The sequence below is a fragment of the Oryx dammah genome, unplaced genomic scaffold (genome assembly GCF_014754425.2).
Source record: "Oryx dammah isolate SB20612 unplaced genomic scaffold, SCBI_Odam_1.1 HiC_scaffold_13, whole genome shotgun sequence".
In the NCBI taxonomy this organism is placed as follows: Eukaryota; Metazoa; Chordata; class Mammalia; order Artiodactyla; family Bovidae; genus Oryx; species Oryx dammah.
This window is the reverse complement of record NW_024070197.1, coordinates 16,367,409-16,438,460: the sequence shown is the minus strand read 5'-3', so window position 1 is coordinate 16,438,460 and position 71,052 is coordinate 16,367,409. Positions and strand designations below refer to the sequence as shown.

General features: G+C 46.6%; 3 protein-coding genes across 3 annotated transcripts in view; all 3 read right to left on the bottom strand.

The window, feature by feature from the left end:
* Positions 1-4,333, bottom strand: part of LOC120873287 (F-box only protein 27-like) — a 4,898-nt gene extending 565 nt beyond the window's left edge. The window contains exons 1-2 of the mRNA XM_040254099.1: positions 4,318-4,333; positions 3,661-3,963 (exon numbers count right to left, since the gene is read on the bottom strand). Of these exons, the coding sequence (XP_040110033.1) occupies positions 3,661-3,963; positions 4,318-4,333 (319 nt within the window). The remainder of the gene's footprint in view (positions 1-3,660; positions 3,964-4,317) is intronic.
* Positions 4,334-26,722: 22,389 nt separating this feature from the next.
* On the bottom strand, positions 26,723-31,107 carry LOC120873286 (F-box only protein 27-like). The gene is made up of 5 exons (XM_040254098.1): positions 30,666-31,107; positions 30,389-30,500; positions 30,214-30,309; positions 27,443-27,578; positions 26,723-26,863 (listed from the first exon to the last, which is right to left on the bottom strand). The coding sequence occupies exons 1-5, from the start codon at positions 31,105-31,107 to the stop codon at positions 26,723-26,725; spliced, it is 927 nt and encodes a 308-aa protein (XP_040110032.1).
* Positions 31,108-40,914: 9,807 nt separating this feature from the next.
* On the bottom strand, positions 40,915-68,171 carry LOC120873285 (F-box only protein 27-like). Its single transcript, XM_040254097.1, has 7 exons — positions 68,053-68,171; positions 47,264-47,266; positions 46,095-46,243; positions 45,592-46,027; positions 45,200-45,295; positions 41,744-41,873; positions 40,915-41,058 (listed from the first exon to the last, which is right to left on the bottom strand). Exons 1-7 carry the CDS (start codon positions 68,169-68,171, stop codon positions 40,915-40,917), a joined length of 1,077 nt encoding a protein of 358 aa, XP_040110031.1.
* Positions 68,172-71,052: the final 2,881 nt, after the last annotated feature.

Below are 71,052 nucleotides of genomic sequence, written 5' to 3'. Positions count from 1 at the left end.
GAGACCTTGAAGGCTGGACTTGCTGCTTCATCTTTTTGGATGTCACGTGTATGGCCTCTGCATGTATGCAAATCCAAAATGTGGTCCCCAGGCCAAGCACCATCAGGGTTCCTTGGCAGCTTGGATCTTGCCTATACCCAACAAATCCCAATGAATTGCATTAAATAAGTTCCCCAGGGACTTTCCCAGCAGTCCAGACCCCATGCTCCCAATTCAACAGGAATGGGTTTGATCCCTGAAGAGGGAACTAAGATCCCACAGTGAGCCCATTAAAAAAAAAAAAAAAAGCAGCCAGCTGGTCTTCACGCACATTCATTTCAAGTAATGAACTGGAGTTATGGGCTTCAAGGTACCTCCACCCACTGTTGTTGTTTAGTGGCTAAGACATGTCTTGACTCTTTTTTGCGACCTCATGGACTGTAGCCTGCCAGGCTCCTCTATCCATGGGATTTCTCAGGCAAGAATACTGGAGTGGGTTGCCATCCCCCTTTCCAGGGGATCTTCCTGATGCAGGGATGGAACCTGAGTCTCTGGCATTGGCAGGCAGATTCTCTACCACTGAGCCACCTGGGAAGCACCTCCTCCCATAGGCAGGTCCCAACGTATGGTCTTTGCTCTCTGCTTCTGGGATGTAATCTCTGGACCCTTGGGATTTTACGTCTGACAGGAGTAACCTTGTTTGCCTGGGGACAGCCTGCCAATGTCATTGTTGAGTGCTGGCCATGTTCACATGGATAATCTATAATGGGGCCTGGTCACTCCAGGAAGACCAGCAATCCGACTTAGATGCTTCAGGCAATATTAGTTGACCTGGAGGCTGAGATTAAACATATGATAAAGCCCCTATAAACTCAGGCGAGCTTCCCTGGTTGGCATTACTCTCTGTATACTATCACCCACGGAGGCCAGGGCAATTGTACATCCTGGCTCCACGGGGAGGAGAGGGCAATGGAAGTCTGGTGTTGGATGCTTCTCCTGGATGCTGCCCTGTGATCGTCCCCTTGGCTAATTTTATCTGTATTTTTTTCCCTTTAATAAACTAATGGTATAGAGTTTTCATTCAAGTCTATGTCTTTCTAGTCAATTACTGAGGCTGAGGGTGGCTTTGAGAATCCCCCTACCTGGCAGTTGAGAAGTGCTCTTGACATTGTGACCTCTAACCTTGTAGTAGGCTCTAAACTTCAAAGATCTTGACACCTGGCTCTCTCATCCTAGACACTCCTGTTTACTTGGTATGGAGTGTGACCCAGGCATTGGGAGTTTTAAGGGTTTCTGGGTGATGTATGGCAAAACTGAGGCTGCTACTGCTAAGTCGCTTCAGTTGTGTCCGACTCTGTGCGACCCCGAAGACGGCAGCCCACCAGGCTCCCCCATTCCTGGGATTCTCCAGGCAAGAACACTGGAGTGGGTTGCCATTTCTTTCTCCAATGCATGAAAGTGAAAGGTGAAAGTGAAGTCACTCACTCATGTCTGACTCTGTGCGACCCCATGGACTGCAGCCTACCAGGCTCCTCAGCCCATGGGATTTTCCAGGCAAGAGTACTGGAGTGGGGTGCCATTGCCTTCTCCGAAGGAGTTACTGATTATCACAATCAACTGGTACACCATTGCTCAAAGCCATACAAATATGCTATAATAGTTTGATAAAGAATTAAAAACAGAAGTTGACTGTAAATACATATTCTAATGAGATGGATTTGCAGAGGGGGCAGTTTACAGTGCCTTGATTGAAAGTAAGTTTGGGGGACTTTCCTGGTGGTCTTGTGGTTAAGACTCCATGATTCCACTGCAGGGAGCATAGATTCCATCCCTGGTCGGGGAACTAAGGTATTTATATTTTGGTGCAGCATGGCCAAAAAACTTAAAAAGTGAAAAAATGAAGTAAGCACAGGACTTCCCTGGTGGTCCAGTGGCTAAGACTCTGCACTCCCAATGTAGGGGCCTGGGGTTTGATCCCTGATCAGGGAACTAGATCCCATGTGCCATACCTGAGGGTTCACATACTGCAAGGTCAAAGATCCCACATGCTGGAAACTAAGACCCCGTGCAGCCAAAAAAAACAAAAGCCCTTGAGTTTCCTAAATCCCCAAACTTCATCATCCGGCTGTGCACAGAATGGACAATTAAAAAAGAAAGGAAATTTGGTAAGGCCAAAATTTCAGCTGGTCACTCTGCCTATCTCTCAAGTAGTCTTTACATCTGGGGACCATATAAGACAATAAGGGGTTTTCTTTTTCTGTAAAACTGGAGGATTATGAGGTAGCAATTGGGAAGAATAACTATATGATGCTCCCACCATAGATGTGATCTGTAGCTGAGTTGTTTAAAACAGAGAACAAAGGTTTGGAATTTGCCTCCCTTGAAATAGTCTGAGTCAGGTATTCCATGGGAGGTGCTCATGGACCATCATGGTTTCAAAACCATCATACAGAGCACAAGCTCTGGAGTCAGACAAGCATGAGCCTAATGCCAGGTTCTGCTTTGCCACCAGGGGAAGTCATCTCCCCTTTCTGAACTACTCAATTTGAGATTTCAAAACACACATTAACCCACAGGATCAAGGGTCATGCAGGGTGATGAAACAGGTCACACTTCAAAGCACTGGCTCTGTGGCTGACATGGAACCCTGTCTTGCACCCTGCGACTTGCCCAAGGCCACAAAACCAGGAAGCCACTGTTTGAGTGTGGGAGGTCTAGCTCCAGAATCTGATCTCTTAGCCAACTCTATCTTGCCTCCTCCTAAACCAAGTCCTCTGTATAGGATCCAGTTGGGCATCTTCCCATCATCCAGGTCCGTTTTGGGGGTTAGGCAAGGGTTCAGGGAGTGGACACGGCTAAGTAGTAAAGGTCTGATGGTGGTGAAGTCATTTCCCTTCCTGCTTAATCTGAGAGGTTGTTGGGAGGCCTACATGCCTTGTCACCCATGCCAAGGTCAGCCTTGTTTTTAAAGCTGTTTTGGTCACACTTATCAGTCAGAGACATAAATTTCAATCTTTCCACTATCCAGGAGTTCCGGCCACAGACCCTCCTGCTCCAGGTCCAACACTTGCTTCTTTTTATGATACCACCTAAGAAAGCAGAACATAAATCAATGAGAACCCATAACAAGAACTCACCACTGTCCTGGCCCTTGCGGAATAGGGATATTCACTGGTAGGCACCCTTGAAGCTCATCTGCAAAGGGACCCTAGGCATGACCCTCTATTGCCAGGGGGTCCCAACTTTGCTGAACCTTGGATTTCTGGAGGTCTTGTGTAAAATAAAAAAGGTGTGTGATTGGGGTGGGGGGGAAGGGATAGTTAGGGAGTTTGGGGTGGGCATGTATACACTGCTATATTTAAAATGGATAACCAACAAGGACTGATTGTATGGAACTCTGCTCAATATGTGGCAGCCTGGATGGGAGGGGGTTGGGGAGGGGGATGGATACACGGATATGTATGGCTTAGTCCTTCACTGTTCCCCTGAAACTATCACAACATCGTTAATCGGCTATAAAATAAAAAAGTTAAAAAAAAAAAAAAGAAGAGAAGAGATTTGTGACCAAGTTCCCGACCAGCCCTCCAGCCCACGGAGAAGTCCCATAGGTTTCCCATAAGGCTACACCTCTCAAGACCCTCCCATCCGCATCCTTGAGGACCCCTTTCCTGGGCTCCTCACCTAGGCCACGAGGGTTCTGGAGGAGGTTGCGTCCTTTGGGTCTGCGCTCGCAGAAGCGGCCCAGGATGCAGGGCCCGGGGTCGTCAGCAGGGGGCAGGCAGGTGCGGATGACGGGCCAGAGGTCGAGGTGTTTCCAGGGCAGGATGCTCCGCCACAGGTCCCAGCCGTCCACCAGGTCTCGCCAGCGCCGGCACACCTGGCGGCAGTGCCGGAGCAGCGTGCTTGGGGGCAGGTAGCTCAGCACCTCCTGGAGCAGCTCGTTTGGCAGTTGGTCCACATCCACTGCCTCCCCGGGTTTGGGATCTGGAGGCGAGACCCAGGCGGGCAGCCCCCACCCCCACCGCCCCCGCCCGGAGGCCGAGCTATCCATTTTCGTTTTACCAGGCTGGACCACCACTGCGGGAAAACCAGGGTCATACTTCAGTGTTTCGGGGGCCTGAAACCTCCGCCAGCCCCACCCCTGCCAGCCATACCCCGAGACTGTCAGCCCCTAAATCCCCTCAGCTGTCTCTCCATCCTCACCACCCCCAGCCCCGTCCTCAAGACCCCAGACTCTGCATCCGCCCTCGCCAGCAGACCGCTGCTGTCCCTCTCCTCCGCGTGCAGCACAGCCCCCGCAGCCGACCCCCTGGGACTCTGCAGCCCCCCGAGTCCTACCTTGCATCTCAGGCATTGTTCTGCAAGTTTTCACCTAGCTTCAGGCGCCCACTCTTTATTCCCCAGCCCCTCCCTTCTTAATACCCAGCACAACCCCCACTCTCTTCCCGACTTCACGTTCTCTGGCCACCCTTCCCTTCTCACTGGCCCGCTCCTCCGCCCTCTGCCTAGACTTACTAGCCCTTCCCTCCCATCTCCACCTCCAGTGATCTCCAGAAACCCTCTCTATTTGGGGCTGTATTGGGACCTTGGAGGTAGCTACTCAATTGAGCCAAAACCTCAGAAGAGGGAGAGGTTGGTGGAAGTATTCAGTCTTGTCACCTGCCATCCTCATCAGTGACCTCTTGGAGTGTCCCTAACCAGGCTCTGAGTTCAGTTGGTGCTGAACACTTGCTGTTATTCAGTCAGCCATCTGGATGGGAGGCCTCGTATCCTTTAGCTCCTGTAACAATTCTCATCACCTTGAAGGATCCAGCATCACTATTCCAGAGATCATTGCACAGGAGAAAACAGGCTGCAACAGGAGCCAAATGGTCTTTTTTTCTTTTTAATTTTTAATGTTTATTTATGTATTAGGCTGTGCTGGGTCTTAGACGCAGCACTCCAAGTCTTCAGCCTTTATTGGGGAATCTTTAGTTGTGGCGTGTGGGATTTAGTTCCCTGACCAAGAATCAAACCCAGGCCCCCTGCGTCGGGAGTGTGGAATCTTAGCCACTGGACCACCAGGGAAGTCTCCCAAGTGCACTTCTATTTGACTTCCTAAAAGAGTGCTGTAACCTGTAATAAACCCAGCCAACCTTCATGGAGCCTTTTACTACCAGTCAGAGGAGCATCACTTACTCAATGGACATGAGTCTGAGCAAATTCCAGGAGACGGTGAAGGACAGGGAAGCCCATCGTGCTGCAGTTCATGGGGCTGCAAAGAGCTGGACACGACTTAGCTAGTGAACGACGACAGGAACAACCATTAAGATAGGGGCTATGTCTCCACTTCACAGGCTGAAAACTGAGGCCAAGTGACCTGACCAGGGTCACACAGCTAGTAAGTGACAGAGCTGGGGTTTGAACATAGCCTGGCAGGCTCTAGAATTCTTGCTTTTAACCTCTGTACCAACTCTATCCAAGAAAAATGAAATGCAAGCTACATATTTAATTTTAAGTATCAGCAAGTAAAACCCATCATGGATTTTTGCCCACATGGAACTTACCTTCTAAGGGAGAGTGATGTGGTGAGCAGGAGATCGAATAAGCAAATTAGATGCTTTCGGGAAATCTGTTAGCTCCCCAAGATCTTCTTCACAATTGTAGAAAAACTGTTTCATTATGGAGTAATCGTTAAATCAGACTGCGATTCACATGGGCCATGATGAGCAGTAGCCGTGAAATGTGAATGACATCTGTGTTGGAAGGTGATCCATGCTGTGGGAAATAGAGTAGGGAAAGGGAAAGGGGGCCATAGCAGTCTGCGCAGGGAGACCTTGAACTTCAAGAGGTGGACTGACTGTAATGCAGGGCACATTGCTTCTCAATGTGTACATTTTTCAATGCAGTTTCTCCCAAAGTGGAAGAGTGGAAGGAACACCCAGCTCTAACAGTTAACTCCTAACTAATCCTGTTTCATCTCTACTCCCACCCACTCGCTCTCCCAGGCAATTTGAAGCAAATCTTAGAAATCACACGCTTCTGCCCATAGCAATACATTATTTTTTGATGTAATGTTTAAACTGTGGGACTCTGTTTGATAATGAGATTATGAAGATCAATTAGGACCCAATCATGAGTTTGGGCTTCCCAGGTGGCACTAGTGGTATAGAATCCAACTGCCAGTGCAGGAGACGTAAGAGTTGTGGGTTCCCCCTGCGTCAGGAAGATCCCCTGGAGGAGGGCTCAGCAACCCACTCCAGTATTCTTGCCTGGAGAATCCCACGGACAGAGGAGCCTGGCAGGCTGCTGTCCAGAGGGTCGCAAAGCGTTGGACACGACTGAAGCAACTTAGCACGCATGCACACATGAGTTCAAAAAGTGGTTTAGACCTAAAAGTTTCAAGTAGCATAAAAGGGCAGGAACTGATAAGTCTGTTTCCATTCTTCAGCTTCTTCCTCAGACGCCATTTCTGTTAATTCCTGGAATTACACTCCATGAAGTACTCCGGTTAAAAAGAAAAAATTAACTGGATTCCAGGAGCCTGCTGCCTGGAAGGTAATGATCAGAGTATAATAGCTCCCAGGAGAGGAGGGTGTACATAGCACCCCAGGGGCCTTTGGGAAATTATGGGTGCATTTTGGTGTCACAATACAAGACAGCACCCCTTAAGGGAGAACTGTCCTGGATTCTTCCTCCTTTTAGGCAATGTCCTGGGTGTTTTCTTGCAGGAGGAAAGGCTGTTAAGCTGAGCCTAGAACCTAATTCCAGTTTGTCTGTAAATGTAGAGAGTGTAAACAGACCCTGAAAGGTCCAGGAGTTCAGCTACTGGGTCAACTGGAAGAATATTCTTGGCATTGTTGGCACTTTACTAGTTATTATGCTCCAATTCAGAAAAGGGCAAAATCTCTTCATCTAGGCAGTGCCAGCTGTGGGTGTTATGAAGCCTTGCCTGCCCTGTGTGCTCAGCTGCTTCAGTCATGTCCAACTCTTTGGGACCCTGTGGACTGTAGCTCTCCAGGCTCCTCTGTCTATGGGATTCTTACCAGATTCTCCAGGCAAGAACTCTGGAGTAGGTTGCCATTTCTTCCTCCAGGGGATCTTCCTCACTCAGGGATCGAACCCATGTCTTTTACATCTCCTGCATCGGCAGGCAGGTTGTTTACCACTAGCGCCACTTGGCAAGTGCAGGTTATGGAGCCCACTCCAGTATTCTTGCCTGGAGAATCCCCGTGGACAGAGGAGCCTTGTGGGTTACAGTCCATGGGGTCACAAAGAGTTGGACATGACTGAGTGACTGAGCACGCCCACACAAGAAGTCTGTATACCCTGGGGATTTTTCACATACCCTGCCGAGGTTTTAAAATCTGACTCTGAGTGAGGTCTGCATTTGTAACAAATTCCCAAGGGGTGCTGATGGCTGTCCTCCATGGACCGCACTTTGAGTAGCTGAATCTTACTGGAATCAAGTTCAGGTATCATTTGCATATTGAAATATGTATTCTTTTACTCATGAATTTCTCTCCTTTTATTTCAGCTTTCCACTATACATATATACTTTGGGACATTTTATTAACATTTAAAGAATTCTCAGTGGAGGTAGGTTTCATTATCTAGGTATTTCATTTCTTTTTTTAAAAAAAGTAATTGTTTTTGTTGCTCTGGGCCTTCATTGCTGTACTCTGGCTTTCTCCAGCTGTGGCAAGCTGGGGCTAGTCTTCACTGCGGTGCTCGGGCTTCTCATTGCCGTGGCTTCTCTTGTAAGAGGAGCATGGGCTCTAGGCAGGCAGGCTTCAGTAACTGCAGCACGTGGGCTCAGTAGTGGTCCACGGGCTTAGTTACTCAGCGGCATGTGGAATCTTCTCAGGCCAGGGATTGAACCCATGGCCCCTGCACTGGCAGGTGGATTCCTATCCACTGTGCCACCAGGGAAGTCCCTAAGTATTTCATCTCAAGGTGATAAAGGCTGCATGAGAAGCTATTTGCCATAAATGCAGGGAGGTTCTGGTGGGCTCTGACCCAGTGAAGCCATAAGGATGGGCAGGGAAGTGTTGAGTAGGGACCGAGGTGCATCTCTGGAGGTGTGCTTGGGAAGTGGGAGGTGGGGACCTGCCAGTCTGGTTTGCAGAAGTAGAAAATTCCTGAACCTTGGAGGAGCACCAGCAGGCAGGCTACGTGAATATAATGAAGGCATTAAAACCTCCATCACCTTGGCTTCCCTGGCCCTGGTTCCCCTATCTTGTTAATAGGAATAGAGTGGTGAGCTGGGAGGTATTTTGATTCCAGGGAAGGAACTGGACTGGGAATGGGCCCTTTGTGTGGATGGAGGGTCCCAGGGATCCTAAGAGGAAGGGGGTAAGTAGTTAACAAAATCTCCTCTCTCCAGAGAGTGGGAGGGATTAGAAAAGAGCCCCACTCCCTAGAGGTAGGGTTGAGTGGGGCAGCCCTGCGTATTGGGTTCAAGCCCTTTGCCCAAGGTGGTTCAGCCCGGATGTGCCCATGTCTCTTGGAGTGGGGCTGGGGGATGTGGGTTTGGAGATGGGATTTCTGGCAAAGGCTTCCCAGCTCCCCATTCAACCCAGAATGGAGGGGGGAGGGATGTTAAGAGCAGAAAAGGGCCACAGAATCCATATAACTTCTGCCTCAAGAAGTAATTCCTTCCACTGAAGCCACACTTGGAAATGAAGTAATCAAAGCCTTAAGAAAAGTTCAGGCCAGAGGCAATTTTATAGGCTTTACAATAAAATAAGAGGCTTTAAAGATCAAAGCACTGGGAATTCCCTGGCGGTCCAGGGGTTAGGACTCCAAGCTCTCAGTGCGGGGGACCCAGATCCCTGGTTGGGGAACTAAGATCCCACAAGCCTCACTGTGCAGCCAAAGGAAAAAAAAAAAAAAAGATCAAAGCACCAACCGATCTGGAAAAGACACGCGCACCTTGGGGGTTTTGGAAAGAAAGAGCTGGGTGGGGCAAGGAGTGGGGCCGGAGGGTCTGAAGGGAGCGTCTGCTATGGAAGGTCTGCAGAGGGAGAGGAAGAGGGGGAGGAGGGCTCCAGCCTGAGCGGGCGATGGGTCTGGTGGATGTGGAGGAGCTCCCTCCTTCCAGAAGAATCCACTGCTTGCTTCTCATCAAACTGTCTAGCTGGAATATCCGAAATCGCAGACTATGTGAACATTCCTAATAAGGGTTCAGCCAAAGTTGCCTGCATCTCTGGTGTACCCTGCCCAGTCATGTTATTCCATGCTGGCAACTGCTCATTTAGAAAATATCAGTAATGGGTGATCTCATTATTTTAAAGGACATTAATAATTCCTTGTGTGGGGGACTTCCCTGGTGGTGCAGTGCAATACAGGGGATGTGGGTTCGATCCCTGGGCCGTAAACTAAGACCCCACATGTCTGGGAACAACAAAGTCCATGTGCCACCGCTACTGGGCTCTCGAGCTTGCAGGACACGACTAGAGAGTCTGTGTGCAGACAAAATTAAATACATAAATAAATCTTAAAAAAAAACTGTATCATGAAGAAACAATTTTTTTTTTTTTTAAACAAACCTATGTCTAGAAGTGAAATAGACTCTGTAATTTAAAAACTCCCTACAGGGGCTTCCCTGGAGGTCCAGTGGTTAAGATTCTGCCTGTCAATGCAGGAGACTCGGGTTCAGTCCCTGGTCCGGGAAGATCCCATAGCCATGGAGTAACCAAGCCTGTGCACCATAACTACAGAGTCCACAGCATAAATAAATAAATCTTAAAAAAAATAAACACTCCCTACAAACAAAACTCCAGGACCAGATGGCTTCACTGGGAAATTCTAGCAAACAGTCAAAGTAGAACGTATGCTGATCCCTCTCAAACGCTTCCAAAAGATTGAAGTGGAGGGACCACTCCCAAAGTCAGTCTCACAACTGTCCTTTGTTTGACCTACACAATAATAATAGTAATAACAATCACAAAGTGATCGAATGGAAGGATCATTTAACCTCTTACTGGATCTTAAGCTGCGGGGACTGTGGCTCCTCCCATTTACAAGAGAGTAAACTGCGGCTCAGGCTTCCTTAGCGGCTCAGTGGTAAAGGATCCACCCGCCAACGCAGGAGATGTAGGTTCGATCCCTGCGTCAGGAAGGTCTCCTGAAAGAAGAAATGGCACCCCAAGCCAGTATCCTCGCCTGGGAAATCCCATGGCCAGAGGAGCCTGGTGGGCTACAGTCCATGGAGTTGCAAAGAGTTGGACATGACTGAAGCCACTTAGCACGCATGCATGTTCGAGGAGAGGTACATCCAGGTTCAACATTGCAGTGCTGCAGCGAAGGATCCCAGGTCCCAGGTCTGTCTCAGACTCACTCCTGAAATGTACTACAGGAGTGCAGAAAGGATGCACAGCCGGATCCTCAGGGGAAAACACTAAAGCAGAGGCTGGGAGAATCCATGTGCCTCTTCTCTCTGTCCTCCCCCTTCCCTTGCGGGGGTCATGCAGAGTGAACTCTTCCCACAGCAACAAAAATGAGTGTTGTCCTGGGAAGCTCATGAGAGACCCAGCACCCTGGGATGTCACTGGGACCTGGACATGGAGGACCCTCTTTGTGGCATGTAACAGAATTATGGACTCCCCAAATGAAAGCAGGAGTCAAGCAGAAACCATCTTGGTTGCACAGTCTAAGTATAATGAGCCTTCTTATGAGTTAGGAAACAGGGGGAACACTTCCAAAATTCAAGTTTCCAGCTGCCAGGCAGGGCTCACCTTGCAAACAGGTATTTCCAAGAAGAGAGAAAAGCTATGTTAAGCCTTTCTGTTATTTATTCAACATGAGCTTCATTATTCCAATGATTGTATTGTAGTTATGTAGAAGTATGTCCGTATTTGCAGAAAATACACGCAAAAAGATTTTGTAGTGATGTTGGTGGTGCATCAAGTTGGAAATTTACTAAATGTTTCACGGGGAAAAAAATGTTTATGTGCCATAACTACAATATCTATTTAAGTCTGAGATTCTGTCAAAATAAAAATATATTAAAAAAAAAATATATATATATAAGGAGAACTGATAGTGCTGTGGATTGAAGACTGGGCATAAGTTGATACATGTTTCTGGCTAATAGATATGTGGAAGTTATAATACTCTTCTCTTTACATTTGCTTTTAATTTAGAATTCTCTATAACAAAGCGAAAAATCGAGTCAGCAAGAATGTCTTCTAGGACTTCCCCGGTGGTACAGCAGATAAGGATCCGCCTACCAATGCATGGGTTCGATCTCTGGTCTGGGAAGATTTCACATGACAAGGAGAAACTAAGCCGCTGTGCCACAGCTACTGAAGCCTGCTCACCTAAAGCCTGTGGCCCCCAACAAGAAGCCACCGCAGGGAGAAGCCCACACACCACAGTGAAGGGTAGACTCAGATGGCTCCAACTAGAGAAAGCCTGAGTGCAGCAAGGAAGACCCAGTGCAACCAAAAATAGTCTTTAAAAAAAATTAACTCACTTAGAAAAAAATAAAAGATGTCTTCTAAACGTAGTTATATCTGGGGAATGCCCTTGCAGTCCAGTGGTTAAGATTCTGCACTTTCGCTTCTGAGGGCATGGGTTCAAAATCTGGTCAGGGAACTAAGATCCAGGCAAGCGGTGCAGCTCAGGCAAATTTAAAAACCAATAAATAAGTAAATAAGCATAGGTATTTCTGGAAAGGAAGAGAAATTGCATTTGTGGGATGCTTTACATTTGTCTAGAACATTATATTTCTAGACACACAGGTAGAAAGTAAGAAATTCAGATAAGCAAAATCAGTAAGTACAAAACTCACCTCTATTCACTGTTCACCACTGCGGTAAACCCTGTAACACTTTAGTTCATATTCTTATTCTATATACACATATCCAGAAGATAATCTAGAATACAAACACATTAATTTATTTTAGCACAGATGGATATGTCCATATATGCACATACGTTCTACATAACATATAAGAGTATATATGCTATGCCACACCATGTTGCTTCTGTTGTGTCCAAATCTAATACTGGCATGGGTTGCCATGCCCTCCTTTAGGGGCTCTTCCCAACCCAGGGATGGAACCTGGATCTCCTGTATTGGTAGGTGGATTCTTTACCACTAGTGCCATCTGGGACTCTTTAAAGAGTATATATATATATAATTCTGTGCTTGCTTTTTCCCCAGGCAATGCGCTCCATCTTTCCCTTCCTATAAATCTATAAATTCCTATCTCATTCCTCCTATCTAAATTCCTTCAGTTGACCCAAAAATATTCTTCAGAGCTTAATTGTCCAAACCAGTATCTCCAGAAGCACACACTACATGTGGCCACTACTCTTGGGTCCCCACAACTCTCAGGCCTGTTTCAACCTGTCAACCTGTCACACTCCCCTTTGGATGAAACTGACAAAACACCCTCCCCTTGGGGTGTGTCCCAGCTTCTACTGCAGGTGGGGGGACACTTTAGGGTGGACACATCAAAGGCAGCAGCGGCTTCATCTGCTGGAGCTCCTTAGGGATCCTGCAGCAGGGAGGGGGCAGCCATGACCCCCGGACTGGGGTGGGGACAGCCGGATCCTGCCGTTGCAAGGTTCTCTCTCACCCTCGTGATCAGAATGTCACAAATGTGGTGTCACTGTGACACTGTGCCCACATCCACCGCCTGCCCAAGGCATTAACCCTGACTGATAACTTTTGATCCCATGATTTCCTTGCTGCTGCTGCTGCTAAGTCGCCTCAGTCGTGTCCGACTCTGTGCGACCCCATAGACAGCAGCCCACCAGGCTCCCCCGTCCCTGGGATTCTCCAGGCAAGAACTGGAGTGGGCTGCCATTTCCTTCTGATTTCCTTAGGGCTTGGGAAATAGTGTTCTGACCTTTCCATTCTCTTCACTGGAGAACACCGTCTCTTGGTGTTTCCTTCTGTACAATTTTTCAACTGAAACAGCTCCTTACTCTGAACCCAATAGTCACCAAGGCTGTAACATTGAATTTCTATTTAAAAAGAGCTGAGACACTTTCGGCAAAATAATACTACATTTATTACCTATGATTGGCAGATATATTCCTGATTTATTCTCTCTATTTTTAAAAGAATTTCCAAATGTAACAATTTTATACACCATGAGATCCAGGAGAGGGCTGGGCTCAGGGGACCACATCATTGTTCACAGGGTGGGCAGAACCCTCTGTCTCCAAACATTTTTTGAGTTGGTTCACTCTCCACTGTGAGTCTTGGTCCTGGTCTTAAAACCCCACAAAATGAAATTTATCACCCATGGGGGGGGGGCTGGAATTTTCTCAATCATAGGAATGAGTTTCCAGTTCAGACAAGAGGAGAGGGCTTCCTGCACAGGACCAATGAAGCCTCTGCAGCAGGACTGAGAGGAGACAAGGGCAGAAGGCAGGGGGGCTGAACCAGAGGGTCACTGGTGAGGAGCCCTTTCATGACTCAGCCTTTCCCTGTGCTCACCCATGGGTTTCCAACCAGAAGAACAGGGCCTGCCTTACATAAGTAGCAGGAATTTTCTTCTAGTGGGAAACTCGACTGGAGCCAAGAGATCCCAGGATGGCCAGGAGCTACAAGTCCTTAATTAGAGAAATAATGTCCCTGCATGCAAAGTTCCTGACATCCATGGGGTGGTTGTTCTCCAAGGATAGCTCTTGACGAGGATAGGCGACCTCCACAATCAAACTAGAGTTGAGCAAACTGGTGTTGGTAAGTTCGACTCCACTTGGCTCATTCTTGAGATCCATGACTAAGATCCACTGTTCCACAGACACAAAGTGAACACCCTTCTCAAGGCTGGAGAACACATGGTTGACCTTCAGGAAGAAAAAGAGGTAAGCTCCATTGCTCCTTCAAATGCTGAGCTGGGGGCCTTCTGGCAGGTGGTATTTTCCCTAGATGGCTGCAACAGTGTCTCCACTTCCACATGTCCTTCTAGAATCATGCCACTCCTCACCCAGGGGTGGAGTCTAATGCCCACCCCCTTGAATCTGGGCAGGTTTCATTGTAACCAAGGGTGTGGTGGGAATGATGCTGAGTGACTTTCACCAAGTGACTTCCACAGCAGGATCACAGAGGCAATGCAGCTTCTGCTGGTTTCTCCAGCAGCCTCATGGAGCCCTGAGCCACCAGGAAGCAGCTGCCTGCCCCAAAGCCGCCACACTGTGAGGAATTAGACCAAATTAGACCATGCAGGGAGATCCCATGGCCAAGCTCTGAGACTAAACCAAGAGCTGCCTGGCCAGCCACCAGCTGCTGTGTACACACTCACAGCCCACCCTGCCCTTTAGCTCCAGCCAGTATCTGAAATGGAACTTCATGAGAGACTGAAGTCAGAAGCTCCTAGCAGCTCGTAACAGAAACCATGACAGGAGGTAGAATGACTGCTGTTGATATTAAGCTACTAATGCTTCGGGGTGTTTGTATGTTATACAGTAGTAGATTGACATAGGCCCCACCAACTCTTCCCCTCACCCTTTTCCCCACACAGACTGACCTTCAGGGGCTCTCTCCTTCTGCACCACCTGATGTGAAAGCTACTCTTAGAGAACTGATCCAGGATAGTCTTGGTGATATCTAGAATTTGGACAATTAGCTGATATACACAGTTATTGCTTCTTCCTTCAAACCACCTGGGGGGAAAGGAAGACCTTAAAGGCTAGACTTGCCATCCCATCTTTTTGGGCGTCTGCCTCCTCCACCAGAGAGGCCTTCCCATGTCTACAAATCCGAAATGGTGCTGTGATCCCCAGGACCAGCACCATCCGTGTCCTTTGGGAGCTTGATCCCTCTGCCTCTGCAATGAATCCATCTGCACTAAGCCCAGTCCCCAGCTGGTCTGCATGTATATTCATTTTAGAAGTAATGACCTTGGGGTGGGAGATGGGAGGGAGGTTCAGGAAGGAGGGGACATATGTATAGCTGTAGCTGATTTATATATGGAGAAACCAGTACAACATTGTAAAGCAATTATTCTTCAATTAAAAATAAATAAAAATTTTTTTAAAAAGAAGTAATGACGTAGAGCCATGCTCTTCAAGGTACCTCCTCCCACATTATTTCTTCTATGTTTCATTGGTGGCAGAGATGTTGAGCTATTTCAAATCCTAAAAGATGATGCTGTGAAAGTGCTGCACTCAATATGTCAGCAAATTTGGAAAACTCAGCAGTGGCCACAGGACTGGAAAAGGTCAGTTTTCATTCCAATCCCAAAGAAAGGCAATGCCAAGAATGCTCAAACTACCACACAATTGCACTCATCTTACATGCTAGTAAAGTAATGCTCAAAATTCTCCAAGCCAGGCTTCAGCAATACGTGAACCATGAACTTTCAGACGATCATCAAAAAAGCAAGAGAGTTCCAGAAAAACAATTATTTCTGCTTTCTTGACTATGCCAAAGCCTTTGACTGTGTGGATCACAATAAACTGTGGAAAATTCTAAAAGAGATGGGAATACCAGACCACCTGACCTGCCTCTTGAGAAATCTCTATGCAGTCAGTTAGAACTGGACATGGAACAACAGACTGGTTCCAAACAGGAAAAGGAGTACATCAAGGCTGTATATTGTCACCCTGCTTATTTAACTTATATGCAGAGTACATCATGAGAAACGCTGGGTTGGAAGAAGCACAAGCTAGAATCAAGATTGCCAGGAGAAATATCAATAACGTCAGATATGCAGATGATACCACCCCTGTGGCAGAAAGTGAAGAAGAACTAAAGAGCCTCTTGATGAAAATGAAAGAGGAGAGTGAAAAAGTTAGCTTAAAGCTCAACATTCAGAAAACTGAGATTATGGCATCTGGTCCCATCACTTCATGGAAACTAGATGGGGAAACAGTGTCAGACTTTATTTTGGGGGGCTCCAAAATCACTGCAGATGGTGATTGCAGCCATGAAATTAAAAGACCCTTACTCCTTGCAAAGAAAGTTACGACCAACATAAACAGTATATTAAAAAGCAGAGACATTACTTTGTCAACAAAGGTCCATCTAGTCAACCATCTAGCTAGTCATCTAGCTATGGTTTTTCCAGTAGTCATGTATGGATGTGAGAGCTGAACTATAAAGAAACCTGAGCACCGAAGAATTGATGCTTTTGAACTGTGGTGTTGGAGAAGACTCTTGAGAGTCCCTTGGACTGCAAGGAGATCCAACCAATCCATCCTAAAGGAGATCAGTCCTGGGTGTTTATCGGAAGGACTGATATTGAAGCTGAAACTCTAATACTTTGGCCACCTGATGCTGACTCATTTGAAAGGACCCTGATGCTGGGAAAGATTGAAGGTTGGAGGAGAAGGGGACGACAGAGGATGAGATGGCTGGATGGCATCACCGACTCGATGGACATGAGTTTGGGTAAACTCCGGGAGTTGGTGATGGACAGGGAGGCCTGGCGTGCTGCGGTTCATGGGGTCGCAAAGAGTCAGACACGACTGAGCAACTGAACTGAACTGAACAGTGGTAATGATTTAAGGTATAATTTTCTTAGTGTTTTAAAAGCATCCAGGAGAATCTAAATAAACAGATGAAGAGATACCCAGCAACATTCAAAGAAAACAACATCTAATGTCCATCAGTGGTAAAGGGATACATTATAGTATATTCAATGAGATATTATACAGTCATGAAAGTAAACTAATTGTTCAGTTCAGTTCAGTTCAGTCATTCAGTTGTGTCCGACTCTTTGCGACCCCATGAATCGCAGCATGCCAGGCCTCTCTGTCCATCACCAACTCCCGGAGTTCACTCAGACTCATGTCCATCGAGTCAGTGATGCCATCCAGCCATCTCATCCTCTGTCGTCCCCTTCTCCTCCTGCCCCCAATCCCTCCCAGCATCAGAGTCTTTTCCAATGAGTCAACTCTTCGCATGAGGTGGCCAAAGTACTTGATAGACAATTGTGGATGGATTTACAAACATGTTACTGAAAGAAGCCAGATCCACACTATGTATGACACCATATATAATGTATTAATATATATGTATATATATAGTATCACAATGGGTAAAACCCACCTGTGGTAACAGAATTCAGGATGGTGCTACCTTTGGGTTGGAAGTGTTGGGAATGGGGCATGAGGAGTGCTGAGGGTGGTGTTTGCTGGGAACTTTCTGTTCTTTTTTTTAACATTCTGTTCTTGACTTAAGTGAATGTGTTGAATCTGTGTTGAATCCAGCCGGGCATTTTCCAGCCCAGTTTCCTTTGGAGGTTAAGGGAGGGTTCAGAGACTGAACTTGCTAAGTACTAAGGCTATGAGAGTGGTAAAGTCATTACTAGTCCTTCATCTTAAGAGGTTGTTGTTTAGTCACTGAAGTTCTGTCCGATTCTTTTGCGACCCCATGGACTGTAGCCCGCCAGGCTCCTCTGTCCATGGGATTTCCCAGGAAAGAATAACGGACTGGGGTGTCATTTCCTTCTCCACATGGGCTTCCCATGTGGCTCAGATGGTAAAGAATCTGACAGCAAGGCAGGAGACCCAGGTTTGATCCCTGGGGCAGGAAGATCCCCTGGAGAAGGGCATGACAACCCACTACCATATTCTTGCCTGGAGAATTCCATGGACAGGGTACAGTCCATGGTGTCACACAGAGTCAGACACAACTGAGCAACTACCACTTTACTTTTTCTTCTCCAGGGGATCTTCCTGACTCAGGGATTGAACCCAGGTCTCCTGCATTGCAGGCAGATTCTTTACCACTGAGCCACCTGGGAAGCCCAAGGGATTGTTAGGAGGCCTAAATGACATCACCCATGTCAAGGTCAGCACTTAGCTAAAGGCTGTTTTTATAATCGCTCACCGGGCAGAGACAGAAATCTCAATCTTCCCACTATCCAGGAGTTCTGGCCATAGGCCCTCTTCCTCTAGGTCCAATACTTCCTTCTTTAGAAACCACCTAAGAAAGAAGGAGAAAAGTCAAGAAGAGGCAAGTTCTCACTACCGCCCTGGTCCTTGGGGAATAGGGAGGGACATTTACTTGTTACCAGGACTGTGGCAGAAAGGAGGAAAGACTTCAGGAACGCCTCTATAGGTTCCCTCCATCATGCAGTACATCACTAACCTATGTTTTTGGAAGCCACGTGTTAAGTAAAAAAGCCTTGTGCCCAGGTTCGTCGTCCACCTGTGAGCTCAGTTAAAGTCCCATGGGTCTCCCCTATGGTCCCCTGCCGCGCCCCCACCAAATACAAGGCTACCGCACCCTCCCTCCCACTCCCACGAGGACCCCTTTCCTGGGCTCCCCACCTAGGCCACGAGGGTTCTGAGAGTTCCGGAGGAGCTTGCGTCCTATGGGTCTGCGCTCGCAGAAGCGGCCCAGGATGCAGGGCCCGGGGTCGTCAGCAGGGGGCAGGCAGGTGCGGATGACGGGCCAGAGGTCGAGGTGTTTCCAGGGCAGGATGCTCCACCACAGGTGCCAGCCGTCCACCACGTCTCGCCAGAGCCGGCACACCGGGCGGCATTGCCCGAGCAGCGTGCTTGGGGGCAGGTAGCTCAGCACCAGTCGGTTCAGGTCCAGCACCTCCTCGGGTTCGCGGTCCCAAGCTGGGACCCTGGTGGGCAGGCCCCCAGAGGCCCACAGGTCGTCCTCGCCAGGCCAGGCTGCCGCTGCTGGAGATCTAGTGTCAAGACGTCAGAGTGTCCATGACCTCCAGCCTCCACCAGTCCTGCCCCTGCCAGCCACATCCCAAGACTGTCATCTCCCCACCCCCTAAACCCCACCAGCAGCCTCCCAGCCCTATCCTCAAGTTCCCAGACTCCTCCCATCCCTCAACTCTCCCCTACTTGCACCACAGTCCCAGGCAGCCAGCCCCCTCCGGGGAGCACAGAGCCCCGGCTGAGTCCGAATCTCGGCCTGTTGCTCCACCCCAGCAGGCCATCACCTTGCCTGATTGCCTCCTCCGCCTTTTTCATACTCTTGCCCTCCCTTCTTAAAACCCAGAACCACCCACCGGCCCTCATTTGCTCTTTCTGACTCCGTGGTCTCGCCATCCCTCCCTTCTCACTGTCCTGCCCCCTCCTCCCCACTGCTTGGACCCCAACTGACAAGCCAGCTCCTCCCATCCATGCCTCTGGTATTCTCCAGACACCCTCTCTTTCCGGCTGTATTCACATTGCGAATTAATCATTAAACAGAATCCGCAGAGGAGGAAGAGGGTAGGGTCACCAAGGTCCAGAGTCTGTCGCTCTTAGTCCCCACCACTGGTCCAAAGGAGAGTCCCTAACCAGGCTCTAAGTAAGGACCTTGGTGTTGAACACCTGCTGTTACTTACACAGGTATCCAGGCAGGAGGTCTTATATTCTTTAGTTCCAAGAAGAATTCCCATCACATTTAAGGATCCAGTATCATCACTAACTTGGAGATCCTTGCACAGGAGAAAATAGGCTCCAGGAGGAGTCAAATGCATTACTATTTGACTCCCTAAATGAGTGCTGCAACCAGTCATAATCCAGCCAAACTTCATGGAAACTTTTACTAGTGGTCAGTCAGATTAGCAACCTCTGAAGCAGGTCTGACTATATCCCCACTTCACAGCTGAGAAAACTGAGTCCAAGGGACCTGCCCAAGGTCACACAGCTAGTAGGTGAGAGAGCTGGGATTTGAACCTAGCCAGGTTCATGATCATGGTCACTGATGGTGGTCTGCTGCCCGACTGATCCATTACGGCTGTCTGAATCCCAACCATTATCAGAGAAGCATGCTCAGCAAATCGATGAAATGCACCCGAAACTCCAGTGCCTGCAGCCAGCATCGGTCAACATAGCTGTTTGTCACTCAGTCATGTCTGACTCTTTGGGACCCACCAGGCTCCTCTGCCCATGGAATTCTCTAGGCAAGAATACGGGAGTGGGTTGCCATTGGTCAACAGAAGGGGCCCAATTGTTCTCCATGACAATGCCCAGCCACACATCACACAACCAACACTTCAGAAGCTGAAAGAATTGGGCTATGAAATTTTGCCTCGTCCTCCATATTCACCTGAACTCTTGCCAATCAACTATCACTTCTTCAAGCATCTCAACAACCTTTTGTAGGGAAAATGTTTCCACAACCAGGAGGCAGAGAATGCTTTCCAAGAGTTCCTCGAATCCTAAGGCATGGAGTTTTAAGCTACAGGAATAAGCAAATTTATTTCTCGTTGGCAAAACTGTGTTGATTGTAATTGTTCCTTTTTTTTTTAAAATAAAGATGTGTTTGAGCTTAGTTATGATGACTGAAAATTAATGGTCAGAAACTGCAATTACATTTGCACCAACCTAATAGTTAACTACAGAGGACAACAGAAGATAAGATGGTGGGATAGCATCACCGATTCAATGGACATGAGTCTGAGCAAGCTCCAGGAGATGGTGAAGGATGGGGAAGCCTGGCTTGCAGTCCATGGGGTCCCTAAGCACCACTGAGGTGCTGAACAGCAAATAGTTAACAAAATCTCCTCTCTCAGATGAGTGGGAGGGATTAGTAAAGAACACAGCTCCCTAAGTGTAGGATTGAGTGGGGCAGCCCTGGGTGTGGATAAGCCAGCTCCTTCCCTAAGGTGATTCAGCCCTGATATGCGCATATCACCTGGAGTGAGGGATTAGATATGGTTGAGGAGACAGGAGATCAAATTGCCAATATCTGCTGGATCATGGAAAAAGAAAGAGAGTTCCAGAAAAACATCTATTTCTGCTTTATTGATTATGCCAAAGTCTTTGACTGTGTGGATCACAATAAACTGTGGAAAATCCTGAAAGAGATGTGTTGACCTGGAGGGGAACACAAAGTAATATTTTGTGACCACCTGACCTGCCTCTTGAGAAACTTGTATGCAGGTCAGGAAGCAGCAGTTAGAACTGGACACTGGAGAAGGAAATGGCAACCCACTTCAGTACTCTTGCCTGGAGAATCCCATGGACGGAGGAGCCTGGTGGGCTACAGTCCACGGGGTCGCATAGAGTCGGACATGACTGAGCGACTTTACTTTCACTTTCACTTTTCATGGAACAACAGGCTGGTTCCAAATAGGAAAATGAGTATGTCAAGGCTGTATATTGTCACCCTGCTTATTTAACTTATAGGCAGAGTACATCATGAGAAACGCTGGGCTGGAAGAAGCACAAGCTGGAATCAAGATTGCCAGGAGATAAACAATAACCTCAGATACACAGATGACACCACCCTTATGGCAGAAAGTGAAGAGGAACTAAAAAGTCCCTTGTTGAAAGTGAAAGAGGAGAGTGAAAAATTTGGCTTAAAGCTCAACATTCAGAAAACGAAGATCATGGCATCTGGTCCTATCACTTCATGGGAAATAGATGGGGAAACAGTGGAAACAGTGTCAGATTTTATTTTGGGGGGCTCCAAAATCACTGCAGATGGTGATTGCAGCCAGGAAATTAAAACAAGCTTACTCCTTGGAAGGAAAGTTATGACCAACCTAGATAGCATATTAAAAAGCAGAGATATTACTTTGCCAACAAAGGTCCATCTAGTCAAGGCTATGGTTTTTCCAGTGGTCATGTATGGATGTGAGAGTTGGACTGTGAAGAAAGATGAGTGCCAAAGAATTGATGCTTTTGAACTGTGGTGTTGGAGAAGACTCTTGAGAGTCCCTTGGACTGCAAGGAGATCCAACCAGTCCACCCTAAAGGAGACCAGTCCTGGGTGTTCACTGGAAGGACTGATGCTGAAGCTGAAACTCCAACACTTTGGCCACTTCATGAGAAGAGTTGACTCACTGGAAAAGACCTTGATGCTGGGAGGGACTGGGGGCAGGAGGAGAAGGGGACGACAGAGGATGAGATGGCTGGATGGCATCACCAACTTGATGCACATGAGTTTGGCTGAACTCCAGGAGCTGGTGATGGATAGGGAGGCCTGGCATGCTGCGGTTCATGGGGTCGCAAAGAGTTCAGAGCGACTGAACTAAACTGAAGAGACAGGATTTCAGATAAAATCCTCTCAGCTCCCCACCTAACCCAGCCTATAGGGATCAACAGCAGAAAACAGCCACAAAATTCACAAAACATCTTTGCCCTAAAGAAGTAATTCCTTCTACTGAAGCCACACCTAGAAATGAAATAATCAAAACATTAGGAAAAATTCTGCCTAGGGCTAAATTTTCTAATCTCTACAACAGAATAATGATCAAAACATTGGCCTGTTTGAAGGAGAAACACACCAAGGGGATTTGAAAAGAGAATCCTGGGCGGGGCAAGGAGTGGGACAGGCCAGGTGACTGAAGGGAGAGCCCTGATATGGAAGGTCTGCAAAGGGGCAGAGGGCGAGGAGGAGGATTGCTCCAGCCTTAGGCGGAGATGGGCCGGGGGCATGTGGAGGGGCTGCCTTCTTCCAGAAGAATCCATCGTAATGGATGTCCTTGGAACTGTCCAGCCAGAACCTCCCTAATCACAGACCATGGGAACATTCCTAATAAAGGTTCAGCCAGAGCTGCCTGCATCTACCCGGCAGCATTACTGCTTGCAGGCAACTGCCCATTTAGAAAATATAGGTAATAGGTAATCCCTGCTGCTGCGGCTCAGTCGCTTCAGTCGTCTCCGACTCTGTGTGACCCCATAGACGGCAGCCCACCAGGCTCCCCCGTCCCTGGGATTCTCCAGGCAAGAACACTGGAGTGGGTTGCCATTTCCTTCTCCAGTGCATGACAGTGAAAAGTGAAAGTGAAGTCACTCAGTCGTGTCCAACACTCAGCGACCCCATGGACTGCAGCCTACCAAGCTCCTCCGTCCATGGGATTTTCCAGGCAAGAGTACTGGAGTGGGGTGCCACTCCTTCTCCGTAGGTAATCCCATATATTTCAAAAGACATTTTATTTTTAATTATTTTTTTTTTTTGGCCATGCCACGGGGCACGTGGGATCTGGGTTCCCTGACCAGGGGCCAGAGATCAAATCCATGTTCCTTGCAGTGGAAGCACAGATTCTTAACTGTTGGACCTCCAGGAAGTCCCCAAAAGTGGGTTCTTGTATTTTTTTTGTTTGTTTGTTTCTTTTTGGACACGCCACACAACTTGGGTCTCAGTTCCCCAACCAGGGATTGAACCCAGGCCCATGGCAGTGAAAGCACTGTGTCCTAACCACTGGACCACCACGGAATTCCCCCAAAGATGTTAATAATTCCTTAAGTGTGCTAGACTATTGCAGTTTCTTCCTTAAAAACAATTTTTAAAAATTTGTTTTGCTGCACTGGGTCTTAGTTGTGGCATGTTAGATTCAGCTCCATGACCAGTGATTGAACCCCGGCCCCCTGTATTGGAAGCATGGAGAATGCACTGCCAGGGAAGTCCCAATACTGCAGTTTTTCTTTCAAGGAGAGAGATCTTATCTTTTAGAGATTTATATGGAAATGTTTTTGGAGGAAACAGTATGATGTTTGGGAGGCATTAAGTCCCGTGGGAGGGTGGATGGAAGTATAGATCCAAGAAAGACTGACCATGTGGAGAAAAGGGAACTCTCCCTCACTGTTGGTGGGAATTAAATTACACCAATATAAATTGGTGCAGCCAATATGGAAAACACTATGGAGTTTCCTCAAAAACTAAAAACAGTTGCCATATGATCTTGCAATACCATTTCTGGGCATATAATCCAAAACATACATGCACCTCAGCGTTCACTGCAGCACTGTCTACAATAGCCAAGACACGGAACCGACCTAAATGTCCACTGCCAGATGAAAGGATAAAGATATGGGACACAGATAAACACAGTGGAATACTGCTGAGTCGCTTCAGTCATGTCTGACTCTGTGCGACCCCATAGACGGCAGCCCACCAGGCTCCTCCATCCCTGGGATTCTCCAGGCAAGAACATTGGAGTGGGTTGCCACTTCCTTCTCCAATGCATGAAAGTGAAAAGTGAAAGTGAAGTCACTCAGTTGTGTCCAGCTCTTAGCAACCCCATGGACTGCAGCCCACCAGGCTCCCCTGTGCATGGGATTTTCCAGGCAAGAGTGCTGGAGTGGGGTGCCCTTGCCTTCTCCAAAATACCATATGATATCACTTCTATTTGGAATTAAAACATGACACAAAAGAACTTATCTATGAAGCAGAGACAGACTCAAAGACCTTGAGAACAGATTTGTGGTTGCCAAGGAGGTGGTGTCGGGGGAGGGATGGATTGCAACTTTGGGATTAGGAGATGCAAAGTATTGTATCTAGAATGGATAAACAACAAAACCTACTGTATAGCACAGGGAACTGTACTGAATATCCTGTGATGAGCCATAAGGGGAAAGATTATGAAAATGAATGTATAATATATATGTATAACGGAATCCATCACTTTGCTGTACAGCAGAAATTAACACAATATTGCAAATCAATTCTACTTCAATAAAATAAGTGTTACAAAAGATTGACCACGCTCAGGCCAAGGGGCACCTCCCATGACTGCTGCTACCAGGACCCCCATCCCCACGGCGAGCCACTGCTGACCAACACTTCTGCAGAGACCCTCCAACGCTAGCGGATGAAGAAACCGCATCCAAAAGACAAGAAGTCAATTGCCCCATGGCACACAGTTTAGGTCTCACTTCTTTCTTGAAGGAACACTTTTGGTTTCGACTGGTTAGAAGATTCACCATGGAACCAGGTCTTGGCCTTAACCTATTGTGTAGGGGTGGCCTCCTCCATGGAGGCCTCCTCTCATTTTGCAAGATGGGAAATAAATACATAGAATGCTTAAGATAAAATTGACCACAAATTGCAATAAACACATGAAAAGGTGCTCTAGTTCCTTAATCAACAGGGAAATGCAAATCAACACCACCCCACATCTATCAGAACTGGCTAAGCAAAAAGTAAAATCCCAAGAATAAACCAGTGACAAAAATAACAACAATAAAACAATAACAATAAATCAGCGTTAGTGAGATTGTGGAGTGATGAAATAAAATGTACATTTTGAGGCAGGACAAGAGAAAATTAAACACAAAATTCTCCCTATGTGTCTAATGTGCAGTGTAAAACTTCATTACGCCAGAACTCCTGAAAAACAGCAACATTCGCTCTATTGTAAAGATCATTTCCTTTCTTTCTTCTGATGTTAGCAGTTTCACTTCCTGAGAGCTATGTTCTTTCCCAGCTCACTTGGGGTCTTGCTGACTTGTTGCTTGCTTTGTACATTCTTACCTGGACTATGTATCCTTGGTGAATGTAATGTAAAATATTATACGTCATTTTGTGGTATGACCCTTTGTTTAGAAAATGTATCAATACATAACTATACCCTTGCTCCTTGGAAGAAAAGCTATGACCAACCTAGACAGCATATTAAAAAGCAGAGACATTACTTTGCCGACAAAAGTCTGTCTAGTCAAAGCTATAGCTTTTCCAGTAGTCATCTATGGATGTGAGAGTTGGACCATAAAGAAGGCTGAGCACTGAAGATTTGATGCTTTAGAACTGTGGTGTTGAAGACTCTTTTGAGAGTCACTTGGACTGCAAGAAGATCAAATCAGTCAATCCTAAAGGAAACCCAACCCTGAATATTCATTGGAAGGACTGATGCTGAAGTTGAAGCTCCAATACTTTGGCCATCTGATTCGAAAAGCCAACTCATTGGAAAAGACCCTGCTGCTGGGAAAGATAGAAGGCAGGAGGAGAAGGGGACGACAGAGGACAAGATGGTTGGGTGGCATCACCGATTCAATGGACATGAGTTTGAGCATTCTCCAGGAGGTGGTAAAGGACAGGAAAACCTGGCGTGCTGCAGCCCATGGGGTTGCAAAGATTCAGACACAATTGAGTGACTGAACAACAAAGTAGTCAAGTAACATTGTATTTCTATTGAAAACAGCTGAGCTACTTTAGGCAAATATTATACTTGTTAACTATGATTGGAAGATACATTCCTGATTTATTATCTCCATATTCAAAAAGAATTTCAAAGTAACAAAATAATTCTATCCACCATAGAATCCAGAATAAGGTTGGGCTCTGGGGACCAAATTCATTGTTCACAGGGTGGGCAGAACCCTCTGCCTCTAAACAATCTTTTGAGCTAATTCAGAGAAGGCAACGGCACCCCACTCCAGTACTCTTGCCTGGAAAATCCCATGGATGGAGGAGCCTGGTAGGCTGCAGTCCATGGAGTCTCTAATTAAGAGTCGGACATGACTGAGCGACTTCACTTTCACTTTTCACTTTCATGCATTGGAGAAGGAAATGGCAACCCACTCCGGTGTTCTTGCGTGGAGAATCCCAGGGATGGTGGAACCTGATGGGCTGCCATTTATGGGGTCGCACAGAGTCAGACACAACTGAAGCAACTTAGCAGCAGCTTTCAGCTCTGAGTCCTGGTCACAGTCTTGAAATCACAGAAGGTTAGAGACTGGAATTACTCAGCCAGAGGGATGAGTTTCTGGTTCAGACACGAGGAGACGGTTTCTTGGAAGTGATCAATGAAGCCTCTGCAGCAGAAACAGAAGACAAGGGCAGAGGGCATGGGGGCTGAAGCAGAGGGGCCTGGCACTGGCCGGCGGGGGGATGGGGGGCGGCACGGTGAGGAGCCCTTTCACCATTTCCTCGTTTTCATCCGTGTGTCTCCACTCCGTAGAACAGGGGCTGCGTTCAGTCAGTAACCCTGATGTAAGAATGTTCTTCTCATAGTTTCTCATAGAATTTAAAGACAGGGCCCAGTAGGACTCTTGATTGGATCCAGGAGAGATCCCATGATGCCTGGAGCTACACGCTTTCGATTAGAGGTGGTCTGGCCAAAGGTCCCAGCTCCTGGAAGGCACGGTCACGTTGTCTTACAGGGACAGCCTAGGGACGGATCTGTACGATGACACTGGATTGGGGCCTGCAGACTCCACACTGCTCAGGCCACGAATCATAGCCCTCAACACTGTGGTCAAACAACACAAAGCGGACGCCCTTCTTGATGTTGGTGAATGCATGCATGATCTGTAGGTAGAAAAAGAAGTTAAGTCCCATTGTGCCATGGCCTTGCCCTCAAAAGCTGAGCTGGGGGCCTTCTGGCAGGTGGTATTTTCCATAGATGGCTGCAACAATGTCTCTGCTTCCACATGTCCTTCTGGAATCATGCCACTCCTCACCCAGGGGTGGAGTCTAATGCCCACCCCCTTGGATCTGGGAGGGTTTCACTGGAACCAAGAGTGTGGTACCCGGAACCACCAGGAAGCAGCTGGTTTCCTCGAAGCTGCCATGTTGTGAGGAAGCCCAGACTACTCCCAGCAGGGAGATCCCATGGCCAAGCTCTGAGATTAAACCAAGGGCTGCTCAGCCAGCTGTATACATACTCACAGCCCACCCTGCCCTTCAGCTCTAGCCAATGTCTAAAATGGAACTACATGAGAGAACAAAGTCAGCAACTCGTAGCTGAGACCTAATCATAGAAACCATAGGAAGTGATAAGATGAGCCTTGCTAATATTAAACCAGTAAATCTGGGCCAGTTTGTTAGGCAACAGTAGTTCATTACAGACCCCACCATTCTTTCCCCTCACCCCTGCCAGAGACTCACCCGAAAGGAGAAACTGCCTGTCCGTGGCCGGACGGGAAAACGTTTATGGAAGAAATAATGCAAGATGGCATAGTTGGCATCTAGAAGCTTGACGACTAGCTGATACATCCGGTCACTTCCTTGTTGCTCTGTCCAGCTGCCGGAGGAGAAGATCTTTAAGACTGACTTGCCATCCCATTTCTCTGAGGGCCTGCCTGCTTTACCTCAATGGCCTTCCTATGTGGAAATCTGAAACGGTGGTTCCCCCAACAAGTACAATCATTACCCGCCAGTGCTTGTTCCATGGGAGCTGGGAACCTCTGCATACCCAAGGAATGCATTTGGACTAAATGAGCTTCCTAGCTGGTCTGTATGCTATGACCGGGAGCTGTGCTGTTCAAGGTACCCTCTCCTATATTATTTTTTTCCCCCATATTGTTTCTCATTCTTTCACTAGTGGAAAAGATGTCATTTTCAATGTATTTTTCTTAGTCATTTAAAAGGATCCAGGGGAAATCTAAATAAACTGATGATGGAATAACCAGCAACATTCAAAGAAACATCCAATGTCCATCAATGCTAAATGGACAAATTATGGTATATTCATATAATGCAATATTACAGTCTAAAAGGAAACCACAGCTACCTATGATTATGGGTGAATTTACAAACATGTTCATTGAAAGAGGCTAAATACAAACTATATTTTGCATGACTCTCTATATATTAAGCACTCAAATGGCAAAACTGATCTAATGTCAGTAGAATTCAGGATGGTGCTGCCTTTAGATTGGAAGTGATGGGGAATGGGGCGTGAGGGATTCTAAGGGTAGGTTTGCTGACAACATTCTGTTCTTTGTGTCACTTAAGAGTAAGGACTATATAAATACACAAAGAGGTAGTTTCCTTTACAGAGACTTAGCATCACTTCACTTTAGATGTACATTCTACTTCTTCCACAAAAGTATCCTGCTGTTGCTGCTGCTGCTGCTGCTAAGTCGCTTCAGTCGTGTCCGACTCTGTGACCCCATAGATGGCAGCCCATCAGGCTCTTCCATCCCTGGGATTCTCCAGGCAAGAACACCGGAGTGGGTTGCCATTTCCTTCTCCAATGTGTGAAAGTGAAAAGTGAAAGTGAAGTCGCTCAGTGGTGTCCGACTCTTAGCGGCCCCATGGACTGCAGCCAACCAGGCTCCTCTGTCCATGGGATTTTCCAGGCAAGAGTACTGGAGCGGGTTGCCATTGCCTTCTCCGCAATATAGTACTATTACCCTAACATAATACTAATGTATGTTCTTTTGACTTACCTTTCAAACTGTTCTGTGCCAACCACATACACGGTTATAAATACCTATTCAAAACTTTTCCTGTGACCATGAAACACTAAGTGTGGAGTACCTTTGTTCACCTGGGGACTTTGGGTCATACTGGACAGACTACAATGCAATTTGGTGGAGGCTGTCCACGTCCACATAGTGTAAACTGGGGGCGAGCCACTCCATAAGACAAACATGACTTAGGATGACCTAGAGGCTGAGGTGAAACCCATAATAAGGCCCCGAAAGAACTTAGTTCAGGGGTTTTCTTTTTCTATAAAACTGGAGCCTTGGGAGTCAGTGGTTAAGAATCCACCCTTCAATGCAAGGGACTCAGATTGGATCCCTAGTTGGGGAACTAAGATCCCACATGCCTTGGAGCAACTAAGCCCAAGTGCCACAACTAGAGAGCTGCAACTAAGATACGGCACAGACGAATTAAGGGAAACAAAACAAAGTAAAACGGGAGCATTATGGGGTAGGAATTGAGAAACAAACAATGACACTCCCACCATAGGTGTGATCTGCAGCTGAGTAATTTTACAACAGATAACATAAAAGTGTACAGGATTTGGGATGCACCTCGCTTAAAATCATCCAGGTCAGGTATCCCTTAGAAGTTCTTTCATGGACCCCAATTTCAAGACCGTCATACAGAGCACAAGCTCTAAGAGTCAAACAAGTTTGAGCCTAATGCCAGATCCGGCCAAGCCTTTAGCTATGCCACTAGGAGAAGTCACCTCTACTTTCTGAACTACCCAGTTTGAGATTTCAAAATACACATTCCCGCGGGGTCAAGGACCATGAAGTTTGCTGAAAAAGCTCAGACTCCACAGCACTGGCTTGGTGCCTGACATATAACCCTATTTTTAAGAGGCACACTGTGACTTGCCCAAGGCCACAAAACCAAGAAATCAGGGTTTGAATGTGAGAGGTTCTAGCTCCAGAATCTGACCCCTTAGCCAACTCTATCTTGCCTCCATCTAAACCCAGGAAATTAAACCCATCTAAACCCTGTAAACTCATTCACAGATGAGATTTAGTTGGGCCCAAGCCCTCTATATTGAATCCAGTCAGGCATCTTCCAATCCAAGTCCCTTTAGAGGGTTAGCAGAGGGTTCAGGGAGTGGACTTTTGCTCTATGAAGGTGGCCCAGTCATTTCCCTTCCTCCTACTTTATCCTAAGGGGTTGTTATTTAGCTATCCCACTCTTTTGCAGCCCCATGGACTGTGGCCTGCCAAGCTCCTCTGTCTATGGGATTTCCCAGGCAAAAATACTGGAGTGGGTTGCCATCCCCTTCTCCAGGGGATCTTTCCCTCCCAGGGATCAAACCCACATCTTCTGCATTGGCAGGCAGACTCCTTACACCACTGAGTGATGTGGGAAGCCCCAAGGTGTGGCTAGGAGGCTTAAATGACATCATCCATGCCAAGGTCGGCACTGAACAAAAGGGCTGTTTTTAGCCTCACACTCACCGGCGACAGACAGAAATCCAAATCTTTCCACTATCCAGGAGTTCCCGCCACAGACCCTCCTCCTCCAGGTCCAAAATTTCTCCCTTGTACCAACACCTATGAAAGAGAGAGCACGATCAATGAGACCCAGCAAAAATTCACCACCACCCTGACCCTGGGGACTAGGGACATTCACCTGTAGGCAGGACTGTAGCTCATCTCCCCAGAAGTCTTCAGCCTGACCCCCAAGTCTTCCTCTTCCTCCGAGCCATCTCTACAGCTCAGCATCATACAGTTCCAGAGGTCTTCTGTTAACATGAAAAAGGTTTGTGATCAAGTTCCTTGCCTGCCCTCCAGCCCACGTTAAGTCCCAAGGGTTTCCAGGGTGGCCTCGCCCCTGCGCTCCTCCCAACAGGCTCCATCTCTGCCCCAACCACCAAGTTTTAGCTGCAGAAAAACTCCCTCCCACCCACTCGCACGAGGATCGATGCCTTTCTTGGGGTCCTCACCTTTGCCCAGCGGGTTCGCGATGAGCTTGCGTCCTATGGGTCTGAGCTCGCAGAAGCGGCCCAGGATGCAGGGCCCGGGGTCATCAACAGGGGGCAGGCAGGTGCGGATGACGGGCCACAGGTCGGGGTGTTTCCAGGGCAGGATGCTCCGCCACAGGTCCCAGCTGTCCACCAGGTCTCGCCAGCGCCGGCACACCTGGCGGCAGTGCCGGAGCAGCGTGCTTGGAGGCAGGTAGATCAGCACCTTCCGGAGCATCTCCATGGGCAGCTGGTTCACGCCCGGAGCCTCCTGTGGTTCGTGGTGCGGAGCTGGGACGCGGGCGAGCAGGCCCCAGGAGGTTGAGGCCCCCGTGGTCTCCTCTCCAGGCCCTGCGGCTGCTGCTGCTGGAGAGCCAGCGTAAGACATCAGCGACCTGGAGCCTCCGCAGGCGACGCCCCTGCTTCCCGCACCCAAAGGCTGTCGCCCCCACACCCCAGCAGCCGCCCCTTCAAGCCCCCAGACTCCCAGCTCGTCCTTGCCAGCCGACCACCGCAGCCGCTCTCCGCCCCGCGCATCCCAGCGCCCGCAGCCAACCCCGCTCTGCGCCCCGAGTCTAACCCTGCATCTCAGCCAGTGCTCCTCACCAGTGGGCCTTCACCTCGCCTCACCTGTTCCCACCGCCACCTCAGTCCTTTTTATTCGTCCGCCCCTCCCTTCTTCATACCCAGCAACCAGACCACCCCCCCCCCCTCCACTCCCTACCCCCCACCCCACCCTTGCCCTGGCCTGGTTTTCCCAGTGACTAGCCATATCTGCCTGCCCCTCCCTTCTCCCTGTCTCTTCCTCCCAGGCTTGCTTGCCATGCCCTCCCAGCCCTGTCTCCAGGCCCTGTTCTCCAAACTTCCCTTCCTTCAGACTCTGTTCATACCTGCAGGGTAATTAACGGACCAAATCGCAGAAGCCACCGTGGAGGGAGGAGCAGAAGATGCCGGATCCAGAGTCTGTCTGTCATTCCCACCACTGGTCCTTCGGAGCACCCCTCGCCAGGCTGTAAGGCCCTTGGTGCTGAACAGCTGCTGTTATTCAGCCAGGCATCTGGGCGGGAGGCCTCATATTCCTTAGCTAATGGAACAGTTCCCATCACCTCTAAGGATCCAGCATCACTATCTTGGAGATCATTGTACAGGAGAAAACAGACTCCAGCTGGAACCAAATGCATTTCTATTTGACACCTAAATGAGTGCTGTAACCAGTAGTAATCCAGGCGAACTTCAGGAAGCCTCTTACCACCAGTCAGGTTAGCAACCCCCTGAGGTAGGTATGGCCATGTCCCCACTTCACAGCTGTGAAAACTGAGGCCAAGTGACCTGCCCAAGGTCACACAGCTAGTAGGTGACAGAGCTGGGTTTTGAACTTAGCCTGGGTGGCTCAGAAGGTAAAGAGTCGACCTGCATCGAAGGAGACCTGGGTTTGATCCCTGGGTTGGGAAGATCCCCCGAAGAAGGAAATGGCAAAGTACTCCAGTATTCTTGCCTTAAAAAACCCATGGACAGAGGAGCCTGGCAGGCTACACTCCATGGGGTCACAAAGAGTTGAACACAACTGAGTAGAGTAATGAAAATACTCACTTTTCTAGAGTAATGAAAATAAAAACAAAAATAAACAAATGGGGCTTAATTATTCTTAAAAACTTTTGCATAGTAAAGGAAACCATAAACAAGAGCAAAAGTCAGCCCTCAAACTGGGATAAAATATTTGCAAATGAAGCAACTGACAAGGGATTAATCTCCAAAATATACAAACAGCTCCTGCAGCTTAATTAAAAAAAAAAAGAATGCAATCAAAAAATGGGTGTAAGACTAAATAGACATTTCTCCAGAGAAGACATACAGATGGACAAAAGGTATGCAAATCTTTTGGTCAGCCGTGTCCCCATGTGCATAGAGTGTAGGTGGAGCAGGCACTGGTAGGGCTAAAAGCATACAGAGAGCAAGAGAACAGCCATCTTGAGTGGCCTGACCATACAGTCTTACTGGGAGCAAGCCCAGGTATCATTTACATTTGTACATTTGCATATTGTATAGCACAGGGAACTCCACTCAGTGCTCCTTGGTGACCTAAGCGGGAAGAAAATCCCCCAAAGAAGGGATACATATATATGTATAGCTGATTCACTTTGCTGTACAGCAGAAAATAACCCAGCTATATTTAAGCCAACTATATTATTGTTGTAGTGAAGTGAAAGCGAAAGTCACTCAGTCGTGTCCGACTCTTTGCAACCCATGACTGTATAGTCCCTGGAATTCTCCAGGCCAGAATACTGGAGTGGGTAGCCTTTCCCTTCTCCACAGGATCTTCCCAACCCAGGGATCGAACCCAGGTCTCCTGCATTGCAGGCGGATTCTTTACCAGCTGAGCCACAAGGTTGTAAAGCGACTATAATAAAAAAGTAACAATAATTAAAAAAAAAATAGACACTGAGAAGTCCAGGAATGCAATTACTCTGTCAGTTGGAAGAGTGTCCTTGACTTTGCTGGTATTTGCTAGTTATTATGCTCCAATTCAGAAAACCACAAAATCTCCTCATGTAAGCAGTGCCAGCTCTGGGTCTCATGGAGCCTTAGGCATCCACAGAGAAGTCTGAACACCCTGGGGATTTTTCACATGCCCTGGGAAGGTTTTAAAATCCAAGCTCTGAATCAGATCTGCATCTGTAACAAATCCCCAAAGGATGCTGATGACTGCCCTCCACACTTTGAGTAGCTAAATCTTGTTGTACCCCTCACAGGCCTACAAGGCCTGTGCTCGCCCAGCCTCAAGACCAAAGAAAGAGCCCTGAGTCAGCAACAGAGACATAAGTAGTTTAGTGGATGGGGAAGCTTACACATCTGAAGCAAGGTCCTGGAGCAACAGCCCACTGTGTGCAGAGGTTGGTGGGCAGAACATGGGGGCAGGATGTGGTGGCTGTCTTTACTCCCAGGGTGAGGGTCAGAGTTGGGGGGAAGACTACCAGTTACAGGGGAATTGATGTCAGGTGGGGTCAGTAGTACCAGGGAAGCCAGAAGGGCAAGTTCCTCACTGCCCCTTTGATAAGAACAATCACTAGATGGGGCCTGGGCAAGTATGGGGGTGTCAGCCATGTGCCCGTGTGCATAGGGTGTAGGTGGAGCAGGCACTGGTAGGGCAAAGAGTGTATAGAGAGCAAGAAAACAGCCGTGTTGAGTGGCCTGACCATACAGTCTTACTGGGAGCAAGCCCAAGTATCATTTGCATATTGAAATACATATTCTTTTTTTTTTGTTTTATTAATTTTTAATTGGACAATGTTGTGTTAGTTTCTGCTGTACAACAACTTGAATCAGCTTTATGCATACATAGGTGCTTCCCTGATGGCTCAGATGGTAAAGAATCCACCTGTAATGCAGATCCTTGGGCTGGAAAAATGCCCTGTGGAAGGGAATGGTTACCCAGCTCCAATAATTTGGCCACCCGATGTGAAGAGCCGACTCACTATTAAGACCTTGATGCTGGGAAAATTGAAGGCAGGGGGAGAAGGATGCGACAGAGGACAAAATGTTTGGATGGCATCATTGACTCAATGGACGTGAGTTTGAGCAAACTCTGGGAGATGGTGAAGGATGGGAAGCCTGGCGGGCTGCAGTCCACGGGGTCGCAAAGAGTCGGACACGATCGAATGACTGAACAACAAACCCACTCCAGTATTCTTGCCTGGAGAATCCCATGGACAGAGGAGCCGGATGGGCTATAATATATGGGGTCGCAAAGAGTCAGACACAACTGAGTGACTAACACTTATATCCGATTCCTTTTGAGCCTCCCCCTAGCCCCAGTTCCATCCCTCTAGGTCATCACAGAGCAGGGAGCTGAGCTCCCTGTGCTATTCAGCAGCTTCCCACTAGCTATCCATTTTACACATGGTAGTGTATATATAGGGATATATCAGTGTTATTCTCTCAATTTGTCCCACCTTCTCCTCCCCCTACATGTTCTTTTAATTATGAATTTCTCAGGAATTTCTTGGAAGTCCAAAACTTTCCCTGGCAAGCCATGTGGCAAAAAAAAAAAAAAAAAAAAGGAAAAAAAGAAGAATTTTAAATAATTATGAATTTCTCTCCTTTTATTTCACCTTTACCCTGTATACATTGTATTTGGAGCATTTTATTAACATTAGAAGAATTCTTTGTGGACACAGGTTTCGTTATCTAAGTATTTCATTCCAAGATGGTAAAGGGGGGCTTGATCCATGATGTGTGTGTGTTAGTCACTCAGTCATGTCCGATTCTTTGGGACCAAATGGACTGTCACCCGCCAGGCTCCTCTGTCCATGGAATTTCCCAATCAAGAATACTGGAGCGGGTTGCCATTTCCTCCTCTAGGGGATCTTCTTGACCCAGGGATCAAAACCATGGCCCTTCTTATCCACTCTGCCACCAGAGAAATCCCTAAGTATTTCATTTCAAGGTGGTAGAGGCTGCATGAGAAATTATTCTCCATAAAAGCAGGAAGGTTGCAGTTGGCTCTGACCCAGTGAAGCCACAAGAATGGACAGGGAAGTGTTGAGTGGGCATGCAGATGCATCTTGGAAGGTGTTTGGGAAGTGGGGAGTACTGTGCGGGGCTGGGGGGAGCCCTGAAAGTCTGGTTTGCAGAAGTAGAAAATTCCTGAAGCTCAGAGCACTGGGAGGCAGGCTGCAGGAATATCCCAAGGTCGTTAGAAGTTCCACAACCTTGGTTTTCCTGGCTCTGGTTCACCTATCCTGTTAACAGGAGTAGAGCTGGGAGGTGTTTTGATTCCAGGGAAGAAACCTGACTGGGAATGGGCCTTTTGTGTGGATACAGGGTAGGAAGGATCTTAGGAAGAAGGAGATAAATAGTTAATAAAATCTCTCTTGGGAGGGTGGGAGGGATTTGAAGAGAGCCTCACTCCCTAAATTCCCTGGTGTAATATTCCCTGGGGGCTCAGAGGGTAAAGCGTCTGCCTGCAATGCAGGAGACCTGGGTTCGATCCCTGGGTCAGGAAGATCCCCTGGAGAAGGAGATGGCAACCCGCTCCAGTATTCTCCAGTACTCTTGCCTGGAAAATCCCATGGACAGAGAAGCCTGGTAGACTACAGTCCATGGGATGGCAGAGTCGGACACGACTGAGCGATTTCACTTTCACTTTTCACTCCCTAGAGGTAGGGTTGAGTGGGGCAGCCCTGGGTGTTGGGTTCAAGCTCCTTCCTCAAGGTGTTTCAGTCCTGATATGCCCATTCTCCTGGAGTGGGGCTGGGGGATGTGGGATTGGAGATAAGATTTTAAGTAAAACCCTCTCAGCTCCCCACCCAAAAGTCTGTAGTAGGTGTGAAATAAAATTCATATTTATGGCAAGACAAGAAAAATTTAACATAAAAATTCTTCTCTGCCCTCACCTCTCCCAGCACCATGCATTGTGCATCAGCGTTATGCATTGACCAAACCTCCCCACCAGCAATACCTGCTCAACCATAAACAGCGTTCTCTTAGCATCAACAAGACAACTCCTTCAAGGATAACATTCCTTCTTGACCTTGGAAAGGGTCACGTGTACAAACACTGGGCACTTCAAACTGGATCATGTAAACTGTCAATAATACATCATTTAATGTATAGTCTACTGTCTCAAAAAACTTATATATATAAACTGGGTCTTGATCACTAATGGACAGAACTGTTCTCAGAACTCTTTGAGAGGCTCTTCCCAGGTTATAATCCTCAAACTTGGCTCGAATAAAATTTTTCAATTCTATCTTCAGTCGACTGATTTTTCATTGACATGGGTCAAGAGCAGAAAAGAACTGCAAAACCTTTTCACTCTGAAGAAGCACTTCCTCCTATTGAGGCTACACTTGGAAATAAAATAACCAAGAACTTGAGAAAAGTCTGGCTGAAGCCAGTTTCCTATGTAAAACACAACAACAAAATAAGAAGATTTAAAGATCCAAGATCTATTTGAAGGGGAAACACACCTAGGGAGATTTGAGAAGAGAGTCCTGGGCGGGGCAAGGAGTAGGGCAGCCAGGGAGGTCCTGGAGTAAGAGCTCTGGTGTGGAAGGTCTGCAGAGGGGTGGGAGGAGGGATCCAGCCTGAGGGGGAGATGGGGCTGGAGGGTGTGGAAGTCCTGCCTGCTTCCAGAGGAATCCACTATTTGCTTCTCACTGAACTGTCCAGCCAGGATATCCAAAATCACAGGCCATGTGAACATTCCTCGGAAGAGTTCAGGCAGGGCTGCCTGCATCTCAGATGTACCCTACCTAGTAGCATCACTCACTGGCAACTGCCTATTTAGAAACTATAAGTAATAGGTGATCCCATATATTGAAAAAGACATGAGTAATTCCTTCAGTGTGACATTGGTATTGTGGGTTCTTTAAAAAAGAGAGAGGAACTTCCCCAGCTGTCAATTGGTTAAGACTGTGAGCTTCCACTGAGGGGGTATGGGGTCCATCCTTGGTCAGGAAAGAAGGTCTTGCATACTGTGCCCTTGCCTGCCCCTCCAAAAAGAAAGTATATGTTTAAAAAGAATAATAAAAATACTCTTTACATACATTTGTATTTAGAGTTCTCTATTAAAAAATTAAGTGAAGTGAAGGTGCTCGGTTGTGTCTGACTCTTTGCTACCCCGTGGACTGTAGCCCTCCAGGCTCCTCCGGCCATGGGATTTTCCAGGCAAGAATACTGGAGTGGGTTGCCATTTCTTCCTCCAGGGGATCTTCCTGACCCAGGGATCAAATCCAGATCTCCCACATTGCAGGCAGACTCTTAACCGTCTGAGCCACCAGGGAATCCCATAACAAAATATGTAAAATAAGTAACCCTTTTAAAAAACTTTATTTTTTATTGGGGTGTAGCTGATTAACAACGTTGTGGTAGTTTCAAGTGAACATCGAAGGGACTCAACCATACATATACTCATCCATTCTCCCAATTCCCCTTCCTTCCAGGCTGTCACATAACATTGAGCAGTTTCATGTGCTATATGGAACTTGTTGGCTATCCATTTTAAATGGATATAAATATACATGTAAATATTAAGAATGGTAATCTATGGATGCTTTACATTATTTTTATTACCATTTATATATTTTTTATGGGCTTCCCTGGTGGCTCAGAGGATAAAATGTCTGCCTGCAATTTGGGAGACCCGGGTTCAATCCCTGGATGGGGAAGATCCCCCCTAGAGAAGGAAATAGCAACCCACTCTAGTATTCTTGCCTGGAGAATCCCATGGATGGAGGAGCATGGTAGGCTATAAAAAGAGCTGGACATGACTGAACAACTTCAGTTTCCTTTAGTTTTTACATATTCTATTTATTTCAAATTGTTTATTGTTATCATTAGTCTTTTTTTTTTTTTAAATTGAAGTAGAGTTAATTTTTGGGCTTCCCTGGTGGCACAATGGTAAAGAATCCACCTGACGATTCAGGAGATGCAAGAGACACGGGTTCAAACTCTGGGTCAGGAAGATCCCCTGGAGGAGGAAATGGCAACCCACTCCAGGATTCTTGCCTGAAAATGCCCCATGGACAGGGAGCCTCTTGTGTCAATGTCTACTGTACAGCAAACTGAGTCAGCCACACACACACGTATATACTTTTTAAAATTCTTTATTAGTTTGTCTTAAATAAATCTAAACAATACACACAAAAGAATAATCATATATTTAAGAATAATATAAGATTCCAGTGACTTCTAGGAGAAAAATTCAATTTTATATAGAATAACCCAACAGCTAATCATGATCGTCATAAAAAAAGCAGTGACTCTGGGCTACTTGGTCCCTGGGAAGATAAAGAAGTCCCAGCCCAAGAGAAGTAAGCAACATATAAGGACAAAATTAAACACACTTAAATGGAAAGATACTTTGCATGCTGGCATGCACAGTAATGACCATACAAGAGGGACAGACAGGAACTGTAGAAAATAAATAAAAAACTGGCAGCTCTTTCTGCAGGGAAAATTTTCCAACAGAAATTTCAGGGTGAACCAAGTTTTGCAAATGGTTAGAACTCTACTAAGAAATGAACGCTTCCAGGCTGGCCAAGTGGCATTGTAGAAGCTATGGCTCCTTACCAGTGCATCCTGGTTAACGGTGTGCCACATTAAAAGGGGCACCACTTTTAATGTGATCATGGCCCAAGTGAACACTCGAGGTGAGAATGGCCACGGAGGATGTGACCATCATGGACTCTATTTCATGTGTGCAAACAGATGAGAGCACTGAGAACCTCAGAGTCCTCGTCCACACACTAAGGGCTATCACTAACACAAAGAATTAGAATTGGGAGAACGGATACGTGTATATGTACGGCTGAGTCCCTCCGCTGTTCACCTGAAATGAACACAGCATTCCTAATTGGCTACACCCCCAAAACAAAATAAAAAGTTTAAAGTTTTTTTGGGGAAAAAAAAGAATTAGAATCATACACACACACATGAAACAACTTTGTCAGCAAAGACGATTTCTAAATGTGGTTATTTATGGAAAGTGAAATTGCACTGGAGAATACTTATTTGTGTATAACACTATAGAAAATGAGAAATTTAGATAAACATAATCAATAACTACAAAAATCACAACTATGTGCCTATCACCATTGCAGTAACCCTGCAGTGCTTTAGTTCTTCTGTATATATCCAGAAGGCAATCAAGAATACAAATACAAGGATATATACGTATTCTATTTTAATGTGGCATGTATACATATATACAAACACCTGTGTATAAATGCATATATGCACAGTGTAGACAGAAGTATATATTGTTCAGTCCCTAAGTCATGTCCAACTCTTTGCGACCCAATGGACTGCAGCACGCCAGACTGCAATATATATATATCAAAATTAAATTATATGGTTCTTTTTTCAGGCAATGGTGTCCACCTTTCCCTTCCTGTAAATGCTTGTTTCCTATTCCTTCTATCCAAAGTCCTCCAGCTGACCCAAAAATATACTCCAGAGCTTCACTGTCCAAACCAGTATATCTACTCCAGAACCACACACTACATGCGGTCATGACTCTCAGGCCAGTTTCAACCTATCACACTTCCCTTTGGATGAAACTGACAAAACACCCTCCCCTTGGGGTGTGTCCCAGCTTCTACTGCACATGGGAGGGACACTTCAGGGTGGGCACATCAAAGGCAGCAGCGGCTTCATCTGCTTTCCATCCAGAGACCTGGAGCGCCTTAGGGATCCTGCAGCAGGAAGGGGGCAGCCATGACCCCTGGACTGGGGTGGGGACAGCCGGATCCTGCTGTTGCAAGGTTCTCTCTTATCCTCATGACCAGAATGTTCAAATGTGGTGTCACTGTGACACTGTGCCCACGTCCACCACCTGCCTAAACTTCTAACCCTGACTGATCATCTCTAATCCCATGATTTCCTTAGAGCTTGGGAAATCGGGTTCTGACTCTTCCATTCTCTTGGCTGGAGAATGCCTTCTACAGTTGTTTTCTTCTGTACAATTTTCTCTCAACTGAAACAACACCTTACTCTGAACTGAGTAGTCATCAAGCTGTTAACACTGTATTTCTATTCAGCTTTGGCAAAATTGTATTACCTATGATCGACAGATACATTCCTCTCTCCATATTTAAAAAGAATTTCAAAGTAACAAAATAATTTTATACACTATACAACTCAGAGCAGTTGTATATAGGGGACCAATTCATTGCTCACAGGGTGGGCAGAACCCTCTGCCTCCAAACATTTTTTGAGCTAGTTTTACTTTCAGCTCTCGAGTCTTGGTCCCAGGTTTGAAATCACAGTTTAGGGGCTGGAATTACTCAGCCACAGGGATTGAGCTTCTAGTTCAGAGGTGAGGAGAGGGCTTCTTGGAAGTGACCAATGAAGCCTCTGCAGCAGGAACAGAAGGGCAGAGAGTACGGGGGCAGAGTCGGAGGGGCCTGGCGTGTGGCGGAGGGTGAGGAGCCCTCTCACTATTTCCCCATGCTCACCTGTGTGTCTCCACTCTGTAGAACAGGGGCTGTATTAGAGCAGCAGCAGCCAGTAGACCTGATGTAAAAATGTTCTCATAGCTTCTCATAGCATTTAAAGACAGGGCTCAGTAGAACCCTTGATTGGACCCATGAGATCCCAGGATGCCAGGAACTACGAGCCCTTGATTATTGAGGTGGCCCAGCCAATGGTGCTGGAAGGCACGGTCAGGTTGTTTAACAAGGACAGTCCTCTACTAGAGTTGACGGACCTGTACAATCACACTGGCTTTGGGCACGATGATTCCACAGTCCTCAGGCAGGAACCTCATGTCCCAAATCCAGTGTTCCAGAGACACAAAACGGATGCCCTTCTTGAGGTTGCAGAACAGGTGGTCGGTCTGTAGGCAGAAAAAGAGGTTAAGTCCCACTGTGCCATGGCCTTCCCCTCAAAAGCTGAGTTGGGGGCTTTCTGGCAGGTGGTATTTTCCCTAGATGGCTGCAATGTTTCCACTTACATATGACCTTCTAGAATCATGTCATTCTCCACCCAGGGGTGGAGTCTAATTCCCACCCCCTTGAATCTGGGCGGGTTGATTCATTGCAACCAAGACTGTGGTGGGAGTGATGCTGAGTGACTTTCACCAAGTGAATTCCATGGCGGGGTCACAGAGGCAATGCAGCGTCTGCTGGTTTCTCCAGCAGCCTCATGGTGGAGCCTGAGCCACCAGGAAGCAGCTGACTGCCCCGAAGCTGCCATGCTGTGAGGAAGCCCCAATGAGAACAAACAGGGAGATCCCAAGGCCAAGCTCTGAGACTAAACCAAGAGCTGCCTGGCCAGTCACCAGCTGTAGTATACACACTCACAGCCCACCCTGCCCTTTAGCTCCAGCCAGTGTCTGAAATGGAACTTCATAAGAGACTGGAGTCAGAAACTCTCACCAGAGCCCTCCTGATAGAAATCATGAGAGGAGATAAAATGAGTGCCATTGATATTAAACCACTAAATTTGGGGGAAATTTATTTTTTTAGCAATAGATCACCATAAGCCATACCATTCTTTCTCTTTGCCCCTGTCAGACTCACCTTAAAAGGGATACTAGTTGTACCTTGATGGATTGGCCTAGGAGAGAAATGATGTAGCATGGCCTGCTTGGCATCTAGAAGTTGGACAATTAGCTCATACAGACAGACCGAGGCTTCTTGGTCTGCCCACCTGTGAGAGAAGGAAAATCTTGAAGGTTGAACTTGCCACCCCACCTCTTTGGGCATCTGCCTCCTCTACCTGAATGGCCTTCCCAAGTGTAAAAATCCAAAATGGTGCTGTGGTCCCCAGGACTAGCAGCATCAGGGTCACGTGGGACCCTCTGCTTCCCCAAGGAACCCATCTGCCCTAAACACCCTCTCCAGTGGTCGACATGCACATTCATTTCAGAAGTAATGACCTAGAGCCATGCTCTTCAAGATACCTCCTACCATATTATTTCTCTTTCTATGTTTTGCTGGTGGCAAAAGATGTCATTTCCAATGTATTCAATGGTGATGTTTAAGATACAATTTTCTTAGTCACTTAGAAGGATCCAAGGGAATCTAAGTAAATTGGAAATGGGACATCAAGTAACACTCAAAGACACAATACCCAATGTCCACTCCTGGTAAATGGATAGATTGAGTGGGGGTGTAGCTTGGTTGTAGAGCACATGTTTGGCTTGCACAAGATCCCTGGTTCAAACCCTGGCACTTCCATTTAGGAGTTTCTCCTTACTAGGAGCCACTGGAGTAGAGAATTAATTATTGGACTTCCCAAGTGACTGTAGTGGTAAAGAACCCTGGGTTGGGAAGATATCCTTGGAGTAGGAAATGGCAACCCACTCCAGTATTCTTGCCTGGAAAATCCCATGGACAGGGGAGCCTGGCAGGCTACAGTCCATGGGGTCGCAAAGACACAACTCAGAGGCTTGAGCACCTATGCACACGTGGTATATTCACACAATGAATTATGAAGCCATGAAAGGAGACTGCAGCTACATACAGTTATGGGTGAATTTACAAACATGTGGTTGAAAGAAGCCCACTACACACTATATATGGTACAACTCCATGTATATATACATAGCACCAAAACGGACAAAAGTGACCTATGGCAACAGAATTCAAGATGGCGCTACCGCTGGATTGGAAGTGATGGGAATGGGGCATGAGGGATGCTGAGGGTGGTGTTTGCTGGCAACATTCTGTTTTTTTTCTTTTAACCTTCTGTTCTTGATTTAAGTGAATGTGTTCACTTTGTAATAATTCATTGACTTGCACAGACAAGCTATGTACATTTTTTGGTGTCAAAAATACAAATGTAAAAACAAGATTAATTTGAGAAATGTATATATATATATATAGACAAAGTAGTAACTTCCTTCACAGAGGTATCATATCACTTCTTAGGTGTAAATGTACACACAATATATGATTATGTTCATGTGATTTACCTTTCCTACTGCTCTGTGCCAACAACATGCACACAAAGAATATAAGTAGAAATTTAAAATTTCCGAAGTGCTAAACTTTTTTCTTTTTGGCTGAACTGTTACCTACGAGTGGCTGCCAGATGTTGCTGCAAATTGGAATCACATGGATTCCAGAAAAGATATTGTGTAGAAAGGAATTTGCCCTGTTCAAAGCTATGTTCATTGCCGTCTGACACTGAGAGGTAATCTCTGGATCCTTGCAATTTTATGTCTGATAGGAGCATCTCTGTCTTGGATAAGCCTGCCAATATGATTTGGTGGAGGCTAGCCACAACCACACAGATAGACTATAACAGGGGCTAGCCACTCCAGGAAAACCAGCAATATGACTAAGGATGCCTCGTGTAGTATCAGTTGATTTGGAGGCTGATATTAAACATTGATTAAAAAAACCCTATATATAATGAAATATTACTCAGCCATTAAAACGAATGAAATGTCATTTTTCATGGATGAACCTAGAGTTTGTCATAATGAGTGAAGTCAGAGAAGGAGAAATATCCTATGACATCCCTTATATGTGGAATCTAAAAAGAAAATGATACAAACGAACTTATAAAACAGAGTCACAGACTTAGAGAACGAACTGGTGGTTGTGGGGGGTGGGGAAGGATGGGGGAAAGGGAGAGTTAGGGAGTTTGGGATGGACATGTACACACAGCTATATTTTAAATGGATCCCAATAAGGACCTACTGTCTAGCACATGGAACTCTGTTCAATGTTATGTGGCAGCCAGGATGGGAGGGAAGTCTGGGGGAGAATGGATATATGTATCTGTATGGGTGAGTCCCTTTGCTGTTCTTCTTAAACTATCAGAACATTGTTAATTGGCTAAGTGTGTGTACTCAGTCACTCAGTTGTGTCCGACTTTTTGTGACCCCCATGGAAAGTAGCCCACCAGGCTCTTCTGCCCATGGAATTTCTCAGGCAAGAATGCTGGAGTGGGGGTACAACTTCCTACTCCAAGGGATCTTCCCAACCCAGGGATTGAACCCAAGTCTCTGTGTCTCCTGCATTGGCAGGTGGATTCTTTACCACTAGCACAAATTATGAAGTCAAATAAAGAATTTTATTGTAAATATATTTCTGAAAGAGATGAGTTTTTAGAGAGGGGAAGTTTATGGTGTTTTGACTGAAAGTGAATGTGGTAAGACCAAATTTTCAAATTTCATTCTCACTTTGCCTGTTTCCCCAGAGGCCTTTACATCTAGGGACCATACCCCTTAGTGAATGACTTTTTCTATAAAACTGAAGCGCTGAAAGACAGGAAATTGGGAAAGCATAATCATACAATGCCCCCATCGTAGATGTAATCTGTAGCTGAGTAATTTGAGAAGAGGGTACATAAAATGGTAGAGGATTTGGAACTTGCCTCCCTTAAAATAATCCGAGTGAGGTATCCCATGGAAGGTCTTCATGGAGCATCCTGGTTTCAAGACCATCAAACAGAGCACAAGCTCTGGAGTCAGACAAGTATGAGCCTAATGCCAGGTCCCGCCAAGCCCCAGCTGCACCACTTGAACAAGTGACCTCACCTCTCTGAACTTCTCAATTCGAGGTTTCAAAACACACTTTCCCACAGGATCAAGGATCATGAAGGCTGCTGAAACAGGTCACACTTCAAAGCACTAGCTCTGTGGCTGACATAGAACCCTGACTTATGAAGACAGGGAAACACAGGCACACTGTGACTTGCCCAAGGCCACAAAGCCGGAAAGCCAGGGTTTGAGTGTGGGAAGTCTGACTCCAGAATCTGACCTCTTAGCCAACTCTATCTTGCCTCCTCCTAAACCAAGTCCTTTGCACAGGATCCAACCTGGCATCTTCCCATCCAGGTCCGTTTGGGGGTCAGGAGAGGGTTCAGGGAGTGGATACGGCTAAGTAGTAAGTAAAGCTCTGATGGTGGTGAAGTCATTTCCCTTCCTGCTTAATCTAAGGGGTTGTTGGGAGGCCTACACACCTTGTCACCCATGCCAAGGTCAGCCCTGCTTTTAAAGCTGTTTTTGCCATCACACTCACCAGGCAGAGACACAAATCTCAATCTTTCCACTATCCAGGAGTTCCGGCCACAGACCCTCCTCCTCCAGGTCCAACACTTGCTTCTTGTAACACCACCTGGGAGAAAGGGGGAAAGGGTTAGTGAGATCCAGGCAAGAACTCACCACCGTCCACCGCAGCCCTTGGGGAAGAGGGACGTCCACCTGTAGAAAGGCTGGAAAGAGTCCTTGGGAACTAGCCTGCGGTCGTCTTCCCAGCTTTCCTCCTTTCTCCAGCTTCTACAGTTGACTGTCCTCCAAGGCAGGAAGGAGTCTGTTAAATGAAAAAATGTTTGTGCCCACGTTCCTGGCCTGCCTGCCAGCCCATGGATAAGTCCCAGGGGTTTCCTGGAGCCTCTCCTCTCTGCCCCGCACCTCCAAACCATCCCATGGGCACCCTTGAGACCTCTTTTCCTGGGCTCCCCACCTATGCCATGGGGGTTCGGGTAGAGATTGCGTCCTAAGGGTCTGCGCTCGCAGAAGCGGCCCAGGAGGCAGGGCCTGGGGTCGTCGTCTCGGGGGAGGCAGGATCGGAAGACGGGCCACAGCTTAGCGTGGCTGTAGGGTAAGATGCTCAGCCACACGGCCCGGGTGTCCACCAGGTAGCGCCAGTACCGGCACACGTGGCGGCATTGCCCGAGCAGCATGCTTGTGGGAAGGTAGCTCAGCACTTCCAGGAGCATCTCGATGGGCAGTTGGCTTAAGCCGGGCGCCTCCTCGGATTCGGGGTCGGAAGCGGGAACACAGGCGGGCAGGCCCTGGGAGGCTGAGGCCCCCGTGGTCTCCTCGCCAGGCCCTGCGGCTGCGGCTGCTGGAGAGCCAGGGTCCAGACATCAGGGACTTGGAGCCTCCGCAGGCCACACCCCTGCCTCCCGCACCCAAAGGCTGTCGCCCCCACACCCCAGCAGCCGCCCCTTCAAGCCCCCAGACTCCCAGCTCGTCCTTGCCAGCCGACCACCGCAGCCGCTCTCCGCCCTGCGCATCCCAGCGCCCGCAGCCAACCCCGCTCTGCGCCCCGAGTCTCACCCTGCATCTCAGCCAGTGCTCCTCACCAGTGGGCCTTCACCTTCTCTCCCTTGTTCCCATCGCCACCTCAGCCCTTTATATTCGCCCACCCCTCCCTTAATATCCAATATCAGACCCCCGCCCAACCCCTCCTCCCCTCCTACTCCCCTCCACCCGGGCCTGGCTCCATTCTCCCAGTGACTAGCCATTTCTGCCTGCCCCTCCCTTCTCCCTGTCTCTTCCTCCCAGGCTTGCTTGCCATGCCCTCCCAGCCCTGTCTCCAGGCCCTGTTCTCCAAACTTCCCTTCCTTCAGACTCTGTTCAAACCTGCAGGGTAATTAAGGGACCAAATCGCAGAAGCCACCGTGGAGGGAGGAGCAGGAGATGCCGGGTCCAGAGTCTGTCTGTCATTCCCACCACTGGTCCTTCGGAGCACCCCTCACCAGGCTGTAAGGCCCTTAGTGCTGAACAGCTGCTGTTATTCAGCCAGGCATCTGGGCGGGAGGCCTCATATCCTTTAGTTTCTAGAACAATTAAGGGCCTGGCATCATTATCTTTTTTCCAATTTTTGGCCACATCAGGTAGCATGTGGGATCTTAGTTTCCTGACCAGGGATGGAATCCACACCCCTTGCAGTGGAAGCTCGGAGTCTTAACTACTGGACCTCCAGAGAAGTCCCCAGCACCACTAATGAGATAAAACAGGCTCCAGTAGGAATCAAATGCATTTCTATTTGATTTCCTAAATGAGTGCTGTAACCAGTAATAATCCAGCCAGCATTCATGGACCCTTTCACTACCAGTCAGGTTAGCAACCTGGGGTAGGTGTGGCTATGTCTCTACTTCAAAGATAAGAAAATAGGCTAAGTGACCTGCCCAAGGTCACATAGATAGTAGGTGACAGAGCTAATATTTGAACCTAGCCAGGGTGGCACTAGAATTCTTGCTTTTAACCTCTATACCAGCTTCGTCCAAAAATAAATAAAGAAATAAAAGCTACCCATGCTTTTCAAATCAGCTGGTAAAATGGACAGGGAACTTACCTTCTAGGAGAAGAGACACGGTGAACAGGAGACAGTGTAAGCAAATTAGATACTTTTGGAAAATCATTTAAAAAAGAATCTGCCAATCTCCCAACATTGTCTTCACAATTATAGAAAGACTCCATTTTTTAATGGAATAAGCATGAAATGTACTGTGATTCACTGGGCCATGATGAGCAGTGGATGTGACATGTAAATGACGTCACGTGTTGGAAGGTGATCAGTGCTATGCGAAATAGAGTGAGGAAGGGGAAAAGGGGTCATAGCAATTTGGGTGGGAGACCCTGAATTCTAAGAGATGGGGTGACTATTATATGGGAAAATTTTCTTTTCAATATATACACTGTCAAAAAATTTTTTGCTATTGAGGTTTTCAAACATGTCCAAAGTGAAAGAAGAATGGAAGAAGCAGTCAACCCCAATAGTTAACTCCTGACCAATTTGCTTTCATCTCTACTCCCACCCACTGGCTCCCCCAGGCAATTTGAAGCAAATCTTAGAACTCACAGTCCATAGCAATACACTGTGTTAAAATTTTTTTTTATTCATTAATTTTTGTGGTGCATTGAGACACACAAGGGATCTTAATTCCCTGACCAGAGTTTAAACTTGCACCCCCTGCAATGGAAGGTGAACTCTTAATCACTGGACCACCAGTGAAGTCCCAGCAATACATCATTTTTTAATGTAATATAAAAGCTGGGGGAGTCTTATTTGGTAATGAGATTATGAAAATTGATTGTAATCCAATTATGAGTCCAAAAATATGGCTTTAGAAAAATGTTTAAAAACTTCAAGTAGGATAAAAGGCCAGAATCTGACAAGTCATTTTCATTCTTCAATTTCCTTCTCCAGAGACAATCTCTATTAATTCCTGGAATTACACCCCATGCTGTACTCTGATTAAAAAGAAAAACAAATATAATTGGGTTCGAAAAGAGCCGACTCCCTGGAAGCTAATGATTAGAGAGTAATGGCTCCTAGGAGACAAGGCTGTATAAAACACCCCATGGGCCTCTTGGGAAAGTTATAGGTGTATTTTGATATCACAGTAATAGGAGTGTCATTGGGTAGCCAGGCACAGGACAGAGCCCCCGAGGGGAGAGCCATCCCAGATTCCTCCTGCTTTAAGTCAGTGTCCCAGGAAGTTTTCTTGCAGGAGGCAAGCCTGTTAATCCAAGCCTGGAACCCAATTCATTTTGCATGTTAAGTGTAAAGAGGGTGAAAGTGGAGAGTGAAAAAGCTGACTTGAAACTTAACCTTAAAAAAAAAAAAAAAATCACAGCATCCAGTCCCATCACTTTTTGGCAAATAGAAGGGGAAGAATTGGAAATAGTGACAGATTTTATTTTCCTGGGCTCCAAAATCACTGCAGGAGGTGACTGCAGCCAAGAAATTAAAAGAAGCTTGCTCCTTGGAAGGAAAGCTATGACAAACCTAGACAACGTATTAAAAAGCAGAGACATCACTTTGCCGACAAAGGTCCATATGGTCAAAGCCATGGTTTTCCCAGTAGGGATGTATGGACAAAAGAGTTGGACCATAAAGAAGACTCAGTACTGAAGAACTGATGCTTTTGAATTGTGGTGCTGAAGAAGACTCTTGAGAATCTCTTGGACTGCAAGGAAATCAAGACAGTCAATCCTAAGGGAAATCCATGCAGAATATTCATTGGAAGGACTGATGTTGAAGCTGAAGCTCCAATATTTTGGGCACCTGACGTGAAGTGCTGGTTCATTTGAAAAGGCCCCAAAGCTAGAAAAGATTGAAGGCAAAAGGAGAAGGGGGAGGCTAAGGATAAGACAGCTGGATAGCATCACCAACTCAATGGACATGAATTTGAACAAACTCCAGGAGATAATGAAGGACAGAGGAGCCTGTTGTGCTGCAGTCCACGGGGTCACAAAGAGTCGAACACAACTTAGCCACTAAACAACAACAACAGATGCAATTCTTTTCTTTTTAATGAGTCCTAACTTTTTTTTTTTTTTTTTTTTTAGTGTTTTTGTTACCTGTTTGGCTGTGTCTGGTCTTAGTTGCAGCATGCAGGATCTTTCATTGCAGCACACAGGTTTTCTAATTGTATAGCACGGACTTTCTGGTTGGTGTGCAAGGGCTTAGTTGCCCTGAGGCATGTGGGATCCTAGTTCCCCGACCAGGGATTGAACTCAAGTCCCTTGCATTGCGGAGAAGTCTTAACCACTGGACTACCAGGGAAGTCCCACAAATGCAATGCTTAATCAGAGAATGCAGAAAATTGTGAGCAGGAATTTCTCTGGTCTTGTAAAACGCCTTATTTGGGATTAATAGCATTGGTGTAGGATTCCTCTTCTAACCAGCTCTTTCTTACCCTCTTTAGGCAAGAATCCCTGTATTCCTAGAGTCTTTCAACCTTGACCGTGCCTTTGCTTCCATAAACCATCCCCCAGTGAAGAAAAATGAAGCAAAATGAGTGGTCTTGGATTTGCCCCACACCGAGTAAGACTTACCTAAGGGAGCATCTTGTCACCCGTCTCCTGGAAGGGCTCACAGTGTCTTGACAGCCCTGGAAAGAAAGAGCTCTTCCTATTTGCCGACTGTGGAGGAAGTACCGGCCAGTCCTTTCAAAGTCTGATCTCTCTTCCTGGCAGCAGGACTTGGAGGACACGAACAATAGTTTCCATGGTAGAAATAAAGGGGGCTGGGCTTCCCTGGTGGCTCAGTGGTGAAGACTCCACTTGCCAGGGCACGAGGCACAGGTTCAATCCCTGATCTGGGAAGATCCCAGATGCCTCGGAGCAACGAAGCCCGTGAGCCAAAACTACTGAAACCCACGTGTCCCAGAGCCGTGCTGCACAAGAGAAGCCGCCGCCGCGAGCGCAACTGGAGTGGCCCCCACTCCCTGCAACTAGAGAGAAGCCTGCATAGCAACGAAGACCCAGCACAGCCCAGAGTAAGTGAAGAAAGAAAATAAAGGGAGCTTCCCAGTCAGCTGAGAAAGAAGCCCTGCTCTCTGAAGGGCTAGAGCCCTTTTGTAAATTCGAATTGACCACATAATTGGCCTCAGTTTTTGAATATTCGGACAGGCATAATTCACAGAAAGTAGGCCATTGAGATCAGAAGAACCAGAATACATCCTGATATTATGATCTCTATTTTGACCAGGAAGCATATGGTAGATTTTGGTGATTTTTTGTTCAGATGTGTAAAGGAAAAATCCAGATTTTTCTTTCCTCTGTAGGGAAAAATCCAGTTCTCCCCTGTTGCGTTTCTCCTCTGTGTATGTCCTTTACTTCTCACACACAACCCTTCACTTCTGATGCTCTGGTCGCCAACCATGTGGAGGTTACCCACCCCCAAACACTTCTCCGTGCCACCAGCTAGAAGTCTGGAAGGCTTACAGTTTAACTCGATTCTGACTCTATCTGGGGCTTCTTAAGTGTCACTCTCAGTAAGGAACTTGCCTACTAATGCAGGAGACATAAGAGACCCAGGTTCAATCCCTGGGTCTGCAAGATCCCCTGGAGGAGGGCATGGCAGCCCACTCCAGTATTCTTGCCTGGAGAATCCCTTGGACAGAGGAACCTGGTGGGCTACAGTCCATGGGGTCGCACAGAATCGGATGACTGAAGCAACCTAATATGCATGATACTATCTACCTGGAGAGAGTGTCAGATCTTGCAAGTTAAGGGTTCAGTCCCAAAAGACTGCCCCTGCCACCCCTTCCCCATGACAAGGCCAGGTTATCAACAGTGCTTCTGACCAACTACCTATAGATCAGAAGTTCCAAAGACTCTCTCCTTGGGCTCAATTACTTTGCCCGAGCGGCTCACAGAACTCGGGGAACTATATGTTCCATTTTGTTAAAAGATTCGATAAAGGATGCATAGGAACAGCCCACTGAAGAGAGAGATGCACACGATGAGGTGCAAGAGGGTCCTGAGTGCAGGAGCTTCTGTCCTCTTGAAGTTGGGGTACATCACCCTCCAGGGGTACATGTGTTCACCCACTTGGAAGCTCCCCAGTTCAGTTCAGTTCAGTTCAGTCGCTCAGTCATGTCTGACTCTTTGCGACCCCATGAATCGCAGCACGCCAGGCCTCCCTATCCATCACCAACTCCCGGAGTTCACTCAAACTCAGGTCCATCAAGTCAGTGATGCCATCCAGCCATCTCATCCTCTGTCGTCCCCTTCTTCTGCCCCCAATCCCTCCCAGCATCAGAGTCTTTTCCAATGAGTCAACTCTTCACATGAAGTGGCCAAAGTACTGGAGTTTCAGCTTTAGCATCAGCCCTTCCAATCAACACCCAGGACTGATCTCTTTTAGGATGGACTGGTTGGATCTCCTTGCAGTCCAAGGGACTCTCAAGAGTCTTCTCCAACACCACAGTTCAAAAGCATCAATTCTTCAGCGCTCAGCTTTCTTCACAGTCCAACTCTCACATCCATACATGACCACTGGAAAAACCATAGCCTTGACTAGATGGACCTTTGTTGGCAAAGTAATGTCTCCGCTTTTGAATATACTATCTAGGTTGGTCATAACTTTCCTTCCAAGGAGTAAGCATCTTTTAATTTCATGGCTGCAGTCACCATCTGCAGTGATTTTGGAGCCCCCCAAAATAAAGTCTGACACTGTTTCCACTGTTTCCCCATCTATTTCCCATGAAGTGATGGGACCAGATGCCATGATCTTCATTTTCTGAATGTTGAGCTTTAAGCCATCTTTACTATTGCCCTCCTATGGAGGCTCCCTTGTGCATGCAGAGTCAGCTACTAACTCCATTGTCAGCTGCTTCCCCAGTCTGGAGGATGAGGATGATGGGGGCAGAGGGGTGGGGTTTCTAAACATTCTAAGCTTCTAATCGTATCTCGGTCTTTCTGGTGACCAGCGGAGACCCCCGCCCCAATTCAGAAGCCCACCCAGAGTCCCATCATTAGAACAAAACATGCTCCTAGTGCTCTTTTGTGAAAATTGTAGTCATTTGTTTATTGTTTGGTTTCACTGAGTCTTCACTGCTGTGCTGGGGCTTTCTCTAGTTGCTGTGAGCAAAGGCTACTCTCCAGCTGCCATGCGAGGGCTTCTCATCGCGGTGACCTCTCTTGCTGCAGCATACGGGCTCAGTAGTTGTGGTACACCCACTTAGCTGCTCCACAGCATGTGGAATCCTCTCAGACCAGGGATCCAGCCCGTGTCCCCTGCTTTGGCAGGCTGATTCTCAGTCACTGGACACCAGGGAAGTCCACTCTTCGTGTTCTTATCAATTAGGAAATTACAAAGGTTTCAGGATTTCTGTGCCAAGAACCAAGGGTAGAGACCAACACATATATTTTCTATCATCTCACAGACTACATGGGATTCTGTCTTAAGCCATAAAATGCATAAAACCTCCTTTATGTGGTTTAAAAAAAAAAAAGCCCTGGGTGAAAAACGGTAAAGACTACCTTTGACCTGGAATGGAGGGGGGGAGCAGGGAGACCACAGGACGGGATGCACAGGTGAAAAATACCCGCGGTGGCCACACGCCAGCTTTGGTGCTGTGGACTGGAGGCCGAAGGACGGTGAGAGCTGATGCACAGACCCACCTACTAGGCTTCAGCTAAGGGGCGCTGGCACAGTTCCTGACACAGAGTCCTGAATGTGCCCTGCATCGAGGTGAAGGGACGAGAGGCCTCCCCAGTCAGCATGCCAGCACTGTTCTGGTGGCCAGCCAGCCCCTTGCCAGGTTGCTCAACTGGACTGGGGTCCAGCCACAGGGCTCCACGGTGACCCTATTTAGGCAAGAGTCCTAGAGCTCCTCAGGACTTCCAGCCCACCCCATGTACCAGGGTTGATGGTGGGGGCAGAGGCAGAGCCCTCCAAAGGGACAAGAAACAGGATGGGACCCACAGGGGTGCTGTTCTAAAGTCAGGGTACCTTGGGACTTCGCTGGTGATCTGGTGGTTAAGACTCCGCATTTCCACTGCAAGGGGCACAGGTTCGATCCCTGGTTGGGGAACTAAGATCCCATAAGCCGTGCAACTCAGGCAAGAAAATATGGTTTTTAAAAATCCAGCAAAGTCAGAGAACCCTGCTTAGGGTACCCTGTAGCCCTAGCCTAGAGAATTTCCAGGAAAGTGCTACCAAGGCCAAGGCCCCACTTCTTGGTGTAAGGATGCCCCTGATGGGGTTCGAGAATCAGAGAAGTCCAGGTGGACTCCAAGGTTACTGGTCCAAAAACAGAAGAGATTTCTCTGCTATTTATTGAGACAGGAAGTTATGGGGAAGAAAGCTGGTGGGGAAAGGCATAAGGAAATCAGGACTCAATATGAGGGAAACGGAGGCTCAGGAAAGTCCAAAGGGGCAGAGTGAGGGGATTCCCTGGCGGTCCAGTGGTGAGGACGCTGAGCATTCACTGCCAACGGCCCGGGCTAGGGTTACAATTTGATCCCTGGTTGGGGAACTAAAATCCCGCAAGCCAAGAGGTGCAGCCAAACAAAAAGGAAAAATAGGAAAACAAAAAACACAGGCACAGAGTAAAGATGTAATCCAGTTTTGTCTCTTAGATCCTAGGTAACACTCCCTGTGAGGTACGATTTTTCAAGCATTTATGATGCACCCGACCTAGCACTGCACATTTCATGAGTAATCTCATATACTCTTCCCAAAGTGGACATTCTTTTTTTTTTCAATATTTTATTTATTTATCTGTCTGGGCCCAGGTCTTGTAGCACTCGGGTTCTTCCATTGTTGCAGCATGCAGGATCTTTTCATTGTGGCATGCGGGGCCTAATTCCCTGACCAGGGATTGCACCCGGGGCCCCTGCACTGGGAGCCCAGAGTCTTAGCCACTGGCCTAGCAGGAAAGTTCCCCAACAGTGGACATTCTGATCCTGTGTTAGGAGGAACAAGACGGGGCTCAGAAAGACCGTGCACGTGGCCTCAGAAGGAGGATGTGGCAGTGATCAGTCAGCCTTGAGTCCAGGTTCATTGGACCGTTACTCTTTTTCTGTCCTTGGTCAGCGTTTCTTGAGGTTTCTTCATTCAGGAAGGGAAGGCTCCCTTGTCACCTAGGGAGCCTGGGGCTAATTCCTGCTATTTCATTTGGATTGTTCACACCCAGCTGGCCCCAGGCCCGAGCAGCCCAGGTGCCACCAACCCTGCAGGGGCCTTCATGCAAAGACCCGTGGGAGAGGCACTCAGGGGAAGGCACCACTCGGCTTGGGCAACCCCGAATCAGCCATTGTTCACCCCCACAGGAAGCGTGGTCCCGAGGTACCAGAATGGGTGACCTCACTGTGAACTGTGCCTGCGGCCTGCCTGGCACCTGGGCCAAGAGTTCTACTCTTGAGTCTCCCTCGCCCACTTCCAACCTCTTAGCAAATGCTGTAGGTTCCACTTCACAAAATCTCTCCAGAGCCTGGGACTTCCCTGTGGTCCAGTGGCTAAGATTCTGAGGTCGCTCTGCAGGGGACCCAGGATTCAATCCCTGGTCAGGGAACTAGACCCCACATGCCACAGCTTAAGCCCTAGTGAAGCCAAATATTTCTAAAAAATCTATCCAGAACCCAGTCACTTCTGCCCCCACCATGGTCCTGTCCATCCTCACCTCCTGTCTGGACTAGTGTCTCCCTGCCCACCAAGGTGCCCCCACCCCCGCTGAGAAAAGGTCAGAGTCCTCACTGTACCCCATGATCTGCCCCATAACTTCTCTGGCCCCTGGCCCCCCGTTCTCCCCCTTGCCCACCTTGCCCCAGCCACTTAGGCCTCTTTGCTATTCTGTGACCGCATCAAGCGTACTCCATTTCAGGGCCTTTCACTGGCTGTTCCCTCCCCATGGAGTACCCTTCCCCAGGTATCCTCAGTGGCTCCTTCTCTCCCCTCCTTTGATTCATTGTTTTAAAGATTTTTTTAAAAAATGAGGATCAGTTTTATTATTTTTAAAATTAATTTATTTGTTTTAATTGGAGGCTAATTACTTTATAATATTGTACTGGTTTTTGCCATACATTAACATGAATCAGCCATGGGTGTACCTGTGTTCTCCATCCCGAACCCCCCTCCCATCTCCCTCCCCATCCCATCCCTCAGAGTCATCCCAGTTCACCAGCCCTGAGTACCTTGTCTCATGCATCGAACCTGGACGGTGATCTATTTCACCTATGATAATATACATGTTTCCACAGTTTTAAAGGATTTATTTGTTTGTTACAACACTGTTTCTGTTTTTTGTGTTGGTTTTTTGGGGTGGTGTGGCATGTGGAATCTTAGCTCCCTGACCAGGGACTGAACGAGTACCCCCTACAATGCGGGCTAAGTCTTAACCACCGGACCACCAGGAAAGTCCCTCTGACTTTGACCTTTGCTGGAGTGTCACCTTTTCGGCTATACCTCCCCTGACCACCATGTTTAATATTACTACCCCAATTTTTCTAAGCCCTTTAACCTGCTCTGTTTTTTTTCAGGGAAGCCTTCCTGAAAAGGAAAAATTCAGTTTTCAATCTCCTGAATAGGGAAAATCCCAGCTTTTCTCTACTGTGTCGATCTTTATGCTGTGAGTCTCTTTTATGACCTACACAAACACTCCTAATCACCAAACATGTGTAGGGTTATCCACAAGCCGGGTGATTCTCTGAGATACTAGCTGTATGTCCTGCAGTTTAACTCAACTCTTTTGCTATTGCGGCAGAGATAGCATCAGATCCCACAGGTTAAGGGCTTACTCCCAAGAGACTGCCCACCTCCCACCCCACATGCACACTTCAGGTGTTGGTCCATTTCTTTTGGCAAGTCCCCACAGTATGTGGGACCTTAGTTCCTGGACCAGGGATCAAACTCATACTCCCTGCAGTGGAAGCACAGAGTGTTAACTACTAAACCACTTGGGAAGTCCTCAGATGTCAGTCAAGAGCCCAAATTATCACTGGGTTTCTGACCAACTGGGTGTAGATCAGAGGTTTCAAAGAGCCTTTCCTTGGGTTTAATTAAGTTGCTAGAGCGGCTCACAGAACTCAGGGAAACTCTTATGCTTACCAGTTTATTGAAGATAAGGATACAGAGGGAGAGGGCACAGGGCATCCATGCTCTCTCCAGGTGTACCAGCCCCCAGCACCTCCGCCTGCTTTCCAACCCAGAAGCTCTCCAAACACCATTCTATGGGGATTTTGTAAAGCTCCCTGGTGTAGACTAATTCTTAACTCCATTTCCAGCCTCCCTCCCCTGAAGGACAAGGGGTAAGGATGCCTCATCTCCCCAACACCACTGACACAGTAGCAAACACTTCTGTCTCCAACCCTGGTAACAACCCTGGCCTTGTTACCTCCCCTCAGACACCCAGCCAATCATCCCTGACTTTGTTTCTACATCTCTGGGCCAGTTTCCCACCCTTGACAAAGCAAACCCCCAGAAAATGTCACTTATTTAATCTCAGACCAGCATCTGAGTGGGACATGCTGGTGAGATTTTAGGCGGACACAAAATGAACCTTTGTGATCTAACCAGATCCATACTGTCTTTGACAAAATATTCATTGATACTGACTTTCCCTTCACAGTAGTGATATAAAGTTACCTTTCCTAGAGGGCACAATGGTAAAGAATCTGCCTGCCAATGCTGGAGATGCACCGGGTTCGATCCCTGAGTCAGAAAGATCCCCTAGAGAAGGAAATGGCAACCCACTCGAGTATGCTAGCCAGGAAAGTCCCACGGACAGTGGAGCCTGGCGGGCTACGGTCCATGTGGTTTCAGAGTCAGACACAACTGACGGACTGAGCATGTATGTCTGCTAAGTAAATAATAGTTCAAGTAGTCCTTGAATATGGCTAAAAAATCTCAAGTGGTACTTGAGCCACTGAGGTTTGGGAAATTTGACCTTAGAGAAACCCAGCACTGCTTCCCCTTGCCAGGTGATGGCCCTAGTTTGTGTGGTTTTTGCTTGAGATTCACCCTTCTTTCTTGGGTCTTCCCTTCATATGCATGGGTGTCCAGCACCAAGGTGAAGGTTGATGGTTATCACTAAGCAGCCCTATCTCTGTTACAAAGGGATCATATTGACAGTGATTTAAAGTCAGCTGAGACTTGTAGGAAAGCTCTACTTAAGTGGCACAGGTAATGGTCACACTCCTGTTTCTTAATGCCCAGGCTTCACCACATACTAGCCACGGGATGTGGACAAGCTACCTAATCTCTCTGACTTTTGTTTCCTCATCTGTAAAATGACTAATAATGAAAACTATTTCCTGTACTACGAGAACTAAATGAGATAAGGAATATAAAATGCTTCAAGTATTCCAAACAAGGAAGACAAATGCAATGACCCCATGAAGAATTCATCAGACAAATCCAGAATGTGGGACATTGTAAAGAACAACCACTGGGTTGCTTCAAAATGACAGTATCATAGCGACTTGCCTGTTGGTCCAATAGCTAAGACTCTGCACTCCCAATGCAGAGGGCCCTGGTTCGATCCCTGGTCAGGCAGCTAGATTCCACATGCCACAGCTAAAGATCCTGAATGCCGCAATGAAGACGAAGATTTCAGTGCCTCAACTAAGACCTGGCACAGCCAAATATATGCTTCTTTTAAAAAGTCAATATCATAGAAAAGAAGAGTACATATACCTGGGAAACTGAAAGGGTCAATCAAACGCCAGGTGTGAGTCTTTTTATTTGTTTGTTAGTCTGCATCAGGTTGTACTTGCAGCATGCAGGATCTTTCCTTTCTGTGCGTGGCTTCTCTCTCGTTTTGCACATGGTTAGGTGCCCCTCCACATGTGGGATCTTAGCTCCAGGACCACAGAGCAAACCCATGTCGGAAAGGAGGATTCTTAACCACTGGACCACCGGGGAAGTCACCCATGTGTGGTCTTGATTCACCCCAGATCTGAAAAAATGAAAAAGAAAGGAGAAGAAAGGAAGGAAGGAAAGGAGGGAGGGAGGGAGGGAGGGAGAAAGGGTAGAGGAGAGAGAAAACATAATTTTGAGATTAGTAGGGAAATCTGAGATGGGCGAAATAGAAAGTACTGTGGATTTAGGTGGGGTAATGGTAGTGAGGTTGAGCAGAAGAAGGACATGATTGTTAAAACTGTTAAAAGATGGACTTCCCTGGTGGTCCAGTGGTTAAGAATCTCCCTGCCAGTGCAGGGGACATGGGTTGGATCCCTGGTCCGGGAAGGTTCTGCATGCCGCAGAGCAACTAAGCCTGTGAGCCACAACTACTGAGACTGCGAGCCTTAGAGCCCATGCTCCACAACAAGAGAAGCCACCGAATGAGGAGTCCGAGCACTGCCAACAGAGACAGACCCCACTCACTGCAGCTAGAGGAAGCCCTCACATAGCAACGGAGACCCAGTACAGCCAAAATAAATAATTTTTTTAAACAACTGCTAAACGATACGGGCCCAAGTGGCACTAGTGGTAAAGAAGCCACCTGCCAATGCAGGAGACATAAGAGATGTGGGTTCAGTCCCTGGGTTGGAAAGATCCTCTGGAGGAGGGCATGGCAACCTAGTTTTTATGGCTGGAGAATCCCACGGACAGAGGAGACTGGTGGGCTATGGTCCATAGGGTCGCACAGAGTCGGACATGACTGAAGCAACTTAGCATATGGGCTTAAGTATTTAAGATTGTTAAAAAACAAAACAAAATTCAACTGAGCAAATTTAAAAATCAAATTGGTTTTATTCATCAATTTGTGAATCGCGCAGCATCCTATCTGGCAAATAGAAAGGAGCTCCAAAGAGCTGAACAAAATGGGAGACTTTTAAAGGCAGAAGTGGGCAGGGACAGGAAAGAGAGATTACCTCGTCATTCTTTGAGGGATGGAAGGGGCTATCAGGTGGATTACCTCACCTGACCAGGAGATTCCAGATTGACCAGTTATGACTGCATTTCTGGAGGAGATGAAAACTGCAATTAAGTTAGTGATTAAGTCTTGGTTTGTTGACGTGGGGCTTAGCACAAGTGACTCCATTTGAGGCCCGTTACTTCTTATTTAAAACTAGGATGAATAGTTATTATGTCTGCAACTCACTCTTAAATGGTTCAGAAAAAAAAAATCCAGACAAAGCAAATATGGAAAATTATTAGCAATCGTTAAATCTGGACCGAGGTAATAGATATTAGTTTATTGTACTATCCTCTCCACTTTTCTTTACATACCCCTTAGGATTGGGGAGGTGTAGTATTCCCTGGTGGCTCAGAGGGTAAAGCATCTGCCTGCAATGCAGGAGACCTGAGTTTGATCCCTGGGTCAGGAAGATCCCCTGGAGAAGGAAATGGCAACCCAGTCCAGTAGGGTTGGGGAGAGCTGTGATTGGGAGGGTCATGAAGAGGGGGTCTTGAGGGTGAGGCAATATTCTGTTTCTTGACATGGTTGATATTTGCATTATAATAATTCATTTATGTTGTATATTTTTGTACTTAATTGTATGCATGCTGTGTGTGTGTGTGTGAGTATTTGTGTCGGTATAAATGTTTCTTTCCCTTTTGCTGTAGAGCCTGAATGAAGGCACAAACCTACAGGAAGCCCTGGAGGCTGTCTTAAGACAACAAGACATCTGGCTTAGAGATGGATGCCAACATACTGAAGAAGAGAAGAGAAAAATGGTCTGAGATGCTTCCTGATGCCATTGCTGAAACTGCACAATGTTGTATTGGTTGTGTGGCCCTGCCTCCACCCCTGTGGTTATAAGGGAGAGTAAATGTCCTTATCCTCAAAGTCTCTTGAAATCAGGGAGTTGGGGAGAGAAGGACGCATTGGAAGACTGGGACTGACGTGTACACACTACTGTATGTAGAATAGATAGCTAGTGGGGACCTGCTGTTATAGCACGGGGAACTCTGCTTGGTACTCTGTGATGGTCTCTATGAGAGGGGGATCTGAGAAAGAGTGTATGTATGTGTGTATACGGCTGGTTCACTCTGCTGTGTACCTGAAACCAATACAACATTGTGAATCAACTATACTGCAATAATTTTTTTTTGAATTCCAGAACAAATGACTACCAAAAATGTCTCTTGGAATCATTTTCTTTTCTATATCCCAAAGCATCTCAGGTATTGTGTTGGGGGTTGCCCAGACCATCCTTGAGTTTGGTGATTCACTGGAAGGACTCATAGGACTCAGAAGTGATAATATTCAGAGTTTTTTTTCATCCTATTTTAATTTCTTTATTTTTCTTGAAATGCAATAGACATACAATATTACATTAGTTTCAGGCATAGTCTTGGAGAAGGCAATGACACCCCACTCCAGTACTCTTGCCTGGAAAATCCCATGGACAGAGGAGCCTGGTAGGCTGCAGTCCATGGGGTCACGAAGAGTCAGACACAACTTAGCAACTTCACTTTCACTTTTCACTTTCATGCATTGGAGAAGGAAATGGCAACCTACTCCAGTGTTCTTGCCTGCAGAATCCCAGGGATGGGGGAGCCTGGTGCTGCCATCTATGGGGTTGCACGGAGTCGGACATGACTGAAGCAACTTAGCAACATCAGAAGGCATACTCTATGGTGCTTTGGCATTTGAATATATTCTGAAATAATGATCACGATGTCTAGAACCATCTGTCTCCATACAAAGTTATTCCACATTATTGACCATAGTCCTTATGCTATGTAGTACTCAGGGTTATAGTTCATTACAGTGAAAAGATGTGAAGCCAAGGTGCATGAGAAGAAATCCAGAGGAACCTGGGTGCAAGATTCCAGGAGTCCTCTCCCAGTGAAGTCACACAGGATGCATGGAATCCCACCTGTGATATGTGACTACACATGTGCAGTGTTGTGTACCTGGGATGCTCACGTGAGCCTAGGAGTCCAGGGTTTTTACTGGGGGAGTGGGAGGCATGTAGACACACATACTCTAATGACTGGCCATAGTTATTGAAGCCCTAGAAGGAAAGCAGCTGTTAAACCACAAATTCCATCATTTGAACAAACTAGATAAACTGTACAGTGTAGTTCAAGATTCTTAAAAAAAAAAAATACTCTAAAGAGTACAAAACACTCTTACCAGAACCTTCGAGGAGCTCAGTTCCCTGGTGTCAACCAAAGCCCATTCGCAACAACAGATCCTTTTCGGGAATGCAGGATTTGAGCAACTCGGGCCTGCTGAGTTAACTCTTTTCTGAGCAAGTATGATCATCATCCTCAGTCTTTCCTTTGAGTAAATGGAGGTCCAGAGGGGTTACTAATAAAAAAGGTACCTAAAGCAGCCCAGCTAATAAAGAATGGCGCTCTTAAGTCCTTGGTGTGACTATTTCAAATGTCCCCTTTCAAGTTGGCCACACCACAGGGGCCCACTCTCCAGATCAGAGGAAACACAGTGGTGGGCTGGATTTGGCTCAAAGGCTCTGCATCCCGCATCCTTCGGACATCTAAAGATTCTCCTTCTGGAAGTGCCTGTAAAGGAATAAAAGGGTGAGAAATCCCCCTGCAGTGGGAAAGCAAAGGAACGGAAAAGAAAAGTGTACAAATGGATAGAAATATCAAAAATTTCCCAAAGACAGAGCTGGAAGCTGTTGACCCAGGGATGGTGAGAGGGTCCCTGGCCCCAAACCTGCAGGCAGGGCCTAATGTAGGAGCAGGGCAGGGCCAGATGGCGGATGGGAAGGAGAGACATCATGGGTGTCAGGTACGTTAGCCATCTGCTTACACCCTCCAGCTGCTCCTCCCCCAACCACAAAGCACAGGCAGCCCAACACTTGAACCCAGGACACCCCCAAGCCCGCCCCAAAGTATGAGAGAGGGACAGATCATTCTCTAAAGCAATGCTTTTGGAATGGCAATAGAAACTCATTCCTCAAGTGGCCATTGCTCTCCCAAAGGTATTTATGAAATTGAGGAAGGTTTGTGTTATAGGGATTGGGGGTGCCACAAGCACTTCCTAGGAGGGGATCAGGATGCTAAGTGTCCCAGGAGATGTCCCATGCTACATTCCATAAGATATTCATGGAGGTAAAGAACCTGTTATAAATACCCAAGTCCAGCTCTGAGCGCCATTTCACTCATATACAAAAGTAAAAATTTCCCAAGAATGCAACGATCGAGTGAAACAGCAGAAGTTTTTCTTGCTTCACTGTTTTGTTTATTGTTGTTGCTTTTGTTTGCTTGTTTGTTTTAATTTCATTTTCCTCTCTTTTAAAATTGAAGTATAGTTGATTTACTATGTTGTGTTAATTGCTGCTATACAGCAAAGTGATTCAGTTATACCTACACATATTTTTCTTCATTCTTTTTCATATTCTTTTCCATTATGGTTTTATACAATGGATTACAACTTAGTCATAAAAAAAAAAGTGAAATAATGCCATTTGCAGCAATGTGGATGTACCGTTGAGGTCTTTAAATGGCAAATAGAGTGCACCTGTGTCTGTCTTCCTTCTGGACAGCATTCCTGAGAATTCTGCCCCTAATGCTGATCTCTAACTGCATCATTGGGATTCCATGGTAGCTGGGCTGGTAAAGAATCCACCTGCAATGCAGGAGACCCCAGTTCAGTTCCTGGGTCAAGAAGATCCCCTGAAGAAGGGATAGGCTACCCACTCCAGTATTCTTGGGCTTCCTTAGTGGCTCAGATGGTAAAGAATCCACCTCCAGTGCAGGAGACCCCAGTTCAATCCCTGGGTTAGGAAGATCCCCTGGAGGAGGGCATGGCAACCCACTCCAGTGTTCTTACCTGGAGAATCCCCATGGACCGAGGAGCCTCGTGGGCTACAGTCCATGGGGTCGCAAAGAGTCGGACACACCCGAGCAACTAAGCACACACACAACTGCATCATTATCTTTTGAAGCTTAATCAGGCCTGAATCTTTCAGCATCGCACTACAGATCACTTTCCTCTTAATCTGCCTTTATGTTACAATAAGGATATCTTTATTTTAAAAAAGTTTTTTTGTGTGAGTAGGTTATATTATCCAAAAATTTCATTTCAGGATAGTAAAGGGAGCATATAAAAATATTTCTTTTAACACTAATTTAGGGAATTCCCTGGCTTTCACTGCTGAGGACATGGATTCAATCCCTGGTTGGGGAATTAAGACCCACATGGCTTCTCCCCACCCAAAAAATATCCCAAAATAGAACACAAATCTGTGGTAATAAAAAGATCAGAAAAGCATTTACCCAAAGTGGGTGGGGCAGGTAGGTGGTGGATGGCGAGAGAAAGAACTGTAAAGAGAAAGAAAGAACTTTCTAGAGTGAAGGAAATGTTCTCTGCCTTGATTGGGCTGGTATGCAATTGTCAAAACTCATCAAACCATGCACTTCAAGTGGGTGCATTTCATTGCAATTGCTATGTAAATTATACCTCACTCAAGTTGGATAAAACATAAATTTAGACATTGTACAGAATTTTTCTCCATTTAAAAAAAACACATTTATTTATTTATTTGACTGCACCGAGTCTTAGTTTTGGCATGCAAGATCTTTGATCTTCCTCTCAGCATGTGGGATCTTTTTTCAGTTGCAGCTTGTGGGATCTAGTTCCCTGATCAGGGATCGAACCTGGGCCCCCTGCAATGAGGAGCATGAAGTCTTAGCCACTGAACCACCAGGGAAGTCCTTGTACAGAAAAAATTATAAATATATATTTGTTGTAGAAGGGAGGCATTGGATCTGCTAATGCCTCAAAATTCATTAAGTGGATTTGGACAGGCATTTTAAAACAAAGGTACCTGGACCCCCTGCAATGAAACGTGAATACATTGCTTATTCTGAATTGTAATTACAAAAGTGTGAAAAACACACCCTAAAACAGGAGCTGGACTTTCAAAAGGATGGCCTTTCTTTCAGCACAGTACCTACTCAGGGCAAAGGTTTCACTGATGGTGGTGGAGGAAAATCTGCATTTCACATAGTTTTCTTGATCATTTCTGATTCGTTTTCAGCAGCCTTACCACATGTGATTAGATCATCCTGGTGTTACCCAAGAAACTTGCTGGTCAGGAGCTGGTGTTTGCAAGAGTCTTAAACGTGGCAGTGTGAGTTCTAATCATGGAAATTACAGGGAAGTTGGGAAACGGGTGGTGAGGTTAGAAATTTAAATTTTTATCTTTCATAACCAGGAGTTAATAGTTCATGTCTAAATTTGACCAGTCCAGAATCCACACCAATAAAATAGGAAAAATGCATATTGTCTGACACATGAAGGGCTTGAAGGACCTAAGCTACTCCATTTTGTTAACAGAAAAACTCCATTTTGTAAGGTTCCAGGAAAAGAGCCTTTGGAAATCCCCTGACCTCACCCCACCACCCTCGAGCCAATCGGACCCCAGACCAAAATCTCCTGACTTAACCTGGTCTCCTAGGTAATGGGAACCAATCAGAACCCGGGGCCAGCCCAGGAAATTGGAACCAATCAGAACCCGGGGCCAGCCCGGAGGGTGGAGGGGTGGGGGGGTGGGGGGTGGGGGGAATAAAAACCAATCAAAAACCAACACCTAATCCTTCCACAGAAGGTAACCAATTAGACATCTCCCAACCCGGAAACTCCCGTTTTTCAAATTTCTCGCGCGAGAATACCCTGTAGAAGCAATGTAACCCAGAACTCGGGGCTCCTCCCTGTAGTCTCTGCATCGGTATCGGTGGGAGCCCCCGCTGGAGCTTGGTAATAAAAACTCTCTTGCTTTTGCATCGCATATCGGCTCCCTGGTGGTCATTGGGAGATTTCGTGACTTGGGCACAACAGGCTAACTTTCCTAATATTGTGCAAATATTCCTGACTTACCATGGTCCAACTTACAATTTTCTTGGCTTTAAGATGATATGAAAACGATGTGCATTCATTAAGTAGAAATTGTATTTTGAATTTTGCTTGTTTCCCAGGCTAGTAATATGGAGTTTGACCCTTTCTGGTAATGCTGGGTGGGGCAGTGGCCCGAGTCTCCATGATCTTGAAGGTAAATGACTGATACAACCATTCTGCCGCCAGACAACCATTCTGTTTTCTACTTTCCGTACAGTATTCAACAAATTACATGAGATATTCAACACTCAGGGCTTCCCTGGTGGCCCAGCAGTTAAGAATCTGCCTGCCAATGCAGCAAATGCAGGTTCAGTCTCTGAGTCAGGACGATGCCCTGGAGAAGGAAATGGCAACCACTCCAGTATTCTTGCCTGGGAAATCTTATGAAAAGAAGAGCCTGACAGGTGGCAGTCCATGGGGGTCACAAAAGAGTCGGACATGACTTAGTGACTAGACAACTACAACAGCAAATTCAACACTTTATTATGAAATAGGCTTTGTGGGAATTCCCTGGTGTTCCAGTGGTTAGGACTCCAAGCTTTCACCGCAGGCAGGAAGCACGGGTTTGATCCTTGGTCAGGGAACTAAGATCCTGCAGGCTGTGCAGTGCAGCCAAAAAAAAAAAGGCTTTGTGTTAGATAATTCTGCTCAACTATAGGCGAATGCAAGTATTCTGAGCACTTTTAAGGTAGGCTAGTTTAAGCTATGATGTTTGCTAGGTTAGGTGTATTAAATGCAATTTTGACATGATATTTTCAATTTATGATGGGTTTATTGGGATGTAACCCTATCATAAGCCACAGATCTAGATTTCTCATAAATGAATCAGGAAAGGAGCAGTCCCATAGTGGGGAAAATGCACAGAGAATATGAACAAATAGCATCTAGGAAAGGAAATAAAAATGGCTCTTAGAAATATGAGATGATTACAGCAAATTGGATGTAACTAGAGATGATCGAACTAGGTCAGACACAGAAAGACAAATCCGTATGATATCACTTCGATGTGGAATCTAAAATATGGCACAAATAAACCTGTCCACAAAACAGAATCACAGACATAGAGATCAGACTTGGGGTTGCCAGGAGAGAGGGGGAGGAAAAGAGATGGGCTGGTAGTTTGGGGTTGGTAGATGCAAATTATCAATATTGCATTTAGAATGGATAAACAAGATCCCATGGTATAGCACAGGGAACTATATCCAATCTCCTAGGATAAACCATAATGGAAAAGAATATTAAAAATGTTTATATATGTATAACTGAGTCACTTTGCTGTACAGCAGAGATCGGCACAGCACTGTAAATCAACTATACTTCAATTTTTTAAAAGATGAAGAAAAAAAAGAAAATATATGTAGATATATGAGACATGACTTCAAGTAAAATAAATGCCGACTGAAACAACAGACGATGCAGTTTCAGATCCTCACACTAAGTGAAGTAAGACCGAGAGACCAATGCCACATGACATCACTTATATGTGGAACCTAATGAACTTATCCCTAAAACAGAAACAGACCCACGGACACAGAGAACAGACTTGTAGTTGCCAAGGGGGAGGGGGTGGGGGAGGGAAGGACAGGGCGCATGGCATTAACAGATGTAAACTATTATATGTAGCATGCACAGACAGCAAGGTTCTACTGCATAGCACAGGGAACTATATTCAATATCCTGGGATACACTGTAATGGAAAAGAATATTTTTTAAAAAGAATGTCTATACGTGTGTAACTGTCACTTTGCTCTACAACAGAGATTGGCGCAACATTGTAAATCAACTATACTTCAATTTTAAAAATTAAAAAAAAACAACAACACTGAGACCCTTTTTAAATAAAGCAACTTAGTAAAGGACAAAAAGATTCAGTTCAGTTCAGTTCAGTTCAGTTCAGTCGCTCAGTCGTGTCCGACTCTTTGCGACCCCATGAATCGCAGCATCACCATCTCCCAGAGTTCACTCAGACTCACGTCCATTGAGTCCGTGATGCCATCCAGCCATCTCATCCTGGGTCGTCCCCTTCTCCTCCTGCCCCCAATCCCTCCCAGCATCAGAGTCTTTTCCAATGAGTCAACTCTTCAAATGAGGTGTCCAAAGTACTGGAGTTTCAGCTTCAGCATCATTTCTTCCAAAGAAATCCCAGGGTTGATCTCCTTTAGAATGGACTGGTTGGATCTCCTTGCAGCCCAAGGGACTCTCAAGAGTCTTCTCCAACACCGCAGTTCAAAAGCATCCATTCTCCGGTGCTCAGCCTTCCTCACGGTACTGACGGGACCCTAGGGGAAAAGGCATGTGCTGTTGGTGGGAGTGTTGACGGTATAACCTCTGTGATGGACAGTTTTCAACATCTGTCAGAATTAGAAACTCACCTATTTTTCCCCTAGAAATTCATGTGCAGGAGAATGGCACATATATAGTGTAGAAAAAGATGTGTAACTAGGTTCTCCACTGCAATGCATTTGAAATAGAAAACCAGTTGTTGTTTAGTCACTAAATCGTGTCCAACTCTCTTGCTTTTTTTGCGACCCCATGGACTATAGCCCGCCAGGCTCCTCTGTTCATTCGATTTCCCTGGCAAGAATACTGGAGTCGATTGCCATTTCCTTCTCCAGGGCATCTTCTTGACCCAGGGATCAAACTCGCATTCCTGCATTGGCAGGTGGATTCTTTACCACTGAGGCACCAGGGAAGCCTGGCAAAAGGTAAAGTGAAAGAATGAAAGTGAAGTCGTTCAGTCGTGTCTGACTCTTTGCGACCCCATGGACTGTAGCCTATCAGGCTCCTCCGCCCATGGGATTTTCCAGGCAAGAGTAAGGAACAGTCTAAATATCCCTCAGTAGGGGACTGGTTAAATAAGTCACTGTACTCCTAACAAAGCATGACGTGCGAGCATGAAAAAGGGATCTATCAGTCGCTCGCCGTAGTCACCAGTGACGTTCATGTTGCTAAACCCAAAGTTCAGTCCTTGGTCCGCCAGCAGCATTTGACCTGGTTGAGCACTTCATCCTTCCTTTTACCTCTGGCTTCCAGGACACTGTGTCTGTGGGCTCTCAGGCTCTCGAGTCTCAGTCCTGGTCCTCACCTCTTCCCGTTGATGTTCACAGCCAGTCTCACGGCCTTAAACACCACTGATGAGCTGTTGGCTCCCAAATTTTTCTCCCCGTGAACTCCAAACTCTCTATCCAATTGCCTGTTTAACATCTCCAATGGAATAAGAGGCATCTCCAGATTAACACATTAAAAAACAATTTCCTGATTTTCTTGCCCAGTTCTTTTGTCTCTTCCTTATCTCAGTGAAAGGCAACTTGTCTTTGCAGTTGCTCAAGCCCAAAAGCCTTGGAGTTGTCCTTGATTCTTCGGTTTCTGTCTCATCCTCTATCCAATCTGACATCAAATTCTCTCAGTTCTACCTTCAAAATCTATGCAAAATATGAGCACATCTCTCCACCTTCATTGCCCCCGAAACCTGGTCTTATTCACCCCTGTCTTCTGTCTGGACCATCTCAACAGCCTCCCCACTGGGTCTTCTTGCTTCTACTTGCCCCCTCCTTGTGTCCACCAGAGTTGATAAAAACAGGCCCTTCCCAGGATGCATGCATGCTAAGTCACTTCAATCATGTCCCACTCTTTATGACCCCATGGGCTGTGTAGCTTTCCAGGCTCCTCTGTCCATGGGATCCTCCAGGCAAGCATACTGGAGTAGATTGCCATTTCCTTCTCCAGGGGATCTTCCTGAAGCAGGGATGGAACCTGCGTCTCCTGCATTTGCAGGCTGATTCTTTACCACTGAGGCACTAGGGAAACACACGATATGTCACTGTAAAACTTCAGAACTCAGGACAGAAAGATTTAATAAGCTTTGGAAGGGTGGGAAGGTGACAGAAAATGGTGATGGAGATGATGGTGATATCAGTTGATTAAAATGGGAAGTTGAAGACATTTTCTCATGTGCAGGCTCTCAAAAATTTACATTCCTCATGAAGCTTCAGGATGAGCTCCACCAAAATGAGAACATCACCAGGAAGGAGGAAGAATCAGGATCCAAGACACAAGGATCCTGATATAGGGCAGAGGGAGGAGAATTCCCAGGATAACGGAAATCCCCACATGGCAGCTGAGTATCACGGTTAGACATCTACCAGTCCAAATAGAACCATGTGACTCAAGGGACACTTGTGTTGATGAACTGTCACCACCAGTATGCCAATTGCCATTGTAGTTTGTTTTGATTTTTAACCTGAAGAGAGAATGGCTGGGTGAAGGCAAACCACATTCTTGTCTGTACTTGACTTGTTTCCATCATGATGGATATCTTACTCTCGCTCAGTGATGGGATGTTGGGTCCACTGAGAATTCTCGTTCCTCCCCCGATAAATGTGCTGCGAGGCTCCCACACCTGAGAGCTTGTGGAAGGGCTGGGGCATTCTCGGAAGGCAAAAACACAGAGCTGACCACATTTCAGCCCTAACAGCTGCTACACACACTGATGGTTAGTTGTGTGCCTTCTAAGACTTACCCGTGTCCTCGCCCACTGAATTCTCCAGAATGGGTTTTCATAGACTCTCAGGAAGCTGACACCAGATTACAACCTGGACTCAGTTCAGCTCATCCTCTCCACTTATAAGGGCCAGTCTGCCCTTTCCTTGCATAGACAGGTGGTCCTTGCTCTCTCAATGTTTCTTTTTAAAAAACTCAACTATACAGTGGAAAATTTAGATTAGACATACAGTGGGGAAAATTGCATAAAATCCAACTAAAGCCTGTAGTCTCGTTAATAATATTACACCGAAAGAAATGTCTTACTTTTGACAAATGTGCCATGGTTTTACAAGATGCTAACCTGAGGGGAAGCTGGGAAAGGGGAATATGGGAACTGTTGTACCCTATTTGCAGCTTTTCTGTAAATCAAAAGTGATTTTAGGGCTTCCTTGTTGGCTTAGTGGTAGAGAATCTGCCTGCCAATGAAGGAGATGGTTCAATCCCTGGGTTGGGAAGATCCCACGGAGTAGGAAATGGCAACCCACTCCAGTATTCTTGCCTGGAGAATCTCATGGACAGAAGAGCCTGGTGGGCTACAGTCCATGGGGTTGCAAAGAGTGTCGGACACGACTGAAGCGGCTGAGCACAGCACAGCATGTTGTATGAAACACAACAGAGTACAATACCTGACTGCAATCTACTATCACTCGTGATGCTCCTAGTCAGGGGGAACCCACACATCACAGGCATTCAGTTCTGTGTTCTCAGGAAAAACCCTTCCTTCCCAAACAGCCAAATCCCGAAAGGCTATTCCACTCAATAAGCGTGTGTTTCATGAGTTTGTTGCTCTTTCTCATAGTATGACCATCTTTCTCATAGTATGATCCTAATATATAATAATAAGGATTTGTAGGATACCGCGAGTCCTCAATTCAAGCTAACTCTGTTCAATGACCTTTGGTCATTATTCAGAGTTTTTTGCTTTTTTCTTTTATTTTTTAAGATGTATTTATTTTATTTTTAGCTACACTGGGTCTTTGCTACACAGAGGCTTTCTCTAGTTGAGGCAAGTGGAGGCTATTCTTCATTACGGCGCTCAGGCTTCTCATTGCAGTGGCTTCTCTTGTTGCGGAGCACAGGCTCTAGTGTGTAGACTCAGTAGATGTGGAACATGAGCTTAGTTGCTCTGTGGCATGCGGAATCTTCCCGGGCCAGGGATCGAACTGGTGTCCCTCGAATTTCAAGGCGGATTCTTAACCACTAAACTACCAGGGAAGCCAATTAGTCAGAGGTTTTAACCTCAACGTGAACTTTATTCAAATCACTGTTCAGTGATCAACTCCAAAGTTTGCAAAAAAAAAAAAAAAAAGTCTTTGTGGTGGCTTACCCAGAGACAGGAAATTTATGCTTGGCTCTCCCCATTGCTGAAATGGGTATAATAAAATCCCTACCTCAACAGCCTTTAAAAAAAGTTTACTGAAGCATAGCTGATTTACAATGTTGTGTTAATTTCAGGTGGATAGCAAAGTGATTCAGTTATAATATACATATATTCATTCTTTTTCAGATTCTTTTCCCATGTAGGTTATTATAGAATATCGAG

What these genes read in the sequence shown, in the direction of transcription:
- LOC120873286 (XM_040254098.1), bottom strand. Translation starts at nt 31,107, where the DNA reads ATGTCTTACGCTGGCTCTCCAGCAGCAGCAGCCGCAGGGCCTGGAGAG. An exon ending in AGCTACAGTCCTGCCTACAG is followed by an intron (nt 30,310 to 30,388) that starts GTGAATGTCCCT and finishes TCTCTTTCATAG; the next exon opens with GTGTTGGTACAAGGGAGAAA. An exon ending in TGGATTTCTGTCTGTCGCCG is followed by an intron (nt 27,579 to 30,213) that starts GTGAGTGTGAGG and finishes CTCCTCCGGCAG; the next exon opens with CTGGACAGAGCAACAAGGAA.
- LOC120873285 (XM_040254097.1), bottom strand. Translation starts at nt 68,171, where the DNA reads ATGTTAAACAGGCAATTGGATAGAGAGTTTGGAGTTCACGGGGAGAAA. An exon ending in GTGGGGGCGACAGCCTTTGG is followed by an intron (nt 46,028 to 46,094) that starts GTGCGGGAGGCA and finishes CTGGCTCTCCAG; the next exon opens with CAGCCGCAGCCGCAGGGCCT. An exon ending in GAGATTTGTGTCTCTGCCTG is followed by an intron (nt 41,874 to 45,199) that starts GTGAGTGTGATG and finishes CTTCTCTCACAG; the next exon opens with GTGGGCAGACCAAGAAGCCT.